The sequence below is a fragment of the Macrosteles quadrilineatus genome, unplaced genomic scaffold (assembly GCF_028750875.1).
Source record: "Macrosteles quadrilineatus isolate MER2022 unplaced genomic scaffold, UCM_ALF_1.0 Scaffold_9__3_contigs__length_116548681, whole genome shotgun sequence".
Taxonomy (NCBI): domain Eukaryota; kingdom Metazoa; phylum Arthropoda; class Insecta; order Hemiptera; family Cicadellidae; genus Macrosteles; species Macrosteles quadrilineatus.
This window is the reverse complement of record NW_026542602.1, coordinates 32,451,173-32,517,455: the sequence shown is the minus strand read 5'-3', so window position 1 is coordinate 32,517,455 and position 66,283 is coordinate 32,451,173. Positions and strand designations below refer to the sequence as shown.

Genomic DNA, 66,283 nt, shown 5'->3' with positions numbered 1-66,283 from the left:
AAGCAAAATTTAAATTTCTTTCTTTTGTACCGAATGGTGGGGAAAGCTTCTAGCCAAGGGTCTGTCTCAGTGACCAGTGTGTCTCCAACCTTCCTATGCGTGGGGTGAGTTGTTAAGTTGAGTCATGCAAATCAATCCGTAGTTTGCAGTGTTAGTTGGCAAAAATTTAATTTTCAACAAACCCTAAAGCCACAGCCGCATGGATATAATTGCCAGGGATATAATTTGTTTGGAATTAAATTAAGTTAGGAAAAACTCATTTCATCCTCACCAACTTATACATACCGCTCCCGAAATTTCACGTCTTAGTTCAACCAAAATTCAATTTGTCCGCATTTTGGAAAAAAACTCATCCTATTCTCTCTGATTCCTTAAGTGTTTTATGTCTGACGTCCAGTTGTAAGTAACTATATATTATTTATTGTATTAGTGTTATAATTACTCTTAGTGGGTCGTACAAGCCGTTACATTTTATGTTATGTTTTGGCCTCCTGTTCTTTGAGCACATGTTTTCAGATTCAGATACTGATAAGTACATTTTGTATCCATTTTGATCTAATTAATTGGTATTGATACATAGTCAGTGATATTATCATTATTCTAAAAAATAAATAAATGTTCAATTATTTGTGATAAAATTAACGTAATTTGATTAAAATGTTTGTATTATAATCGTCATTGCAAACACATTGTTCCCATAACACAGTATTATTCCAAACAAAAAGTTACAAGAGTATAATTGCCAATAGTTTTTTTTTTATTTTTGCCAATTACTTGGAAAATTTAATACACTTGGAAGGGCTGCAGGTTCGATTCTGGCTTGCGATTGTAGTTAGTGGGAGTGTATTCCAATATAGACGTATCCGCCATAACACTCTTTAGCTATAAATAATAAATAATCTTTCATACCATTGCCTTGAGTTACGTACAGTTATACTGTGTAACAAATTGGACAACGAGATCTACACTTCAATTTTATAGTCTTTCAGGGTGGCTATAGTGACCTGGAAATGTCAGGAAATATTAAATATCTGGAAAAGTCAGGAAATTTTGTCATAAGTCAGGGAAAATTGTAAAATGTTTAAAATAATTGTTTGTAAAGGTCGATCTGGTGAGAGTACGTATGCCGTGTCGCGGTAAACTAAAAAATATGTTTGTACAAGTAAATTTTGTGTTTTTGTACAAATTAAATTTTGTTGTAAACTGTGTATCATCTTATCAAACTCTGTTTAATTTTATTAAAGCAAGCTGCAAAGTTTGAATATAAGCTACAAGCCTGTATCTATAGATTTTATGTATTTTTTGCATGTCAACAAACATAAGATATTCTTCAGATAAAGATTAGTCCTTTTGAAGATTTAGTTAGAATTAAAATTGTAATTTTGAATTTTTCGATCAGGGAAAGTTTAAAAAAATCATGGAATCGTCAGGGAAAAGTCAGGGAATTTTTCAATGTGATTTCACTAGCCAAAAAAAAACTAGCATTTGTCTTTGGATTTTGTGAGTGTTGGATCGTCTCAAACATTAAAATTTCAAACCTTAATGTCACTGTCGCGGCTATATTGTAACCGCGCCAATCACTTCATTCCTCTACCGAGAGGTTCGTTATACAGGGTGTTTTTTTTTAAACTTGCATCTTTATTTATGTAAAAACTGTAATAGATAGAAATATGCAGTTTGCGGGAATCATCTATTGACGTAGGGGGCCCAATTATTTTGAATTCAACGTTACATTCACATTCCCCCCCTTTCCCCCCTGCCCCCAACTTAATTTTTTGAAATAGCAAGGTACTCATTGTGACATATCAAATGAAAGAGCATAAAAAAAGAAAATGTTTGATGAAAAAAAATTTAAAATCGGTTCATAAATTTGCGAGATATTTTCCCCCCCTCTTCCCCGGAACTTAATTTTTTTTAATAGCAAGGTACCCCTTGTGACATATCAAATGAAAGAGCATGAAAAAAGAAAATGTTTGGTGAAATTTATTTTTCATTTGATATGTCACAAGGGCGGGACATTATGTATAGTAGTGATAACATTAATGGCAAATATATTAGGGTAAAAAGGCCATACATTTCATAACACATCACCTTGTGTCATCGTTATAATATAATTATATTCTCCACTGAAGTTATTTTTAAATATATGGAATTGTGATTTATTTACTGATTATCATTAACCTTTCGTATTTCAATCCTAGCATAAATATAGTTCTTTCAAAGAGTCGTAATTATAACCAATAAGAATCCACTACAAAAGATACACCTTGGGTGCAACACTAAGTTTAGTGTGGTAGTGTGCAAGGTAGAGTCAGTGTAGTCTTAAGATTGTTTTCAGCCTTGGAAGAACTAAACACTACCAAGAACGTCCCCTAAGGACTTCTGGGGGTAATTTTATTCCACAGGGCCCACTAAATTTTTATTTAACATCAAGCTTCCACTGCCAACGCTCTGTTGTAATATTTTTGTTCACTTAGTTCTTCCAACCCAGGGGCAACCAATTTGTAAAGAACCAGTCAGTCGAGAGGTATTTGAGAGTATTTACGAGTAAAAATATATTTGAATATTTTTATATTAAATATGTTGTTAGAAATCTGTTTTTTTCTTTACACTTTTACTTAGTACTGAATCACTTGATCAATACAAATAAAATCTTAAATGAAATTATTACTTATTCCTTATTACATTACATTATGACTATTTTGGTAACTAAGTGCCTTCTTGTGTCAAGTTTTGCTAATGACGTAGAGTTCAGTATGGATTTTAGAATTTTAGTACTGTTTATAAATACTTGGATATACCATTTTTGATATTAGAAATTACATCAATGGACAAAACTATTGTCAAACGTATGTTTCCGATCTTTGGGAAGAATATTTTAATTTTTCTTGCAATAAAAAATCATGCTTGGGTTACTTTTTAACAGAAAAGTTGCATTAACTTCTAATGTTTACAGGAATGGGGGTTGCACTATTTTGTAGTGCTTGTCCTGTGACACTGACCGCTACATGACAAGATCGTTTTATTTGGCTAAATGAAGGCGTAAACAGTGAAACAAATTGTAAACAAAACATGACCTCTATAATCTACATTGCACCGTACAGAAATAAAACTAAAATTTGGGCTTAAGCTGTTCCATAAGTATGACAAATCTACTAAATATGTTTTGATCGTAGATCAAACATCAAGTCCCCTAGAAGATTTGTTATTCTTGTTGAAAAGCTGAAGCCAATTTTATTGCTATTCTATGCCAACTGTAGAGGTTGTATTTCTTTTACAATATGTTTCTTAATTGTTATTTCAGTTATTTAAAACCTAATTTAACCAAATAAAACTATCTTATCATAAAAATATCTGGTCTCCTAGTTATATAACCAAACAGTAAAGCACAAAAATCATAAAATTACCCTAATATAATAGAAACAAGATTTCGTTTACACTAGCGATCAGTGTCGACGTACATGAAATAGAAACGAAAAACAAGCTTCAAAATCAACAATGGGACGAGAAGTCTACTTATGTTGCATAGTCTACGGTTTTATCTATGAAAAAGTATTTTTACACCGGTATTACACAATATTAAAAAATAAATATTACCTATACAATAGTTATCATGCATAGCATAAATAAGCAACACGAGCAATATTAAACTTATGATAATATATTTCAGCTTACATAATTAAAGTAAAACAGCAGATACAAAAAATTATTCTATTATTCAACAAAAAACCATTTAATATATACATCTATAACATATGTCGTCCAGGAGTAAAAAAAACTTGAAATACTTTTGGTTTTGCTACGTTGGCTGCACTTAACGCGACTTCTTATTGCCGAGTAGCGGCTGCTAGTCCATACGATAATTTGAGGACCATTGCACGATAATTTTTTTGTCTACTCAGGATAGATCAGCTGTCCCATCCGCTATGACGTAATTCCCGCGCGTTATAAGCTATGCCACGTTTTTAAAATTATAAGCTATAGAACAAACGAGATTTTATAAGCTGCAGCACATTTGAGCTATGCCATTATAAGTTATGCCACATTTTAAGAAAACCGTTATAAGCTATGCCACATTTCTACGATTATAAGCTATGGAACAATTTAAATTTTCCATTATAAGCTATGCCACATTTTCAAGATTATAAGCTATGCAACAAATTCGCAATTATAAGCTATGACATTATAAGCTATGACATCGTACCGTTTTATCTATGGGGAGATGTATAATCATATAATAGTATCATATAATAGTGTTATATAGTCAATGGTATAATCGATGCTACAACACATTAGTTGCCGTCTGCTGTTACGTTGTTTGGTTTATACCCTTTGTTTTGTGTTTGTTTTCGTTTTGTTCATTTCATGTTGTCTTGTTTTGTTTTTGTTGTTTATGTGTTGATCTTGACTTGCTTCTTCGCTTCTTGTCTTCTTGCTTGATGTTGATGTTGATCAGTAGATCAGTTTGATCAGTAGTCATGTCAGTCAAATTTTTGCGGTAATCGGTAAATAATAAAAATATTTTTATTTTGAAGTTTTCAAAATTCATATTTGTGTTGTGTGATAAATTATAATACATACAGTACTGATAATGCGCCGATATTTGATTCATTTATCTTATTTTGGATCAAGATATAGGTATTAATAGTACGTGTTAATATTTTGTCCCCCTAGTTTTAGGCCTAACCTATATTTGTGCAATAAAAAAAAGAGGTCAGAAGGTGCTTTTAGCGAATTTTCCTATAGGGAAGTTAGCTATTTTTTTTACCGTAGGTGGCACGGGAAGACCTAGGCCCGACGATTTAATTACTTTTTCACTTTGATGTCCCCAGAGCTCAAAAACACCATTCGTTCAAATTGTTGGATTTTTTATGTATATATAAGCTAATGTGTGTGTGTGTGTCCGTGAACGCGATAAGAACTTGAGTAATTGGCTGCACTTTACTTGACGTCCTACACTCATTCGATTGTTTTTTTCGATTCGATATTTTCATTCGATATATCGTTTGGTTAGTTAGGTTAGGTTAACCTTACCTAACTAACCAAACGATATATCGAATGAAGCAATCGATTAATCGATATATCGATCGATATTTTCATTCGAATGAGTGTAGGACGTCAAGTAAAGTGCAGCCGAGTAATTTTTGTCCAATTTTGATAAAATTTGGTTTAAGGTTGTAAGGCGGGATAAACTTGAATGAGTTCGCTAACCAGCATGATATGGGGTGAAAATTGGGGTTTCTAATTTTTTACCCTCAAAACACTAAATTTCTAAATTTCTCTCTAGACCTTTTTAAAGAGCTTAAAAAAACAAATAAATTTAGTATATTAAAGTGTTTTGGTACGGCTATTGGTAACAGGGAAAATTCAAAAAAATTGTAAATTTAAAATTCCTAAGTTATTCTTATGGAGAATATAACTTAGGTATCGTAAAATGTTGTAAGTTAGTTTGCTTGTTTATGGATATATTTTGATCTAACCTGGCAAATTTATATATTTTTACTAACTTACGGTACGCTATAAATATTTTACTAAACACACTTAATTAGTTTCCTTGTAACAACAATCCTAGAGTACTCGTTAACTTAAACCTAATGTCATTTTAATAGGTTTAACTTAATTGAAAATCAATTCAGACAAATGGAAATTCGCTTAGTCGGCAGGTTTGCTGCGGCGGGGGTATTTTGTTTTAACTGCTGCACTATAGGCTACTTAAGTTTAAGCTCCACATTTACTCACATACAGCATGTTTGGTTAGGTTAGGTTATCTTGGAACAGTTTCATTATAATCAGTTGTTAGTTAATGTATAATGTATAATAGCACAGACAAAAAAGAATTAAATATAACTTAGACTTTCAGGTGTGCTGCAGGTCCATAGGTTCTGACGCACACCGCTGGGAGCGCCGTGTAGTTTCAAAGCGTGTACGCAGTAACTACAGGCGCTCCCAGCGGTGAGTGCCAGAACCAATGGGAACCGCAGCACAGCTGACGGTTTATATTTAATTCTTTTTGTCCATGATAATTGTAAACTAAAGTGTAACCCCTTTAACATACACTGACAAACAACTAGTCTAATCCTACAGAACTACTTTTTATCATTGTCATAATACTCATAGGGGCCGTCCACATTTTACATAGGCTAACACGTCTTTTTGTAAACCCCTCCTTTCCCCCCTGTGACGCTGCATTTACGCAAGCCTAAACCCACCCTCTCCCCTAATAATATTCAATTCAATTCAATTTTTTCTTGTCGTGTCAAGTAAAAAATATCACGATTGCAGTGAGTGATTGCTGATATTGTTGCAATCGCTGGAGATTATTTGGACTTTGGTATGAACGCAAGAGATGTTCTTGGATGTTGCTACGATTTTTTTACAATGTTTCGAGCTTCGGTTTAGACTGGCCAACTACTTACCATAATTATTGGGATTGAATACAAACCTTATAAGAAGCTAAATGCTTATGGGGAAAAGTTAGACTGGATTTTGCCAACGAAATAAGCTTTGCGTGGCCATCACTAGGTAAGCACTAGCTTCGTTCTCGCTTCCCCCCCCCCCTCTCTCTCTACACACCGCTCTGACTGTGGGGTGATATTGAATCCGCCGCGTGCAAACTTTCCTACCTAGCGGAAACTGGCAAAAATATCTCAGACTCAATTTACATGGGCATTTTGCCTCTTATAAGGTTTGCATTCACTATTCATTGTTATTGGTCCGTGCCGCGCATAAGCCCATCCTCTATTTTTACCGAATTACCAGTAGCGATATAGGCTAGTTTCTTGGTGAGTTACCTACTGATACTTTTTCAAGAACGGGGTGGTAGGCCTACTGAGAGTTATTGTTGGCAACGTCACATCACTATAACATTATAGGCCTAGTGGAATATTTTGGGGCAAACTATCACTCAAGAGATTCAAGAGATTTATTATACCATTCAGTAATAAAATACAATAGGAAACGTCAAAACTATACTAAAAAATAAATCAAACCAAATTGTAAAAATAAATACAATTTTCACCATTGCAAACCATGCTGATATTGGTTAATCTCACACAGCAAACAAAGCAGCAAACCATGCAGTTATGCAAAAAAAAAAAAAAAAATGTGGCACATACCTGAGAGCACTGAATTGTTAATGCTATAAGTTATTTACTTGCAAATAGTCCACATTAGACCTGTGTACTTATTGTATACTATAGACATCCCAGAAACAAAAGAACCCTGGGCCATTTCAAGCCGCGCAGGTTTGAAGGGTACGCCACACCTACCGGCACGAACCACGTAATCTTCTCGTTTCTGCGCAGGTTGTTTTGTTCTTGGGATGTCTTTAGATTACTTTAACTTATTTATAACTTAGTATAATGCTATAAGTTATTTACATGTAAATAGTCTGCATTAAACTTGTGTACTTATTGTAGGGGAGAGCGGGGCTATACCGTTCACTTAAGGGAGACTCGTAGTTACATCGCAAATTACGCAGTAAAATAAACATAATATAAACGTAATATAAACATTTTGGAACTATTGCATTTTTTACATGTTAAAATTGGTAATTAAAAAAAAGTTACCTTGTATGAAATAGCCCCGGGGGGTGGGGCTATTCCGTACAGTAGAAGGGGCTATACCGTACAGTTCAAAAATCATTTGTTTAGGTTAGTAATATAATCTGCTTAGTACTGGAACAAATTATTGTACAACCACTTTTTATTACTATATAAAGGTTGTAGTTAAGAAACAGTGTATTTATTACAATTCAAACATTTGAGAAGAAATTACATCTTCTTAGGTTGATTTTTGAAATGTAATTATTATGAAAAAAGTTATAAAATTTCATCCCAAAATTAAAAGAAAGAAGAAAAACTCTACAAATGTAGTTATCGGCAGACTCCTAAGCACTGCAAGCTGAATGGACCCACCCTGAACATGAGCAGCACCCTGTACCAGAGCTGTACGGTTTAGCCTAGCTCCAATCTGTACCTCGTGGGAATCTATATATTAATTTGAAACTGTTTTTCTTTGTCACAGCTATTTTGAGAGAACGGCTTGGCGTAGAAACTCGGTAGAGGTGTCTAAAGAAAGGTCCTGGTCTGTAGATGAGCCATCAAAAGAGAAACATGGAGAATTCCCTCAGGGCTCTGCCCCACTGGCCTTTAAATTCCCATCCCATGTTATTCTTATGGAGGAAAACGAGGTTTTTGTCATAGCTAATTTGAGAGAACGGCTGGGCGTAGAAACTTTGTAGGGGTGTCTAAAGAAAGGTATTGGTCTGTAGGTGAGCCCTCAAAAGAGAAACGATGCAAATTTCCTTGAGGCCTTTAAAGTTCACTCTGCAATTTTGTTTACATTTCGACCATATGGATAATTTTACACTACTTTTAATGAACCAGCTGTTAATATTAAAATTGTATTCAAAGGTCTTCTGAAACTGTCAAAATTAAATGTTTACATTATTATTTATGATTTTAAATGCCACTGCATGGCAAGTTTTTTATAGTTTCAACAAAATGATGAATTTATGATACGTTTGAAATGTTTTGTTCAAAAATCTATGCTTTATTGCTCTTAGAAAATTTTAAATTATGAAATAAGTGTGACTTATCAATTTCAAAGGAACATATAACTATTCCTTATCGGGTTAGCTTAAACATATTGTAAGGTTGGCGCTTGCCTTTTTTTTCCTACTTTCAATCACCATTTATTTTTAAATTCAAGAAAGAACACCTGAGATTCATTTATTGGTATAACAGTTTTTGATAATCGGGTTGAAAATTGTGTCATAGATGAGTACGTTGAGGATGAGAGCTGTGTTCAAGTTTTGGAATAGACTAACTACGGAGTCTATGGTTTTGGTAAAGTAGGTGAACTAATGTCAATTCAGGTACTTAAAAAAAATGTGTACACAGTTTTTATTTTGATGTACACATGTAGCTAGGTTGAACAACGCATCTAAACCTCACTACATACAAAACATTCGGAAACACAACAGTGTCATCACATCTCATCGCATTTGCATAATTTGTTACCAATGCTGGACTAGGTTATGGATTTGGTTCCGCAAATGTTCAAGATTTGTGATAAAATGTCCTACAATAATTATGGTTCATTCCAATCCACGAAATACATGCACAGCTTTATGTGATCTATATGGCCAAGGCAAAACTACCCCATAAGTTAATGAATTATTAAGTAAGAACAGGATTATTAAATACATGGGTCGATGTGCCAAGAGAAGGATTTAAAATTGCTGAGATCGAAGTAAGAATGTTAGGGTCAACCGGGGCTAATATGAACAAAAAAAGTAAACTTTTGACATTAACTCAAAAATGGTAAATGACAGAAGAAAAGAAAAAATAGTAGTGTATACAGCTCTTTTAGCTGAATCTATTTATTTACTAACAAAAACCATAAATGTAACCATTATTTAAAAAAAAATTAAAAACCACTGTTCACATTAGCCCCGCTAAAAGGGGCTAATGTGAACAGCCCATGGGGCTAATGTGAACACTCTTAATAACTCTGTTATTTACAACACTAGGCATATGTGGGGGCTGTTGTGAACAAGCCTAGGGTCTAGTCTACCAGTTGCAATAAGTCTCAATATTTTATCTCAAATAGTTTTTGAGATATGAAGGTATCTTTGGAGAGCCGCGGGTCGCCCTACGGTAACCCTTTTTTTTTAAACCATTTATAAATATTATACAAGGCTAATAATAAGATATAAACAAGAAAAAAATTATCTGTCAACATACCTGAGTACCTATTTATTAAAAATTTCTTCCACATACAAATTGTTTAAAGCACTTAAAAAAACAATAATTTAAGACAATGGAAATTGTTCGTTTAGGCAAATGACAGTTTATTGCACTTTTAGGCCTATTAGGTAAATATAAAAATGTGGGCTAGGCCTATTCAACACCTTAACTGTTGTCTTTGTAAAATTAAAACTGTTTTATCACTGTAAGGCCTTCAAAGAAGTTTATTGAGGAACTTACGCCTCAAAAACTTCGACAATTTTGTCGAAGACATACTTATGTCTATCACTGGTTCCACATACATTAGGGGCTGGAAGTTTCCCCAAAATGTCAGTGGTAGAAACAATAAATATATCATCTTCTTTTTTCAGGAATGATTTTTTTTCCTCATCGCAGGATTTAAATCCCATCACTTCGATCTCCCCGTCAGCCTGAGCTTGTATATATAGTACAATATATACTGTATATATTGTTGTTCATAATAGCCCCCATTCACTGTTCACATTAGCCCCCCAACTTTGAAAGCTTATAACTTTGGCTGTTATTAATATATTTTAACTTTGGGAAAAGAAAAATAATCCCCAATTCTTATTTAACAAAATTCAGGCTTAAGATTATTCCTACAACCAATGTAAAAATTGTTATAACAAAAGTTTTCACTTTGCGCGGAAAAGTTTTTTGGGCGGAAAAAAAGTGTTTTAACAAAGTATTTTTTTAAAGTACCTAAAAGTCAAATTTGAAGTTTTCTCATTATGGACACAAAAAATACAATAAATTTCCTTTCTAATTATATTTTTTTCATGATTAAAAATCCCAGATAAATGACTTTTAAAGTCATTGTTCATATTAGCCCCAATATTTTGGTGTGTTCATATTAGCCCCGGTTGACCCTACTGCTTTCTGGAGAATCAGATATTTTTATAAAAAAAAGATGAAGATTTTCTTATAAATCCGGATACAATCTAAATGATTTTCCTAAAGCAGATGGAATTAGTGGTTAGTAATAAATATTGACTGGGACGGGTGGCGTCGTCCTGTAATCCAGCTACTTGGAGGTCACGGATTGTGGATATTTATAGGCATGCACTGTGGATGGGATACTCCCTGGTGTGGATTAACGTCCGCACTAGTGAGTACTACAACTATCCGCAGTACTATCCTGATAATTAGACCAATTCGTATATACCAAGGAAAAAATGTGGTTCGGATTCCACTATAAACTGTAGGTCCCTTAGTTGCCATTAGCTGTTTGGGCTATTAATTAACAGCTGTGTCTAAGGAATGTCGGCCTTAGTCACTAACAAGACTACAAGATCGCGCCACTCATCTTACACTCATCTCCATTCATACTTGGCTTAAAATACCTACATTGTATGGTCGCCATTTCATAAGAAAGTATAAAAGTATAAAGTATAAAGTGTAACATGATAGACTGATTATATGAACTCATTCTCCCATATAGTGAAAGTGGCTTTGGTATGAAACAAACTCATGAAGAAACAATTATAAGACTCCTAAAAAACCTTTTGGGCAGCCTAAAGCCGATAAAAAGAAAGGTAGGAAATATTGTGTTAAACGAATTCATCAATCACGTTTTTAGGGAACACAATCGTCATACTTATTATTGCTTATCCTCCCTTCATATAACTAAGATTTTAATGACTTCACTCTATCCAACGCAGTTAACTTAGCTGAATTTACATAAAACCTAAAGATTAACCGTAGATTTTGACGGGGTTCCACTAGTTTATAAACTTAAACTCAAATTGTATCACTTAACCAATCATTGCTAATAACCAAAAGAGAGCTTAAGAGATGTAGTTTATTATGATCCCACAGTTAATAGACTACGCTAAAAGCTACTTCACTATCTTTTTATTTAGTACTGGACAATAATTAGAAGCAAGTGAGTTGAAACATGTTTTTCTACTGAAACATTCAAACTAGCACACATAGCAAAACGATGCAGATATGTAAACTTGCGCATTCTGCTGCTAGATAGCAGCACTTGTCGGGATCACCTAGCTTGAATTCTAGGCCAAAAAAATGGGTGTACGGTTTAGCCTCGCTGTATGGTTTAGCCCCGCTCTCCCCTATACTAAATTACTTAAACTTAAACCGGTAATAAAAATTATCTTTTGGACTTTCAACACTATTTTGGGTCTCTTTCATGACCTAATGATTTTATACTGTTATTTCCAACAATATACTTAGTCCATGATTATTAGAAAATACAATTTAATAATACTAGTTTGTAAAATATAGCTCTTGTGATAGGTAGTTGTTACTGTACCAACACTAACACTCCAAATAACAGTATAGGCCTATTGATTTCCTATAGATTATTTGGTTTCAGGGGATTTCAGAAACAAAATTTAGATGGAACAAGTGAGTATAAAGATCCTCATACTATCTGTGGGCTACTGGAAATTGCCTTGAAATGTTGCAATCCTCTAAACTATCCAAAAGTGGTTGGATCTAGCAGGTACATATTTAATTACTTATTTTTCATAGTAATCATGCCATGGTTGTTTGTTCTGATTTATTGTAATGTACCTCCTGTCATCCCGTTAATTGCAAAAATGCTTGAACTAAATTAAATTATCATTGTCAACTGGTTTATGCCATAAAAAAAAACAAAAAACGGTTTTGCATTAATTTTGAATTTTTATTTAGTCTTTAGTACTTTTTATAGATAACATATTTCACATCTAGCTATTTCAGCAATTCTGAAGTCATATTCTACTGGAGTGTGACTGTTGTCATTCACGTAAATCCGAGAAGTACGACCATGAAGGTAACAAATATGTTTGCCAACTGAAACAATAAAAACAAGAATTATTACGATCATACATACTCAATCGAAAGCAGCGCACAATAGTAATAAAAAAATCAATAAAATATTATTCTAACTGGGCCAGCGTTACATATGGTGTCCGCAAGGTTCCATACTTGGGCCTTTATTATTTATTATACAGGGTGAATAAAAAGTCAAGACCCCCCCATCTAATAAAGACCCCCCTTTTGGGGGTCGTGCAATCTTAGCAGGAAGTTTCATTTTATGATTTTGAAATTTTTGAGTGTCCCCCCAAAAGGGGGGATTTGGGGGGTAACTCGTATATTTTAAATGTAAACCCCCTTCAAGTGACACCTCATTTTAAAGTGTTTAACAAAAACTTAAAGAATGGTGAAAACTAGAGGTCGCCATCTCTTTTCTATCCAAAATGGTAGCCCGTCAAATGTTGTGGAAAATCAATGGTAAAATTGGTTCGTAATAGTAATATTGCCTACCATTTTGGATAGAGAAGAGATAGCGAACTCTGGTTTTCACCATTCTTTAAGTTTTTGTAAACACTTCAAAACAAAGTGCCACTAAATGGGGGTTTACATTTAAAATTTTTGAGTGTCCCCCCAAAAAGGGGGAATGGGGGGGGGACAAATAAAAACTGTTCAATGTAAACCCCCCATCAAGTGACACCTCATTTTGAAGTGTTAACAAAAACTTAAAGAATGGTGAAACCCAGAGTTCGCTATCTCATCTCTATCCAAAATGGTAGCCAATATTACCATTACGAACCAATATTAACCATTGATTTTCGACAACATTTGACGGGCTACCATTTTGGATAGAGAAGAGATAGCGACCTCTAGTTTTCATAATTCTTTAAGTTGTTGTAAACACTTTAAAATGAGGTGTCATGAAGGGGGTTTACATTTAAAATATTTGAGTTACCCCCTAAATCCCCCCTTTTTGGGGGACACTCAAAAATTTCAAAATCATAAAATGAAACTTCCTGCTAAGATTGCACGACCCCCAAAAGGATATCTCTGTGTATTTACTTGGAAAAATATTAGATGGGGGGGGGGGTCTTGACTTTTTATTCACCCTGTATTTATTAATGACTTGCCTAATTGCCTTTCCACAAATTCCTGTGCTTTCACTTTGTATGCCGATGACACAACTGCTCTTTTAAAAAGAAAAACACTAAGTGAACTTAAATTAACTTTTGACAGCACAATTAAAAAAATCAATGAGTGGTTTGAGAGCCATGGTCTGAAATTAAATGAATTGTAAAACCAATGTTCTTCAATTTAAACTCAGAAACAGAGTTGCAGACACCACAATCAGTAATACAAAAATTGTTAAGTTTTTAGGTCTAAATTTAGACTCAAAATTAAGTTGGTCCGACCACATTCATCATCTAAATAAAAAATTAAGGCCAACAAGGTATTCACTGAGTGTTCTATCCAAGGTCACGCCTCTAGAAGTCTGCTTGACAGTATATCATGCATATGTTCATTCTTTGTTGGCTTATGGCGTCACTCTGTGGGGTAACTCTGCAGAGGCCAAGAAAGTGTTCACTTGCCTAAAGTCCATTCTCAGAACTATTTTTCACCAGAAGTCTAAAAAAAGCTGTAAACCTTTTTTCAAAAAGCATTCCATTTTAACATTACCATCTCTTTATATATTTGAAATAGCAAAGTATGTTCATGCAAATCCTTTCTTTTATGAAAAATATAAAATAAGTCATAACTATCAAACGAGAAATAATAACAAAACTTTTTAATATCCCAAACATTCGCACACAAAATTTGAAACTGGGCCTCTTTACATGGGATTACAAATCTACAATCATTTACCTAATTCATACAGAACTTAATCAAAATCAAATTTTACTTATAAGCAGGAGACTTTGAGCCAGAAAGCGTATTACAAAATTCAGACGTTTTTTAAAGATAAATTTTAATAGTTTTTACTCTTGTTAGAGTATTATTAGATTAAGGAACCTAGAGTCGGGACCACATAAGTTTGCAGTTGAGGGAGGAGCCTATTTACCATATGGTTTTGAATGAACCAATGAGGACGGAGCGGTGTTGCCAAATCTTATATATATGTTGCCAAATACCAGCTGATTTGAAAATATTGCTTTGTATATATTGATTAGTGTTGTCATTGGGCGATGTGGCAACGTCGCACTAGCCTCGTCTTGTGATTGGCTGCCACCAACTGCAAACTTACATGGTCCCGACAATAGACATAAATTAGGTATAAATTGTCCATGTACCAGCTTGGGAATTACTTTTGTAATTATTGTATCAGGCGTCATGTACAATAAAGCTTTGTCTATTGTCTATTGTCTGTCTATAGTATGACAATGTCACCTGGTTTGTCTGGCTGTGCCAGAGCATTGTAAAAACCGTTACCGTATGTTACAATAAAGATTACTTTGAATTTCACTTTGATAGGAAAGTTCAAGAGGAATGAACAAAATTCGATTTATCAAGGATTTCGAATTATTGAGGTCCCACTATTTACTTTTTGTTTTCTACTCAGTGTTTTGTAAAATGAACTTTGACAGATATACATGATTTCATAATATTTACTACATTGAAATTAATTTGATTTTAACTTACACACGTTACACAATTCAATTGAAAGGGGCCAACTCTTTGTCAGTTTGTTAAAACCGTTGACCTAACTTGGAAAAATTCATATCAGGCTTACTGCACAAATTTTGGTTTTACCAGTAAAGTTTATTGTTTTTGTCTCAATATTGCACATTATGAGACGTTTCGTTATTGGAAAATCTATATCTAAATCTAAAATTGATCTCAATTAGGCACCCAATGTAAAATCTTCCATTAAGTGCTGCACCCAGTGTTCATGTGTATTTAAGAATGGTTTCCAATTAACTCACAGAGAGCAGTAGTGGCAGGTGTAGCTTGAAGCAGTCTTGTACTGAGACGTGTAGCTTTCGTATTCTCACTTGCTCCATCATCACGACCAGCTGTTGACATAGGCTAATCACAGAGAAGTAAGGTACATAGGGTACATTGTGTATTCTCCCTCTAAGGAAAGATCCTTTGAGAGACTGATTTGTAAAACAGCCCATGTTTGTGTAAGAAATCTGCTCTTGATTTACTGATTCAATGCTCACAAATCTCAATGCAAAACTGACTTTGGATGCCTTTTGAGAATAAAAACTCTAGTTTAAGTATTTATTGAGTGAAAACGATTAAATGATAAGAAAATGAGACACAGCAACAGGAAACTTAAAAACAGAAACTTGAAATTGTTTTATTTGTTGTAAATGTGTCAGTTTGAGTTCAATTCCATAACCATAATCTTTATCCCACAACAACACCGTGCCTTGGCCTTCGTGGCCTTTGGCCCCGTGCAACATTTAAATTTGTTAATTTAAACTGTGGCGTTGACTGTGACATGTTAAGATCAAATAGGTTGTACAACTTGACGATACTAAAGAACTCATTCGAATTCAGTAGTGGAGTAATCTTCTTTTTTTAATTCTTTGAAAAACAATTGCGGACCACTATATAATAAACACACTAATTTTACATTACCAGTTGATGAACTTTAGGTGATGTATTCTTATAAATGAGTCCTTGGATTTCCAATAGTAATTTATCTGCCTGAAATTGAAAAAAAGTTATTTATTATATTTTGAATGTTTAGTTGACTGTGTTTTTTGAAACATAATCTTTTCTGCTTTTTCATAGCAGTTTGGTTTTTATTTGAACGTGTCCACTACAATAATTCTTACTATGCTTCAGTCGTTTCAGAAATCTTCCCCTCAGAGTAAATGGGGTGAAGTCCTCCTAATTTCATAAATTGTTAGTTTTTTTTTGTGATGGACAAATTTGTCGCCTGTTTTTTCTTGGAAAATATGTGCCAGACTTTAGGCACCTGCAGTCTGCACTCTACTGCTTTCTCAGCACACTGCTAATACATAGAGCCCTCATAACCCTGCACTCTTCTGTAACCCTCTAACCCTGCACCTACCCTAATGCCTGCATACCCTTTTGCTACTACTTACATTCGTCAGGGTGTAAACGGAGATTGGTATTTGAGTGAGTTTTTGAATATCGCTTTATCAAAAATATATTTTACAGTTGCAGTAGTGGTTTTTCTGCTTTGTTGGATATTTATGTAATAATGGCTTCTAAACAAAAAAGTCAATGTTTTTAATGGAATACAAACTTAAAGCCTTGAATAGGTTTGATTATAAAGAAACTTTAAATTTATAGACTTTTGATAATGTAACCATGTTTTCGGTTATTGTAATTTTCGGCCAGATCGAGTCTCTACTGTATCTCCCAATTTATAGTCTCCTACATTGGACAATTCTTTTGACACATTTTGTACCTTAGAATTATATTTTGGGTAGTTTTACATTTATTTTGGGTAGTTTTACATGTGTCGTATATAAAAAACTGCCTGAGACTTACCTCAGTGTCTATAAGATGACTGCAGTAACACATGAGAGACATGGACCATGTTCCAAGTAAGAGGGGCATGTAGAGTGACACGTGCTTAATCATCTTCCTAAAGTAGATATTGACATACATGATGACTGACATGCCGACTGTGATGTAGTTGAACAAATGAGGACTGAAAGCCTGTGTAACGAGATCTACTTGTTGGTAGGCCATCCATTGGGTGTGTACCAAACGTAAAATACCTTCCTTAGTCACATCACCTACAGCTTTATCTTTCATCTGAAGCCTTATGTCTCTGAAAACCATTGCGGTGGAAAAGCACAACGCATTGAAGGTGATCTCTAAACTGAAGTTGAGAATGTACATTACTTGGATGGACAAATTAGGGATGTTCAGTTCATGTACTGTGAAAACCAAAGGGGTACTTAGTAGGTAAACGAGAAAAGAAGAAAATACTAGCGATAGAGGAATAACTATGCTTTGTTGATATTTTGTGATTTTTAAAAGTGCGTACATGGAGTTTAGGCAGTTCATTATTTTGTTCCTCGAGTACAACACGGCGATGAAATATACCCAGGTGATATTCCACAGGGTGACCAAATAGTGGCCTTTGATTAGAAAGAAGAAGATAGTTACTGTGAAAACTACGGTTGCCAATACCACTCGCACTTGGGACAGCTGAAAGGGAGGACCTGAAAAATATATAATTAATCAATTTTGTAAAGAGACGCAAACTTTTAAAGGCACAGAGGTCTTTTTACCTCTATGAAATAGGCCACGATTATTTTCATTCAGTACCACTAGCTTTCATGTTTTGTTACAAAAGAAAAGTTCTCTAAGTTTGCTATTTTGTTAACACATAATTAAAATACTCACTATAGAAACAAAAAGGGAACATACTAACCAACATGTACCATCAAAACACTATTTAGTAGTAGCCTTTGCTCTTTGATGGATGCCTCTTACCAGGGATTGTCCAATCTTCATTGTACTGTATTTGTGAAATTGAGATTAATATTTTAGTGTTGTGGATTTATATTTTGTGAAGTAAAAATCCGCTTCCTCAGATTTTTTTGGAAAAATAACTCAAGTGCATTGAAGGTAATTTTATTGATAGTTTGATGCAAAGGGTGTATGACAAAAATGTAAGTAACTAATCATTGGTTTGTAAATTCTGGTGAATAAGTAAGTACCTGTGTTAACCTTGTGGAATGTGTAAGGCATAAGTAAAACCAGATAAGCAAAATAATAAGGGAGTCCAATTATGGCAGTTTTACTAATTCTGCACTTCATTTTACGACTTAAAACTTGCCCTCTCCCTCTTCCAATTCCAACTACACAGAATAACTTGATTGCCTCAAAGTAAGGGAAATTAATGGGGTTCACATATTTAGCAGATCAAGTAGAAATATTTAGTTAACATTTGTGAATGATTGACACGACAATGAGGGATGTTATTTCTGCCTTGTTAATGTATTGGCTCGGCACCTGTATGCCTTTAATCCACTAAAAAGTTTATTTAGTGTGAAGTGCAGTACTGACATGTCTTATTAAGTGTTTATTTTTATTGTTTATGATGAAGTTTGGAACAAAACTACACAGTTTTCATCAAATTTTATGACAAGTATAAAAATAACAGGCGGATAAAATATATAGTCCTTGTTGGTATATTTAATGGGACCTTTAAATTAAAGAAGAAAAATCTGTATTCAAATTGTGTAATGTTGTGGCTACAAGCAAGTTATTTTAAATTAAAAACAATCGTTAGACTTTTACATTTTACAACTAGTTAGATCGTAGTTCACTTTATTCTCCTACATTTCCCATATTCCTCAAATTTCTCTAGCTTTAACTAGTAAACTTGAAAAAAAAACTTATATATAAAAAAAATTTGGTTTTTCTTTTCTGAGTTCGTTTGGATCTTCTACCTGACCGATTTTCATGATTGAAGTCTCAAACTGAAGGTGTGCATGCATAGACTTGCCATGAAGCGTCAGCATATATTTATCTATAATCCCACTCGGCTTATACGTAAACAAAATTTGCTTTCCATGTATTTCTTATCCTGGGAGTTAAATTTGGTTTCTCTTTTCTTGTTTGTTTGGCTCTTCTACCTGACCGATTTTCATGATTGAGGTCTCAAATATAATACCACTCGGCTTATACGTAAACAAATTTTGCTCCCCATGTATTTCTTATGGGAGTTAAATTTGGTTTTTTTTCCGAGTTCGTTTGGCTCTTCTATCCATCCGATTTTCATGATTGAGGTCTCAAATTGAAGGTATGCACACACAGATTTTACCGCAAGCATCGAAATATATTTATTTACCTACTGTATTACTCGACCAAAAAACATAATTTGATTCATTTTCAAATTCTTACTTTAATTTAAGATGAATTTCACCAGTTATATATTCCTCTAATATATTCCTATATTTTTGGTCTAAGAACCTTCAGTAAAATACCGGCTTTCATTTAAGCTATTAGTTATTCAAATCGGACGAGTTTCAAGCAAACCCAAGGTGAGCAATCAACAAAAAAAATTTTTCATAAGATTTTTCTATGAATAAAATCAATAGCTCCAAGTATTGTTGAAGTTTTTTATATGTTTTATACTCAAAATAATCAGTAAGTTATAGGCTCTAATTTGAGCTGTATTGATTGTTTGAATCAGTTAAACTCAAGATTATTACTCAATAAAAAATCATAAACTTGATTATTTCTCGGATATTATATTTATTTTAACACTGCGGAGCAGCATGGATCCTCTAGTATTATTTTAACTAGTTTTTTAAAACGTTTTTATTAGCTCGCTTTCTTGTCCGGAAAAATTTTGAAATCAATTTTATACTAACTTCCCGACGAGCTAGAGACTTGAAACTTGAAACATAGCTCATAAATGGATGACAATGCAATATTATATCTTTTAATTTTCATATTTCCCTTGGACTACGCCCCATGGGCTTGTTTTTATTAGCTCGCTTTCCTACAAATTTTGATATCAGTTTTAAACAAAGTTCCCGATGAGCTAGAGACTTGAAACTTGAAACAGGGCTCACAAATGGATGACAATGCAATATTATATCATTTAATTTTCATATTTCCCTTGGGCTACACCCCTTTCGCTTCCAAATTTTCCATGTTTACATTTTAAAAGAATGTAAACATATTAATTAATTTAAGTCAGCTGTAAATACTTAAATTTGAAAGTTAGAAGAGCAGAGGTTAAGAGGTACAGGTTATGCTCCCAAGATGGAATGGGCACATGGGAGGGACTAAGGCTAAAGGTGTAGTGACGTCATATCTCTAGTGGCTAATGTCTACTCTTGAGGCAACACGATTACCATAACGAAACGAAGTGATTTCAGCGGCGTTCGTGGCATAGAAGGTAGCGTTTCGGATTGAAGTTCAGGAGGTCCCGGGTTCGAATCCTGCTGGCTGCACTAACTTTTTGTCAACAATTTTTCATATCAGCAAGTTTGGTTGGTTAGGTTAGGTTATGACAGTTTAATTTTATAATAATAAATTTTAAAATTAATTTTATAATTAATTAAAAATTATAAGTAATCATTAATTAGATTTTTATGTTATACAGTTTTTATATTATCAGCAAGTCTGGTTGGTTAGGTTTATGTTATGAAAGTTTAATTTTAAAATATAAAAATTTATTTTATAATTAAAAAGTTAATTTTATAAGTAAAAATAAAATAAAAAATTAAATTTTTTCAACTTAGCGGTTCTAGCGGCGAATGCTGACACTACAAGATATGTTAGCCTAAGTCCCTCCCGTGTGTCCCACCGCTCCCAAGATATTGTAAAAATATAAAACAATCATTTCAAAGTAAAGATAAAACATCTGATTACAGATAATAAGGTTTTGGATTTAGGTTGTGTATTAAGAGGCTATATAAAATAGATTTAACATATTTACACATTAAAGACTAAAAACTAGAAAATAATTTATAAATAAAAATACTTTTTAAAAATGCCACGTTTTTAAACGCACTAAAAAGTATAAAATAATTTATAAAATGTTGAGAAAATAAATACTTGTAAGATTTAAAACGAAAAACGTGGGGCACATGCAATAGATCATAATACAGTAGTTCAATAGGTGAAGTTAATTGTAAATCAGCATGCGCCCCACGTTTTTCGTTTTAAATCTTACAAGTATTTATTCTCTCAACATTTTATAAATTATTTTATACTTTTTAGTGCGTTTAAAAACGTGGCATTTTTAAAAAGTATTTTTATTTATAAATTATTTTTAAATGTTATTCACAGGTTATTCATATTGGCTGCTGTATGGTTAACTTAGACAATATTTAACTATAATTTTAAAATAATAACCAATGATTTCAGGACAGACAAAGGCGTTCACGCTCTATGTAACACAGTACATGTGGATTTGGAAGGAGACTTCAAAAATATAAATTCATTTTCAATTGCTAAAACAGCAAATGTATTTTTTGCATACAACGACCATGATATAAGGTAGATTTTTAGGAATAAGGTGGCATTAAGTAAAAACATTAAATTTTCTGATCAAACTCATTTGTAAAAATAAATCTAAATTACTTAATAATCGTTTTAATGTGGTAAAACATGATAAGATTTTCAAAAAGAATGTTAAAATTTAACCTCTCGAAATGAGTGCTTTGAGTTTTTATTGAATGCAACTCAAATACTGTAGTTTGATTTCATTTCTAGGAGTAATTTATATATGCTATTATAATTTTTTCCTTACTTAGGCCAATATTATTATATTTTCTTTTTATCTTATAACTTACAAAGTTCTAAAGAAAAGTTATAAAAAGCCAACTCTAAACCAAAACCATAGTGTTTGTAATACAATATGTACCTAAAGATTGATTCAATAACTACACACTAGCTTGAAACCAAGATTATAACCATAAGATTTTAGTTTTATTTATTGGAAAATCTGGTTTGAAGTCTTGCTTGTACTGGTCTGTAATTGAATGGATTTTTACACAATTATTTGCTTGTACACCACAAATTAATCCATAGAATGTGCTCATCAGTTAACAATGGGTCCTATGATTTCCAGGATATTGAAAGTTCAACAAGTAGCAGATGATTTTCATTGTCGCCACAAAGCTTGTGGTAGAAAATATCTTTATCGTTTAGCATTTCCGAAACCTGGGGCTCCCTTCTATGAGAAAACTGTCATACCTTACCCCGTCTCAGAGTTCAAGCGTTGTCTGTTTTTACAGTAAGTATTGCTAAGTCTGTTTCTATTACAAACTAACAGAGAAAAATGTATGGCTAACATCAAGAAAAATATACATCTGATGTCCACAACTGTATAAGATTTAAAGATATTATCCAAACACTGTAAGAAATATATATATTATATATACCTACTGCCATTCAAAACAGCATTGAGTACCAAAGGGTGAACATTTTCCATTTCTTGCCTGTCGGCATCAAAAAGTCTGTTAGTTGTTAAATTTAGATATCTTGAAACCATTAAACCCAGGCCTGTTCGTAAAGTATAAAATTTAGTTTGAATTTAATTGTAAAAGTAAGGCATCTTGTTATTTTTATTTAGACAATCATAAAATGTCAGTTTGTTTTTACGGCAATAAAGTACAGTAGAGTCCCGCAAACTCGGCGTAATGTGGACTGGAAGGGTGCCGAGTTTGTGAAATGCCGGGTTATTGGGAACTAGGGTTAAAAATAAGAACAATACAATTTTTATTCCTTTTCGCTGCCTTATTTATTTACATTTATTTTACAAGTAGGTATTAAGTCATCAGATATAGTACAACAAATCCTTGGTACGAGTTGCAAATGCTTTGACTTGAGCCCATGTTTAACTCGGACTCAAAAAATCACAAATTTTCTGAGCCAGGTGATGGCCGAGTTATCCAGACTGCCGGGTTATCGAGTGCCGAGTTTGCGGGACTCTACTGTATTTGATTTCATTTGATCTTTTTGTGAAAAAAAAAAAACAACTAATTGTGATAGCTCAACGATAATAAATGCCATCTAGGGCCAGAATCAACCACGCTTTAAACTGAACCAACCTTTCGTATCAGTGGTGCAGCCAGGGAGAGGGCCCTATATTTATATTTATGGATGTATTGATTCAAGATATCAAGTCTCAATATAGTACTTAGACATTGGTATCGGTATCGAGAATCGGTCGTCAAAAGTAGATTCTAATACCGATATCAGAAACTTTTGCAAAGATGCGTGATCCGAAAATTACCGCTTTTGCCGCGATCACGCAAGCCGACAATGATGTTTCAATGGGCGCAGGAGATGATGATGATGTCAACACAGCCACGGGAGATGATCAGAATTTTGCCGCGATTGCGAATAACGACAATAATGTCTTCACCACCGTGGGAGGGGTTCATGATTTTGACGTGATCGTGGAAGACTATGATGATGTTCCCGTTACCGTGGGGAATATTCAGGATTTTGGCATTACCGCAGGAAACAAAGACAATGTCTTCTTGGGCAAGAGAAATTGTAAAAATGTTCCCCCGATCACGGAGACGATTATTATGTCTACAAGACCGCGTTATGTCGACAGGACCGTGGGAGATGATAAGATTTTTGCCACAATCGCAGAAGACTACTATAATTTCCACATGACCGTGGGAGACCAGAGATGTTCATAGTTTTACTGCGATTGTGAGAGACGATAGGGTTTTTGTGACCGCGGGAGACGATGATGGTGTTTTTGAGTTTGGCTTGATCGAAAATCTCAGAATGGCATACCTCTAATTTTAATACTATTTTCTTTTTGATTTTTTTTGTTATATCTTTATTTGCTTTTGATATGTTAGTTATTTTAAGTGTTTGGAAGGAAATACACCTAAATTGGCTAATTAGAATTTGTAATTGTTGTACCTATTATATTTTCTTTACTTGAAAAACAATCCATTCCCTCAAAAATACTTAATGGAAGGACCTAAAGACAGGGGTTGGTGTAGTATAACCAATCCATTAAAAAATGTGGTAAAATTATTAAGAAACAGTATAACGGTTTCGGTTATATTTATATAGCCTAATATAATAGTCGATGCTAATATATAACTTTTTTACTTGACCTACTTTAGGAATGCAGATAAAATTAGTACCTAAATGTATATTTGCATTAAAACAAAATTTATTAATCAGTTTTAGTAATAATATTTTGGTAACTTGTTCATAAACATTTCTGGACAGTTAAACGTATCTCCAAATGGCATTACACGGAAACTATTCTCTAATTTAGAGCCTTCAGAGGTGTTATAAATTATGCATTATAGCACCTAAAAATACAAAAATTTTCAGGGGGCTCTGAACGCCCCCTATCATGGGTGGTATATCATATCCTCCCGGTTTTGGCCCCCCCAAAACGAAATCCTGGCTATAATGAAGGTTAAAGCTTTTTATTGTAACAAATATTGATGTAGTAAACATTTGAATCGTATTTAAATACAAAAAGAATGTGTAGTAGTGAAAGACTGATATGATTAGTTCCTTGGAACTAATCAAACTCACATCAAAATTTACTCACAGATCAAATTTTTGTTTTGCCAAAATTAACAAAATAACCGTTGAAAAAGGAGCAATCCATTGTTGAATTGAAAGTTATAGTTCACAATGAGTGTTTTGTTTAGAGAGGACACATTTAATGTAGAAGCAGTAAAGTCAGCCTGTGGTCTTTTCCTTGGTGAGAAGGACTTCAGATCATTTTCCTCAAAAAGCAGAGATGATCGTGAGATCAACACGATTCGTTCGCTGGACACTCTGGAGTTGACACCGGGACGGCCCATGGTGCATCAGGACAGTCTCACTGAGCAATACGACTTTTGGGACATCACTTGTAGTTCAAGATCATTTCTTTATCATCAGGTATAGATATATTGACTATCTACTTGCATTTGATATTATAGTTTATAGCTCATGACTGAAAATAATTCTTCATCGATGTCATCTTTGCTCTAAACAGGGTTTGCCCGATTTTTTATGTATGTGATTGTCACACAAAATTTAGCTCAACTGCCAATGCATTTTTTTTTAATCCCTGGAGGACCCAAGGTGGTTAATGTTAGAGATACATGTATTTTCCATATATTTTTATTTTGAGTTCCTGGTAAGATTCAGCTCAACTGCCAAAGTGTTTGTTTTTGGTTAGTCACTGAAGGAGCCAGGGCATATGTTAGGGATGCAGGTATTATCCATACAATTTTAGATTCAGTACCTGGCTCCCACTTCTCCAACACTAACTCTTTATTAATAATAATATGTCAGTGGATCTTTATCGTAATATCAGATAACTGTTAGGTCCGACGGATGGTGTCCTCCCTCTTGGCGTATGGCCAGGGTCGAATAAAGATAGCAGACCTGCAGCGGATGTTTGATGAGCCTAGTGAAGAGAGCTGGAGTGTAACTGGAGCACTGGTGTCTTCAGAGGGTCTCTTCCTGACCGAAATCTGGTACAAAGCTGAGGACTTAGCCTTCTCCGAGCAGACACATCGTCAGGAAGCACTGCTACATCAACTACAAGAGGAAACCCATCAGATTCTTGAGAAACTCAAGCTTCCTGATACAACTATTTTAGAGAAAATCAAACTCAGGGAAAGGCTTTTAGAAATTAAAAAGACTATTTTTTAGTTAGTAAACTATCTTAGTCAGAAATGAGATTTTAAGGTTAGTGTTCTTCAAGGCCGAACACTTGGTGTTCTTTGAGAAGATACAGCACCAGGAGGTGCTGCTACATCAACTTAAAAAACCATCAGATTATCGAGAAACTCATTATTTCACTACTGTTTTATAGAAGATCCAACTCAGGGAAATGTTTTTATAGCCTAAATTAGAAAAACAATTGTTTAGCAAATAAGTGAAGTGTCACAATGAGTTTTCTTGAATCCTTACAAAAAAAGAAAGACACATTGAGATCTACCGAGACAACTGTTAGGACTTCAGCCGGGGACGTCTACTTGGAGAAAAAGAACAAAAAGGGGGATTCTGTCTTGGAAAAAGTTGATAGAGGACCCGGTTATGTTGTTGATATGAAGCCAGATTTGCAGGTGGCGGAAGTTCTACCGGGATTGCTCATGGGGTCACAGGATGTGGCGCAAGACGAAGAACTGGTCAAGTATCACGGCATCACTCATATCCTCAGCGTAGGAGTTACAGTCAAGGACATTCCTGGTGTTCGACACACCTACATAGAAGCACTGGATCTACCAGAGTTTGACATGAATATAGTTTTTGACGAGTGCACTCGGATTATTAATGATGAAATAAAATCAAAAGGAGTAATATACGTACACTGCAATGCTGGGGTTTCCCGCTCAGCATCCGTTATCATTGCTTATTTGATGAAAACAGAGAGAATTCATTATCTGACAGCTTACGAGCGTTTGAAAATGATTCGTCCTTGCATCAAACCTAATGAAGGATTTATAACACAGTTGCTGCTTTTTGATGGTTGATCTTTTGTTAGTAAAATATTTTTTGTTACATATCTTGTGTTATATACCTTACAGTCAATAATATTCTAACGGCATATTACTGTTTTTTCCCAGTTATACGCTAAAGTATTTAATCATTGAGTCATCTCTTCTTAACTATACCATTTATAAGCAGTAACATTCGTCTTTAAAATCAATAAAATATTTTTAATACTACGATTAGCCAAAAATAACCTTGAGGCGGAAAATATATTTGATAAATTTAGACTCTTTTTCCTTCAAGAGTTCAATATTATCTCTCTAACAAAATGTCAAGCAAAACCCTTTAAGAGTTAATTTTACCTTTATACATCTTTCATTATTTTATTTTTAACTTACTGATCTCTGATCCTTTAGTGTTTTGTCCAATACATATTTTTAAATTGGCCGTAAGAGAATGGGAACTCAATAAGACTACTTATAATAATATAGCATTTATTTCTTGTAATAACATGTGTAAAGAACTCTACTATTTATACATTATTTACAAAAAAAATATACATTACGAGGAACAGGTACAAAAGCTTGACAAAACTAATTGGCTGTTGTACATATTACCATGTGGCATACTTAACACAGAACTAACAAACATTGGGTAGGTAAAGTGAGTGGTATTGGAGGGCACAGCAGACATGGTGGAAAACATTGAACAATGCAAGTAGAAACCTCTCATCTTATGTTAAAATTTGGAATCAATGTTTTTCATCTTGGCAGTAGATAGACTTTTAACCCAATTATAAAATTTTAAGCTTGTTTTTCAAGTCTAGTTCATCTTGGTGACCCTAGACACTAATGTCGATGACATTTTTTAAAAATTATTTTAGGATTTATTTTATTTTATAGAACTAAGGGACGAGTTATTGTTTATGATTAAATCGTTTTATTTGGTTAAATTAGATTTTAAGTAACTGAAATAACAAGAAACGAATTGTAAACAAAAACAAAATCATAGCGGCTTCGGACGGAACTAACAATAAAATTGCTTTCAGCTCACTAAAAGAATGATAAATCTTATAAAATCTGTTAAATTAAAAACTCAAACAATACTGGCCCATTAAATTCCTTGACGAAAATAACATTGTATTAAAGAGACAAGCCTGGAAAACTCTTCAAAATTTTAACTCAATTGGTCAATTTTTTTCATAATTGAGTAAGGTACAAACCAATTAAATTATTTAAAAAATGTTTGACATAAATGCTGTGCCCAAGGAAACATAGAACCACAATTAGGTGAGTATCATAAGATGTATAGGCTGCTGTTAAGTACATATTTTACTGAGATAACATATTACGTATAAATATTTAATATAAAAATACAGTCGTATAACAAACATAGACTAGTTAACATATCATTGAATAAAAACTTTAACCTCAGTCCTTAAGAAAAATCACAATATTAATTGAATAGAATCATAGACTAAACAACACAAGTAGACTTCTCATCCCATTGTAAATTTTGAAGCTCGTTTTTCATGTCTAGTTCATGTACAGTGACACTGGTCACTAGTGTAGTGGGAATTTCTTTTCTATTGTTTACGATTAATTCCATGATTTGTGCTTTACTGTTTGGTAACTAACTTGGGGACAAGTTATTATTGTTTATGATTACACCGTTATATTTGGTTAAACGAGGTTTTCAATTACTGAAAAAACAAGAAACGAATTGTAAACAAAACACTACCTCTACAGTGGAATGGACAGAACTAACAATAATACTGTATTGGCTTCATCTGTTCCATAGGGATGAGAAATCTACTTGGGAGTATGTTTTATCTATGATAGAATGTGAACTGAAGATAACTACATAAACATACAGTTAGTGTATGTTACTTATGGACATTTGATGATTCAAAGAACACATTTTGTGATTTCGTTAGTTTTGGTGTATTTATTTGATTTTTGTTTGGTTACAGTTGTTTTTTGTAACATATCCCAACATTGAGTCCCGAGTTCTGATGAAGAACTTGTAAATTCTACATGAAAAAAATGCAGAGTTACCTCAAAATAATTATGTTTAAATATTGTAAATTAAAAAAAAACAGTAGAATTTCAACGATGCAGATCGCCCACTTGATTAGCCCGAATAAGCTAAAGTCCACAGTACAAACAATTTTCACTTTTTCACCAGCAATCCACTCTTATTAATTAGTAGGCTACCATAACTTAATAAACATAATTATTAAAAAACCCTTGCTGTTATGTTTCAATATCTCTCTATATTGTCTTATTGCAAATTAAATGTTAAAGAATCAAGACCTCAATGTAACTTAATAGCGTATAACTAAAAATAAAACAAAACAAAATAACCTATTTGTCATAATGGTTTCGATTTGTACAAAAGTTGCATTTAATAACTAAAAGTAGGTAATAAATAATTTGATACAATTGGTATTATCATGGCAAAGGTGTTGTTCGTTTAGATATCTTACTAACACGAAAACCATCTCTGAATTTAACTTGACATAAAACTCGCCCAAGCTCAGAACTAAAAAATGTTTAGGAAATTCGCTGAATATTAACAAACATGTTATTTAAAAAGTTAATGAACATAGGCATTAAAGTACTGTATAGGAATTACAAATTGAAACATACCAAAAGGATTTTGGTAAATTGAAAAACTTAAAGAGGGCAATAGTTCCCTTTTAATCTAATTTTTAGCAATTGGAAAACGTCATGTGTGCAATATATGTTACTTTATATTTTCATTTTCACCAAATAGAGCTGCTTTTATATTAAGGTTGTAAATTAAAAACAACTGTGCACCCTGAAATTAATAATACAAAAATACATATATTAAAAATATTAAATTCAGGGTGCAAAGTTGGTTTCAATTTACAACCTTAAAGTAACTTTATTTTATTTAGGTTATAGGGTATACATAGAAATGTGTAAACATCCATACAGTTATATAACAAAATAAAGTTCCGGGTATTTGTGAAAAGAAACTTTTTATCGTAAATATAAATATTTAAAGTTTATTACCAGTTTTCAGATTACTTTTGATGGAGTTAGTGTTAGTTGACATTATCTGAATATTGTAGGTAAAAGCTTCGATTAATAAAATATTACTATGAAAACTAATAAAACCCTGCAACAAGAAATACTTTATAAAATACCTTTTAGAAAGATAATTTAAATTAGAATCTTACCAAACAATTAATAAATTCTGGAAACAATTTTTGTGTGATTACTTCGTATACAATATAAAAAAAGTTAACACTAGAATTACAAAAAAATATTTATCATAGATCACTCACTTCTTCATAGATTACTCATGACTAAAAAGTGTTGTTAGTGAGATGTTTGATTTTTTTACGTTTGATAAGAGGAATATTACTTAATGAAAACATTAAACTCTATTAATAATTTACAATTATTCAAACTATTTTTTAACATAGTATATTTTTGAAAGATAAAGCCCAATATCATATCAAACATAGTAATAATGTATCAAAAAGTGTTTCCAATAAGAGTAAAAAACTTCACAGACTGACTAAAATTAAATTATTTGGTAACTTCTAGCCTATACAACAAAATTATATTAATATTGTTAGATTATTGAGTACCTATGTTAACTGGTCAACTTATTAAGTATTAGCTTAATAATATTGTACATTTTAAGTCGTTGACTTTGGTCTACTTGGAGCGTTTTTTTTATTAAAATTAAAAACTATGAACAGAGAAAAAAATTTTCTTATCTCTTTATTAAAAAGGTTGCAACATTGAGAGTTTGTTATCAACTTAATACATACACAACATTTTCAAACATTAGTTGAAAATAAAATAATGTTCTAGTAAAATGTCAAATGTCTAAAACAATATCAGATGTGCATAGCGGCGCGTGCACTCCTGATCATCAACGGAAACCCAATGAACAACTGTTTTTGAACACCAGAAATATTTTCTTTGATTTATTTGCCAACATGCAAACCTTTAAAAACCCTAGGACTCCAAAATAATGAGTGTATGGTGTGCACACCAGTGAATGACAGTTTAAGCTTGAGCTGTTCCTTGTATCCTACATGGGAAAGTAGGCTATTAACTCAAGTGTAAGTGTGGAGAATAGTTTAATTATCTCCCTGTACTTCCTTTCTAATGGTAATACTGATGTTGAAACAGTGTGTTGAAAAGTACAATTTATCACAAAAAAAATCAATGCAAGAGTGAATGACAACATTATTATTATTTAACATTTAAATTTTATTAACCTCCCTCCTCTTTACCTAATAACCTATTCAATATTCTCGTGACGAAGCTGGTCACCCTGTAAATAATTTAAATAACCATTTCAGGATCGTTTAAATATGGATTCTAGTGAATGACCACTTTTCATCTGGTTAATTACTGTAACTAGCAGTAAAATTCTGGTTATATTGTATCCACATGGTTTCTGATGATGTTGTGTTTCCTAACAGTACTTAATCTATCAGAAAACATCGACTTCAATATTCATCAAGAAAATTGATCCAAAACTAGTTAATGTACCCACAGTTGTGATCCAGTAAATAACTGGCCGTTTAAATAATTGTTGGTTGAGACGTTGATCTTGAAATTAGAACAGACCTTAACATGTTTACTGTGAATTACATTAATATATTGCAGTCTCCGTCAATAATCAAAGAAGCATGTCAAATACAACAGCCAACCTTGTTTGTACAGTACTCTAATAGTGGGAAGCTTGAAGATGAACTGGTTAGTGGTTACCCTAAATTTTGTTTGTATTACAAAAGTATGATTGACACTTACTTTTTGAACCAGTGACAAGGTAGATTCTAATCAGGCTCCAAAGTTACTTTTGAGTCTGTATTTTTAGTTTCTTTGGTTGCCTAACCTATTTTGGAAAAAACTCAAAATTTTAGTAATCAAGAGTGTTTTGGGGTTTGTTTTGTGTCCAAATGTCACGACTGTCTTATTTACAAAGAAGTATTAAAATAAATTGGTGTATAGATGATTGTGAATTGTCTTCCAACCTTTCTGAGGAAGAAGATAGTAATTTAAGACAAACAAATAATGAAAAATGAAGTTGTAGTTATTTTTGTAAGTCACTAAAAGAGCCAAGAAAATTGGAATTTCTGTGTGTAAACAGGTAGTGCAGTTTAAATATGTCAATGGGTTAAAGTCAATCAATTAGTTTTGGAAGTTAATGATTTCCAAGTAAAAATGACACTAGAAAACTATCCATTTTAGGCTCTAACTAAGGTAGATCAGACTGTATTACAAAAGTGCTGTATCTTGGGCCATATAACTGTAAGAATCTGCAATTTTTTTAACATAACGTCACCCAGGTTTTTCCTAAACATAGACTTTGGATGGATTCACAAACGTGTACCTATGGGCATACTTAATGTACAAACCTTTAACTTAATAATACTATAAATATATTAAATTTAATAGTACAATTTGTTCAATACCTTACAACTTCTATAAACACATTTTACAGTTAAATACTTAACTAAAACCTGTTAACCATTCATTTAACAATTAATTTTTTAAATGTAGAAAGCACTCTTTTGTGCCAACAATGGTTCAATTAGTAAAAAATATTATGTCATGTCTTTGGTTGGAAAAAAATGTGAATATCAATAGCTTGATAATTATGTGATATTTGTGAAAATGTAAGCACAACTGTCCCGTAAATATCAGAGATAATCCTTTGGGTGAAAAACATTACCTTTGGTACAAATACATACATTTACAAATATTCTTGACTTTTGTTTATTTAAATAAAATATTTTTTTCAAGGTTTTGACTGTGAAAGACCTATTAATCTATTAGATGAATAACACAACTAATAAGAAAGTTACTCAAATCTTTGTTTTGTAAGTCTTGGTTTTGAAGAATTTTGAAATCAGTTTTTCAAAAATCACGATTCCGTGAAAACTGAATACTTAACCAAAACTATACTTTCATGCAGTAACTTAAATCCAGTTGAGCAAAACACAAAGACATACACTAGTTAAATAAATAAAATCGAACATAGCCTTACCGATGTAAAATAGACATAAGATAAAAAAATAATACTTATAAGAAACAAGATGAGAACATGTCTACGCTGATTCAATGGGAGAGCAGTGCCGTTGTGTTCTCTACCACAATGCGGCGGACGCCGGGCCACAACCACGCCAGGGCGGCGCGCACACGGGACTGTACCCAGGCGCAAACGTCAACCTGGTATACCAGGCTACAGCCGTACTTGATGTAGTCAGTACACAGAAGTTAAGGTACCTTATCTGTGTTACGTGGGGGGGGGGGGGTTTAGGAGTTTGGGAAGTGATTGGACTTTAACTTAACATAGACACTTTTTTTACTGAGGCTGGATTATTTACCGCTCAGTAAATGCTTCTACTAGGGAAAAAATATTGGTCGGTTTATTGTGAATTTTAAAACATGGTTGGTTAAAATGAAAATTAGGAATTCAAAAATTTCCATTCCTATCCATATTATAAAATAGAATTGTGTTTGTACAGGAGTACTTTTGTTGGCAACCAATTGCGAAGCTCCCACAAAAAAAGCAAAAACTTTTAAACTTAACACTTAAAACATACTAAAACAATGCAGTAAATTCAAATTCAGACTCTTGATAATATGACAATATTTATATGAGCAGTAGTTTGCCATCTGATAAGTGTTTATAAAGATATTTTTGTTTTGAACTAGATTTTTTTCTATTTTGCAAAAAGGAATGTAGTGTAGAAAATAACTTAAAATAATAAGTCTTAACTGAAAATAATTAGGTTAATAGTCCTGGGGAAAATAAATACATAGTAACTGAACACAAAACATAACTTTAAAGTTAAAGACAAATCCTTGGTAGCCAATATGTTTTCCTTTAAGATATAACCTGAAGTAAAACTAGGTACAGTATCCCTATTAAAAGGCTCTAGGCCATGATATATTTGATTTTGTTTTATATTGGAGTGCAGGCTTACCTGTACATAGGATGAGTCTCCTCATATGTTTCCCATAAATGTGTTTTATTTTTAGAAGACTCATCCCACTGCACAGGTAAGCCTGCTCACTCCTGTCCAAAACAAACCATTATTTATAAGGTTGTGGTAAGAAAGAATACCATACTGTCTGTAAAACTTCAAAATAACTTTATATTATACTATTCAAGTATGCAAGTAAAGTAGACGCTATAACGAGTATAAAAGGATATTAAAAGCCCCAAGGTGGATGACCTCCATTGATGTAAAGGACGTATGTGAATCCATCTTTGCTCTTACCTTTTATGGAGTAATAGTAAGGTAGAAAGGAATGTAACCTGAAAAAATGGTATCATTTAGTTGTTTTGTTTTAGTGTAGGTTTTAACATCAAATAATAATCTACTACGACTCAAGTCTTTTTGACATAGAATACATTTACGGCTACAATCATGAGACATGTTTATTTATGGATGATATAACTAGGATTGCTTTTATAGCAATGAAAGCCAGTTGAGCGGAGCAATCATGTTTCATGGTTTTTAATAAAGCAATAAGTAAAAAAATTTTACAGAAATACCGGCAATACAAAATACAACAATTCCCACACTCTGCACTGTTAGCCTTTACTACTTCCTTCACCACTTCCTACGTCTTGGACCTGTTTCCCTCCCTTCCCATAACATTTTAGTATTGCAGATAAATTAATGTAAATGCCACAAAAGGTTCCCATATTCCGCATTGCCAGCCTTTACTACTTCCTTCACAGCTTCCTACGTCGTGGACTTGTTTCCCCCCTTCCCATAGAATTTTAGTATTTAAAATACAATTATCTAACTGCCACGCCACTAACGTTTCCTACACTCAGAACTTCTCGCCTTTAATACTTTCTTCACCAGTTCCTATGTTGTGGACCTGTTAAAGTTTGCCATTTATTTATTTATTTTGAAACAAATTAAACACACATTTTTACAGATCATTATACACCATGCTGCAAAAGCCTGACATGGCTTGTCTGCAACTCATTAAACTAAAGGGAAATCAAGTCCAAACTCTTATCATTTCCATCAGTGAGTGTTTGTGTCCTCCTTATTGTTCAGTTCTTTTATCTAATAATTTTCTTTAGCCTTTACTTAGAACAGCTGATGACATACTCAGCTGCACTCTTCATACATCAATATTTCCTCATTTTACTCATTGTTTTCTGTGCCTTTGAACTCTTACCTAACTGAACTCTTATTTACACATTGGAACTCTTAACCCACTCATTTACACTTTGTGAATTTTTTACATTTATCTCATCATCTTTGTACAATGGCATCTCCAAATAGTGATTTTAAAATTGAAAATTATACACGACTCACATCTTTTATTAAAACTCGTCTCAAAGAAATAAGAAACATCGTTGATCAACATGTTGAACAAGAAGAAACATTAACAGTTGTGCAACACGAAGCCAGAAACGAAGAAAAATGCAAAAAGATGCTATAGCCGGCCTACAACAAACTTTTGTGTTAGGTAATGTGTTTTGTTCTAAACTAACTGTTGAAGTGAGGACACTTCAAGGCCGGGAGTATGTTCAGTTCTTTTATCTAATAATTTTCTTTAGCCTTTACTTAGAACAGCTGATGTTTTAAAAATTGACTCCTACTGTACAAATAAACAAGATTGATTTCTGTTCTTCTTGAAAACATGACTTATTTTATTTCTCTCTTAATATTTCATTTTTATTCACAAACACTCCACACTTATCTCTCCAGTCCGTTATCACAATCATCATGAAGTCCCAACAAATCTGCAGCCAAACTACTATGCTACTTTTATGACTAGGCCTATTTATGAGATGGATCCATGAATGTGATTCACCGACGAATTGTTTAAGATAAAATGTTATTTGTTATAACCTTATTTAGCTGTGTAAATTAAATCTGTAAAATAGGTACTGTACCTAAGAAAGTATGTTTTATCTATGACTGTACCTATTTGATGTATTCAATCTGTGGTCATTACCAAATTGGGACTTAAATATAAACCTAAGACTTTCTCTGTGGTCCAAAACACACATGTGGGCTGGGCATAGTAGTCAGTTGTCATCAATCATTTTCCCCTTTCTACTGTGTTTAGGTTGTTGCTTGATTTTAACTTATGTTATGATTCTTTGTTTTGTTTACATTTAATTACGTTGTTATTTTGTAACCATCATGGCAACCCATAAGACCATATGTTAAAATTTATAACTTCTTGATCAGCATTGTACGTGTTATTAAATTTACGGAAAGTAAATAAAGATACGTCTTATAACACTTAAAACATATATTTACGCTTATACTGTTACTCACAAGACGGTAAATATACAAAAGATGGTAAGTGGTGATCGATTTTGATTGGACACTCCAATCATCAACAGACCTAATAGGCGAATGACAAGAATCTTGAATGGTGTCCCTACTTATTCCCTATTGGCTACCGGAAACACCGGCCAATACATTTTTATAAGTACAACTGGAATCAAAATTTACTTGTTCATTAATCAACTTATTTCTATTTTTACATTTTTCCTTATAAATATACAATTCTTCCCAAGCATCCATCACATATCCCTTCTTACAATTCTTCAAAATACATAGATTATCCTCTATTTTCTCTATGGAGTGTCCATTTTGTAACAGGTGTTGTGCGACATTTGATCTTTCCGGTTTGTTGTTTCTCCATGCAGATATGTGGTTTTTGAAGCGGTTGACGAAGTTCACAGTCTGTCCAATGTAGAAGCTATCACAATCGTTACAATTGATTTTATAGATGCCCGATGTGTCGAATCTGTTACAATACAATCTCCTATTTTTGGATGCAGTATTTTACTCATGGTGTTCTGAGTCCTGTAGGCTATTGAAACTCCGTATTTCTTGAATCTGTTACAGAGCGGTTGACAAAGTTCACAGTCTGTCAAATGTAGAAGCTATCACAATCGTTACAATTGATTTTATAGATGCCCGATGCGTCGAATCTGTTACAATCTTCTATTTTTGGATGCACTATTTTACTCATGGTGGTCTGAGTCCTGTAGGCTATCGAAACTCCGTATTTCTTGAATCTGTTAAATCCGCTTGCTTACCTCAACGATCGCACGGCCAAATAGCAAATATTTACCCCCCTAGGAAAAATAACTCGTTACAACATTTTCAGTCAAAGCTGTGACTGGTTTTTTCTTGGGAGTACCACATTAAATTGTTTCTGACATGACAAAGTACCTCGTGGATGTAGCCTATATACTTGGTACTGTCATTAATTTAAAACTTTTTAAAATACCTTTACATGAGGTTCTGCCTATTTTTAGTACTTAAACATACCACTGAGACAATACACACCTGAAGTGTCTGTGCTCGTAGAAGTGTATAGCAGTGGAGTTGGCAGTGAGCACATGCAGGAATATGGCCTTACAGTCACAGTTCTCCGGTGCCGTGAGATGAGACACCAGGTTCTCTAGCAGTAGAGACGCAATGCCATTCCTGCGATGCTTCTCACTCACTCCCAGACTGAGGATGTAGCCTACACAGCACGACCGGCCGAACGATGACGCGAGGATGTCCTTGTCCTGAGAAATCACAGAGTTTATTCTATCACTTTATGATTGATTATAACAAGAACACTATCTACCAGAATTCCTTTCATTATTTAATGTTAGGAAGGCCTACTTTATGAATTTTACAATGTATGATGGTTGTCAAGTATCAATATCTAGATAAACTTTCATTAAGACCCTGGGATCACAGAAAATTAATTTTGCATGATATTTAAGAAGTTTAAGTATACAAAACTCCTGTACAGCCTTCACAGTGCATGAGAATGGTAACTAGTCTCATGGTAGTTAATTATCAATGGACCGTGTGGCATCAATGGGTTGTAATTATCTCTCGTCATGGTAAGCCTGCCAGGCTCTTTGCAGACAATCAGACAAATAATCGTTTTCTTTCTTAATCCTCAATTATCGAATGTTAGTGAAATTCTATTTATTGCTTGATGTGTCGTTTTACTCTTTTCCTCGTGACCACTCTGTAATTAGACCTTGTCAAAATGAATGAATCTGGCTGGGAGTGGATTGGGGAGGGGGCTTTAGTATCTGTGCTAAGAACGAACTTAGTAGAAAAAAAAATGCCAAAGATATTGAGTAGGAAATTGGAGTTAAAACCCACAAAAGGGGTTTTAAAAATATCTTAGAGCAACAAAACGTACAACTGTGTCCTAATTAATGAGACACTTCTTTCCACCATCGTTTTTGCCTCGATGTAAAGTGCCGTCCTCAGGGTGACTTCCACAAAGTTGACATATAATGTTAGAAATATAAAACAATAAGTTACTAACCTCACTGTTAAGTTTGAAGTAAGATTTGATCTCAGCAACAATAAGACCGATGATAATTCCCTCGTAGACTGCAGCGAGAGAGTAGAACCGAGGGTTAGAGGTGATGTCCTCATACCAAGTGTATGGGTAGTCTATAGGGAACCAGTCTTGACAGAGTTTACGAACCTGTGTGCATGGAATAGTGAATGATTCAATGATTGAAATCTTGTATCATTATACTTATTGCTACGACAAAAAATGTTAGGCTAATTCTTTAAATAACGTCTTGATCGTTCATGTGGTTATGTTAAAAATTAAAGCTTGTAACAGTTTTTCTATTAACACAGCCAATGGGTGGAATTATTACACCCCTAATTATTATTTATGAAATTAAACCCTGAAAAATTGTATTTGCTGTTAAATCTTAGCATGCATGGATTTGAAAACTGGAACAATTTAACACACAAAAAATCACTGTGTAGGTATAATAATTTTAATTTTATAGGCCTAGCTTATCTATACAGTCCAACCTCAGTATAACGAATCTGAAGGGACCGAACTGAATATTCGTTATATCAAGGGTTTTGTTAAAACGAGGTTCGTTATATAGAGGTTATGTTTGAAGGAATTTCGCTAAGTCGAGGTTCAGAACCAGCGTCGGTCAATATAGGTCGGGATTAGACGTCATTAAAACACAATTAAAGTAGCATAGGCTACAATACTTTACAGTACAGTGTTTACATTGTACAGTAGAACCTAAATTATCCGGCATAATAAAGGGGAGGGATCTTGAATATTGCGCGCGCAATCATGACAATGGCATTGACCTTGGTACAGGTTAAAAAACTGTAAGTTTAAAATCACAGCTTGTTCTAACCCTCCTAAAACCTAGCCAAACACTGTTTGCGTAGTCATAAACCATGTAAAGAACAAAACAAAACAGTAGTAGAAAGTTTTGTAAGCTACTGCTCGTGATAGGCCGGTAGGCTACAGTACAGTACTGATTTATCACAACAGAGGAATGTCAATAATAAACATTAACTATAGCATTGGTGTTGCTAGTTGAAACAAATCGTATTGAAAACAATACAGTAAATTATAAGATAAGACATTATAAAAGTGTATAATCATAGCCAACTTAAAGATAATAATAACACTCGAAAAAGGAATGTTAAAATAACGATGTTGCTATTCTTTCTCTTTGGTTTTGTTTTTATATTCTTTCTTAGGTTTCTCTTCATCCAAAAACTGTACAATTCACCATAGTTACTTATCGCCCAATCACAGCTTACTAAACGTTACGTCGTCATCAGTCCTCAGTGAATGAAATCAGTTCTCAGTTGCAACATAGCGCGCGCAGCGAAAGCAGACAGATATGTGTAAAACCACGTAATTTAAAACGGAGCAGACAAATGTTAACGCAAGCGATGACGTCACCTTTCCATTTCATTTGATAAAGAAACAGATTTTTCAAAAACAATAAAGGGATGGGGGATTTGTCATATCGAGGGAAAGACGTAGACAATTCGTTATGCAGAGGTTAAATTCGCAATGTAGAGGTTCTGACAATGATAAATTCGCTATATTGAGGTGTGTTATTTTAGCCGAAATCACGAAAATTTCGTTAAATCAAGGTTGTTGTTATGGTTTGTTCGTTATGTAGAGGTAAAATATACATTGTGTCTTATGGAGAGTTCTAGGGGATTTAAAAAAATTTGTTATATCAAGGAATTCGTTGTATCGAGGTTCGTTATATCAAGGTTAGACTGTATATACTTAAATAAAATTAGAGTTTTGTCTGTACATTGCTCAGAATCATAAATTTTTAGATTATTTTTACGTTTTATACATTAAAGAATCCGAAACAAGTCTCATCTAAATTTCTGTCTGTCTGTCTGTCTGTAACACTCGAGATGGCATTTTACGCAATCTTCTCCAGGAAAACGAGAGTACCTATCAAGATTTAAGTCATTTTAATGTATTCACTGGATTGGTGAGAGTGTCTTTAGCCATTAAAATATTGCCTCACTACTTTGTAAATAAAATTATGGACGTTCAAAAATGCAGTTTTGTGCGATTTTTGTCAAGTTTTCGTCCAATTTTTATCACATAATCATCTATGAAATAACAATCAGCTGTTCGGATCAAGGTTATTTTTCTAGCTGTCACATATGTTTACAAATGTTGTTTACAAATACCTCAACCATTGGATCACGTTTTGAAGGCAAATCCCAACCAAGTGAGATTTAAAACGTTTTTCTTACATAAGGATTTAATTAATTTATGGATGATGCTAAACTCGCTTTTCCAATGTGTCACTTTCTGTTCCTACTCACTGTAGTAACTTTCAACTACCAGGCCTACCTTAGGGCTATGCCTCATAGATCTATGCCTATAAAGCTTTATTTAGTTTAATCATTGGATTTAACATATGGACCAACACGTTCCGGATGACATTTAATTGCGAAGCATTTGTTTAGGCTTGAAACTGTCAGATACTGTATTTGTGAAGGTTTATAAATAATAGTTTTGCCAGCATATCTGAAAATATGCAAACCAACTGCTGTTCTTAATATAAGAAGGTTTCAACTGACTACTATAAGATCCCCGTGCGTAGTACGGGCACACAGCTAGTTTATAACATATGGGTAAACTTATTAAATTTGCATATTGAAGTAAACCTCCCATCTACATGTTGGTAAACTTATTGAATTTACATATTGAAGTAAACCTCCCATCTATATGTACAAAAAAGACCAAATTTTTCTCCTAAATGAGCCACGCATAAAGTGTGATACATTATAACACAGTTACACTCTTTTATTTTCTCCCTAATTTTGCTATTCTGATAATAATTAATATATTCAATTATTGAAGTGACATAAATGATAGTAGGCCTATAGCTTACAATAGAAATTCCTATCTGTTAGATTTGGTAAAAACTAAAATGTTGGTGTATTTAACAGAATTCTGTAATAATTACATAAACACACCATGCCGTTGACATAATTCAACTACATACATTTTATTGTAAGGTTGACATGGCAATGGAATGTCTAGTTATATCCATATTCAAAGGTAAAACCTAACATAAGCAAACTTTAAAAGTAGTTAGCCTAACTTTTAGTAGAAGCCTTACAGTATTAAAACATTTCCTGCATTGAGTTACTAATTCTATTTTTATTTCACGTGTCTTAACGTCATTCTTGTTTTAAATGATTTTAGAGAAGGGTCCAAACTCTGATCTTTGACGAGGCAATCTAACGTGTACTGATCTTGATGAAATAACCCTACCTCGGGTAGATCAGCTGGGCATAAGAACCTGAGCTGAAGGTTGGCGAGACTGCACAGCGGCACAGACTTGGTCATGCAGGTTTTCTGGTGTGGAATCGTTTCTGCTGCATACCTGCCAACAAAACAAATCAATTAGGGCCTATGAGATTTGACATGATAACTACCCAGAAAGATTGTTGCACAGTGCACACATGCCTAGGTTACCAAGGTACACTATGCTGCTTCTCTGTATCGTTCAAATTTTAGGATCGCCTATATGGCCAAGAAATTGCAGATGATATTTTGATTTTTTTACTTGAGTCTCTATGACATGATGAACTTCAATAACATTTAAGTTTGTGAACTTTAAAACTTTACAAAAACATGTAAAAAAATCAACTAATTTAACAAATGGAGATTATTATCTTATTTTTCCTATACGGTACATTTTTATGAAAATTTTCAATTCTAAAAACCAAAATTAAGTTTTTATTTTTGAAGTTGTCAAAGGTAAAAAAAATACAGCCATCAATCGATTCCGGATGAAATTAAGAATTCTAAAACCTTAAAAAATATACTCACAGTACAACTGATCTTTGTTTAAATCAACAAGGGTGTGAGTTTTCAAATTTTGTATAGTTTAGCTAAACATCTAGAGATATATTGTGTCTGAGTATTAATGTTATTTTCTTAAGTTTACATCATTGATTTAGGCCTACATTATTTTTTTGTAAAACAACAAACAACAAATGATCTAAAAAAATTCTAGTTATTTTGATATTCAAAATTTATAAGAATTAAAACCTGAAAATAATTAGCTGTTATGTACACTTAAAAAGACTTATGAGGATGAGGGTTATTGAATTTGAGAAGAACTGATAAACGTTATCTAGGTTAGAGGTGAAGGTTAACGGAATGAAATGGTTAGTGTGTCCAACAAACAGCTTGACAGAGGTACCAGCACTTTACGATGGCTTCTTAACTTGTAACAACTGCAAAAATAATATTTTGTGAGTAATGAATTTTTTGACATTATCTGTTAATTGTTGGTTTCCAGGTGGCAGGGTAAACAGTTGAAAGAAAACAGTTTGCGTTATGTCTAAAAATAAAATGATTGTGTTTGTAATGGTTATCTAGAGTATATGTCAATTTATCTCTTCTGTAAATGATGCTGACTGTTGACGTTGACAGTAAATAAATAAAAGCTTCTGATTACGAGGAATTTGGTTAAAAACAAATTAAGATGATTCTGGTTAGTTTGCTTACCAGTGGCTCTCATACAAGTTCAGTTTAACGAATTTTGTAAATTTAATGTGGACAACCGACCTCTATTTGCGAGGGCAGATTAGTTTAATTCAAGCGGTCATTGTTCCAGGGTAATTTAAGAGAGGATCTATTGGCTGTGCAATCAAATATAAAATCTAATAAAACTTGGCTACTTTTACTGTATTTATTTATTTGACGGACAAACCATTGTAGGATCTCCATTGATGTAGGAACCATTGACGGACAAAATGCAACTTTTTGGCTTCAATAATAAATAAATAACAATGATAATTGGCCTAAAAATAGAAATAACAATAATACTGTACTACAGTAGGTATGAGATGAGTAACAAAACATCAAACCATGTATTTAACATCAATTCAATCATCTCTGCAAACACATTAGGCAAATCATAAAATATAATTAATTAAAACTTAATAAAAATAACAAATTATATAGGCATATAAGAATTATCAGAACTTTGGTGAACAAATCACGCAACTGCAAAAATTTTTAGTTATGGGGTTTCTGCAATTCAATTTAACAAACTACAAGTAAAATACATGTTCAAAATTGTGACATTCATAGGCTTTAGGCTTGCATGGAGTGGACAGATTTTCAATCATCCAGTGGGAGCGAGCTGACCCAGTTGCACATGTTTGAAACATGTGGCACTGCAGTTGAAGAAGTCAGTTTCTGTTATTTTTAGGATGGAAACAACATTTGCTCCAAAATTACCAGAGGGAAAAAGGTTTAAAACGGCCAAAATAACAAGAAACTAAAGAAAAAATATTTTCTAAAAAAACAAAATTGCTGATTTTCAGCAGATTTTAATGTTTTTAACTTAAAAAAAATCCAGGGTGAAATATGTGTTCATCCCAAACGTGTCAAGGGAAAATGAAGTGATCCAAATGTGCCAAATTATGAGATAAAAATTTTGTTTCGTGATTTATATAGTCTCGATAGCACACTGCAAGTTAACTGCGGAACTGTACTCCAACTTGCAATAGAAAAGCTCCACAGACATAACTTTAGGAGTGTGTCAGACAGATAGGGGACTGCAAGATAAAGGGCTGCACTTTAGTTTACGTCCTATATATACTCACATACTGCAGTTTTGTTAAGGCATAGATAAAACATTAACTCTCTTAGTAGAATTGTCATCCTTGTGGAACAGCTGAAGCCAATTTTATTGTTATTTCTGTAGCCTACGTCTGACTGTAGAGGTAGTGTTTTGTTAACAATTTGTTTCTTGTTATTTCAGTGATTTAAAACCTCGTTTAGCCAAATAAATGATCTAAATCATAAACAATAACTCTGGCAGGCACGGCCCTAGAGGGACTTTGCCGCCCTGGGCGAGATCGGCGACCGCCGCCCCCCGGGGGGTCTGGGGGGCATGGAATATCCCCCATTGAGTAAGGGGGTCCGTGCACTCCCCCGGAAAATTTGAGAAAAATTACTTCTCTAAACACTATTTTTAAGCGTTTAGGAAGTGAAATCTGGTGTTAATACTTAATAAAAGTTATGCAATTTTGTACTTATGAAATTAAACTTTTTGCTTTAATTGCATGTGGACTAGTTTTTATTACATTTATTTTTTAAGTACTTAGGCTAGGCTTTTCGTTATATGATAACATTTAACGTTATGTTTCTCTATCCTTTAACACTGAATATTTTGACTAATATGTTAACGGGACTTGGCCTATTTAAAAAATTGTATTTCAAAGGCGGGTAATAAAATCACTTAACTTCGTTGTTCCATTGCCACACCAGCTAACGCCATCAATTTTTCCTTTTCGGGGCGAAAAACCCGATCAGTTTACTTTGTTTCGACATAAAATAACACTCATGGGACACCACGGAATACGAAAATCATAAAAACACACTGGCACTATAATTAACACCAGGCTTATGTTTAGTGTTGGGTGACGTGGTAGAGAAGGAGGGTGTCGATGGGTGGTTGAACGCGGAACGTCCTGTGATTCACGTCTGTTTGGCGCGCAAATATCCCATCCCACCACTGCTACCGGCATGTAGTTTATCTGTTTCCAGTTATTCATCGATACCTAATGAGAGTATACGAACAAACAAACAAGCTTAGTACAATAGGATCGTTAAAACTCACGTTAAAACGATTAATTTCAGGTAGGTGTAAAAGGTGAAGTGGTGATTGTAGGGGGAAGGGCTGTTGACCTTCCGTGACTTGTGTCTGTACTCTGTTTCGCGCGCAAAAACCATACTACTTTCACTGGCATTGCAGTTTATTTACGATTTATTGATATTGAAAGTATACTTTCGAAAAACACGCTTAATACAATAGAAGTAAAATTAAAAAGGTTCACTATTTCATTGCATACGTTAAAACATTATTTTTAAAATGTTATTACAATTTTTTTACCCATTATAGGTTGAACGGGGGACATATCCCCCTGATCCCCCCTGTATCTACGCCACTATCCCGCCTAATTGTTTACTCCTGGCATCCACCCCTTCCTTGAGCGATTGCCGAATTATGGTGTCTCCCTGAACTCTGACTTAATTATGTACTAAGGGTTCTAAGTGTAAATTGCACATTTTCAAATTATTTTCATTTCATACGCTTGGTTTACATTTACAGTTGCAGATATCAATTGTTTTTTGGATTTTGTTTAAAATCTGACCTAATAGTCGGCAGGACTTTCGGTCATCTTGGATTTCTCCCAAAACGGCAATGTTATTAATTGTTGAAGCAAATTACGACATTGTTTATTAAGATAAAAAGTTGCAAAATATCTAATTTTTGCAACTCCTCTCTCTCGGAGGGAAGGGAAGCCCATGCTACCAAAATAATCAATAATAAAGTAAACACAAAGTCGTGGGAGGGGGCAGAGAGAGAGAGACGAATACGTCGAGGTCAATCCCAACCGCTGCAATGTTGCTTTGACGCTGTAACTCGTCCTGGGTAACGTTGTAACGTGGTGGTGACGGTTTTTTGATACACAAGCCGAGTGGTTTGTTTTTATATTTGGGCTTGAATTATAATTTTAAATCAATGTTTGAATTGCCGTTTATCTTCTTAGGCTTGCTCTTTGCGTAAAATGTAATATAGATAATTGTACTCTTCACATTCACTTAATGAATTTAATATTTTATTCGTATTAAAACTTTACTGTTCCCTAAAATTTGTTTGTTGCCCTGGCTCTGCCGCCCCAGTTCCACCGCCCCGGCCCCGCCGCCCTGGGCGACCGCCCGGTCCGCCCACCCCTGGGGCCGGCCCTAAACTCTGGTCTCCTAGTAATATAACGAAACAGTAAAGCACAAATCTCGAAAATAACCCTAAAATAACAGAAACAAATTGTATATACACTAGCGATTAGTGTTGACATACATAAACTAGACACGAAAAACAAGCCTCAAAATTTACGATGGGATGAGAAGTCTACTTATGTTGCATAGTCTATGGTTAAGGTTAGGTTTTGTTTAGAATAGTTTCATTTTATAATCAGCTGGTAAATGTATATTACAGTAAGTTTAGTAAATGTAGGACTAAACTAAAGTGCAACCACTTGTTAACCCAGATGTAGCGATTAAACTAGACGGTCATAACACATGTTTGGATTAGTTTGACATCTTAGTTGTTTAAAGAGGTTTCGGTTGAGACTATTTCCCTATGTTATGAACATTTTTACCCCTAAGATGTTCAGTCCAGATTTAAGAGGAAAAAGTCTGAGCTAATACTTGATACTTTTAGTTATCCCATTGGTAGCACAGGTGTGCCATGGTCGTCATAGTTTTGGCATATTCTTGATTCAAAGGATCTTCTACTGAGTAGTAAGGCCTAGTTGTTAGATATTCTTTAAGTACCTATAGATTTAAACTTTTCAGCATCTCCAATTTCCCTTATGCCTGCTGGAATTCTATGAAATTTCTTATGCATGTAGGTCTTGGTCCATCTCTCACTAAACTGGATGACTGACCAAGGGATTCACATAAAAGTTAATTAGGCCTTTTTAAATAATTACCTAATTCACAGAGGATATGCGTCCGATAACCGGACGTGGATTAGGCGTCTGGCAATGACGTCACCGGGTTGTGGGGGCCCGAAACGCCATTACCACAACGATACGATGTACAGCCATCGGTGTTCATGGTGTAGTTGATAGACTGCTCGGCTGATATTAAAGTGGTCCTTGGATTGTATCTCATCGGTAGCTTTAACTTTTTCTCAAAGATTTTGCTTTGAATGCCATTTATTCTTAAATATACACCTTTTGTTAGAATTTTTGGTATTTATGAATTTAACTTAGCCTATTTTATGAACAGAATTTAACCTTCATTGACAGTAACTGCCGGACGCCTAATCCACGTATTTTCTGCGTACCTAATTAGCCTACAAAAAAAAATTGGTCAGGGCTAATCTTAACCAGGGTTGGGCCAAAGTATTTTATGAATTACCCATCCTACTAACTTAAATTAATCTAAGTTAGGCCTATGTGATAGCTGTTGAGCTAAGTTAATTTCAAATAAAAATAATCAGGTGCACAGTAAAAAGTAAACTATTCTAATGAAATACAATAGTAAAAAACTAGAAGGATTGTTAGGTACAGTAACATATTTATTGGTTAGTATGGCATTTAAAATATTAGGCTAGGCCTATATCAAGGTTATATGTAAAAACAAATGATTAATTCAAACTTACCAACTAAATGCATCCATTGACTAGTTTGGTAAATGAGGAAACATCACACGAAAATGTTATATATTCACTCCTACAAAACCCTAAAACAAAATTTCAGGTTTATAAAGCCAAAATATTAGCTTTAATGATAATTTTTTCTACAATGTTATGACTTATGATCTTTATGATGACAGCTCCTTAAGCTCACCCACTCTCACGCTAGTGATGTGCGATACGTATCGTATCCTATCGGAATATCGCGATACGCGAGGGACGATACGATGTTTCGATACGATATTTAAAAAACGATACGTATCGTATCGCCTAAAACGATATTTGTATTTATATCGGCAGATAGAGCGATACGATCAGTGTTGCCACCGCGTTGTTGCGATTTTACCCTAAAGGCGGGCTAAAATTACCCTAAATTACCCTAAATCTACTTTGAGTTACCCTAAAAATTACCCTAAATGTTAATATTTGCGTTTAATGCTATAAAACATTGTTAAAATCATATAAATCTTACATAAGGTGGTTAATTATACTAAATGAAGTTCCAATATCAATCAATTTTACGTCAAATTATTCTCGATTCTAAAACACCACCCGAAAGAAGAACAAAATGCTGATATTGATCAGCTCTATCGACTATCGTATAACGAAAAATATCGAATCAAGAATTATCGTATTTTTTTACTGTATCGACCCATTACTACTGTTTTTGGTCAATCATATCTTTAAAATACAGTACGGTACCACCAAAGCTTAAATCTATACATAGTACAAATTTCTTGACACAATTTGTAAAATAATCCAGTTTAAATCAATTCAATCACATAATTAAATATCAAACCCAGTAACGAATAATATTTCATATTTTATTAGGCCTATAACGTGTTATAGAATCGAATACATTCTAAAACAGATAATTCCCATTAAGATCGATTAGGATAACTTATTATGAAAAATTCATTATAGCAATCGATTTAAACCGGTCGAATCGAATATGGTGGTTTGGCCATAGTATGTAAAGAACGTTTTCCTACAGTTACCTAACAATGTACATGTTCTCTCACTGATTTGAGAAAGCAAAGTGGCCAATTCGCTCATCAGTGAGACAATGTTAACATTGTCTCACTCTAATTACTTTGTCTCACTCCAGATTTGCAACGTGAAGGCACGAAATAGTGAGCGCGTAACATGCAGACAAGGTCGCATGCGCGCGAAATACGTTGGCAGCACTGGCTGTAAATCAGCTGGTCAGCTGTTGTACTGTTGTATTTGTCACTTCGCATTAAATGTTATGTTAAAAGTTCACTTCTGTGTAAAAATAGGTTATGTTTCTTCACCAATTTATTTGTTTTATGGTAACTGTAGGAAAAGTATAATGTGCAACTCGAGTTCAAAGTACAATTGCCTCACTCGAGAAACCATTCCTCACTCGCCTACGGCTCGTGAGTAAGGATTTCTCTCGAGTGAGTCAATTGCTCACTTTTCTCACTAGTTGCACAAATAACTATTTTTGCCAAATTTTTAAGTTTTTTCATTTTTTTAGTAAAATTTCCATTGTTATGCTAACTTTTAGTTTTACCCTAAAATTACCCTAAATCTACCATTACCCTAAACTTTACCCTAAGACCAGTAAATTACCCTAAAAAAGGGTAATTACCCTAAAAGTGGCAACACTGGATACGATTCATGTCAAAACAATATTTTTAAGCTTTTTTTGCGCAGGCCGAGCAAACTGCAAAATCTGTACTCTGTCTGTGGATGTGTAGTTTGAAATAGGAGTTTGTGACGTCTATATTTTTGGTTTTTACTTGATAATGTACCAGTCCCATCCCAGTCCAGTCTCCTCCAGTCCATTTTCACTAGCGTCTATATTTTTGGGTTTTACTTGATAATGTACCAGTCCCATCCCAGTCCAGTCTCCAGTCCATTTCCACTAGCGTTCTATCTAGCCTAGCAGTGCAGTGCAGAGTGTGGGAACTGTCAACTGTATGTGGCAATTACATTTTATGTATCTGCAATCCTAAAATGCTATGGGAATGAAAGGGAAACAGGTCCAAGACGTAGGGAGTTGTGAAGGAAGTAGTAAAGGCGATCAGTGTGGAGTAGTGTGGGAATGAATTAATGAATCTGCAATACTAAGACTGTTTCAGAGTAAACTAATGATTTTCCCCGAGCAAAGCTCGGTCCCCAGGTGCCTAAATAAATTTGCCGTTTCTAGGTTAGGTAGGGGAGGGGGGGAAACGATACGATACCGGTACGTATCGTTTTTTCGATATTTTTACGATACGATTCGCGTATCGCGATACAGACGCCCGATTCAATACGGCGATACGATATTTTTTTCCGATACGTGTCGTATCGCTGTATCGCGATACGCGTCCGTATCGCCCATCACTATCTCACGCCTACGACGATGTCATCTTCATCTTCTCTTCTCTTCATTCCTACCAATCCTACTTCACTTAACCTCCCTCGTCTCAAAGTATACCAACATAAAAATAAAACTGTTTAGATTGAAAAATCATGAATAACAATCCTAAATCTATAGCATTGAGTATATACGAATATACTCAATGTCTATAGTAGGTATATAGGATAGAACGATTTGCAACAAAATTGCAACTTTTACAAAATTATTGTGTTAGATTCTTGTTCAATCTTAGACGTGATGATCATGTCACACCCTATTACATTAATGAATCAATTTTGAAGGCTGTTAATGTCTTCTGTCCAGTCCGTACTCTTGTACGGTGCTGAGGTGTGGGCAGACGCTCTAAATAAGGAGGTATATAGGATGCGGCTCGCCCGAGTGCAGCGCCAGTCAGCAAGAGTTGCATCCGCCTACCGAACAGTGTCCGAACCCGCCGTCCTGGTGGTTGCTGGAGTCATCCCCGTCAAACTTTTGGCGGCGGAGAGAAAAGCAATTTATCAGCGCCATGGGGAGGACCAGGCACGTGCTGTGGCAGGAGAGCTGGGAACAGGAGACTCGGGGACGCTGGACCAGGCGACTGATAAAGCAAGTCCAACCTTGGGTTAATCGGCGGTGCGGAGAGGTGGCCTTCTACCTCACCCAATTTCTGACGGGTCACGGCTTTTTCCGGTCGTACCTGTTCAGGATGGGCAAAGCCCGATTGCATATACTGCCCATGCATTCCCGATGACGTGGAACATACCTTTTTCCACTGCCAGCGTTGGGAAAGGCCCCGCCTTGAGGCTCAACAGTTAGTAGGACTGCTTTCGGTGGACACGGTCATACCGATGATGACGGAGGGTGAGGACAATTGGACCTGTGTGTCACATTACATCCAGGGTATTCTCCGCGCCAAGAAGCTCGACCTTGACCGGGATGCGGTGTAGATCATGAAGTATCCAAATGCCAAAAACGGTGAGAGCCCTGAGGGCTTAGGTCACATGTTGGCCTGACTTGAAGTAATGTGACAAACAGTTCCAGGTCTGTGTCCAACAGAGTAGAGGGGGTTTTTTAGTGAGTAGTCTGTGATAGATTCAGGAGTCTCACACTACAGGCTGGCTACCTGTGTGCGTAAAAGCATTTTCCCTCCTCTCCCTTAAAAAAATGAATCAGTTTTGAAATTAGAGGACATAAGAAAAATACAAATACTTTCCATTAGTCATTCTGTCATCAATCTTGGAATTCCAAATTATCTTGAAAAGAATTTTAAATTTTTGAATGGAAGAGGCTCAAGGGATAGACTACCCGCTCTGCTCTGGCTTGTCCACGCTTCGCATTCCTCATCACAGAACAACTGGGCCCTATTTTTGAAATGGTTGACTGTTGAGTTGAGTGTCGAGTCATTCTATTTCCAATCGTTTCGTATTTTTGAAACGGTTGACGGTGGACTTATACAACCAAAACTACTCAACACCTATCGAGGGTATTTACTCAGGGGAGGTATAGAAGAGGCTACGATGACAGCTGTGGGCTTCTTATTAGCTGAGGGAACGCCATTACCGTAACTAAACGCGCAGTAGTCATCGGCCTCGGTGGTCTAATGGTTAGCGTGCCGGGCTGGTATACTGAAGGTCCCGGGTTCAAATCCCGCTCGTGGCATTAACTTTTTGTCCAAGATTTTTTTATTATCAGCAAGTTTGGTTGGTTTGGTTCGGTTATGACAGTTTAATTTTATTATTAAGTCATTATAAAATTTTAGTAGAGCAATTTCTAGTTTTATTTAATAATGGTTATTTTTATTTTATTTATTTTTATTTTCGGTTATTTTTTCTATTAATAAACTTTTGTTATATTATTTCATTATCAGCAAGTTTGGTTAGTTCGGTTAGGTTATGCTAGTTTAATTTTATAATTAAAAAAATAATAAAATTGAATTTGAGGCATTTATAATTTTATTTTATGAACAGAACTATTTTTGCGATTAGTAAACCTTCTTTGCCAAAGTACTCTCTACTACAGCGCTGTTCACGGAGGAATTTTGAACGAATGCCTCATTCGTACCTCCCCTAAGTCAGACCCCCTATCGAGCTGTTGAGTGGAGGTTGACTGCACTTTCTTCTTCCTCTCTTTCGGCAAAAAATTACTCTTTTTGAGACGACGCCATATTGTTTTGTTATTGCTTTAATTTACTAATTGCGATTTAGAGGTTATGTATTTGTTGTCAATGTATTAGCACCCAATTATGCGATTGTTTTCTGTAGAATAATCGCATTTTAATTTTATTTACTGTGTCAATACTAGACTATTTAATCAAGGGTTTTATTCTTGTTGGAATGTTTGAAATAGACTAGGCATACTAATTGAACTTATTATAAGATAATTAATTGTTATTAGACCTATGATTTATTAAGGATTGTGGTAGAGAGAAACAATATCATAGTTTGTTTGAATACCATTCGCCTAATAAAGGGATCAAATTAATTTAAGTTACGATATGCTTTCAGTGCAATGGCAAATAGCCGCTTTAACCTAAATAAAAAACAATTAAAAATATTATAAAACAACCAGATGAAGGAAACTAAAATAAGGTGATGTGTTCCGAAATAGAGACGAAGAAAGCAAATAATAATGTATTTAGGATGAGTGTAGGACCTAAAGTAAAGTGCAGCCTATGCCTAAACTTTTAATTAGCTACACCCTAAAACAAACATCCATAGTAAATTTTATTTTTTATACTTAAGTTTATTACTTTATTTAGTTTACTTTAGTTAATTACTTAAGTTAAGGTACTTTGCAATCACTAAGATTAAGCAAGACATAACCTCAATCTCAATCTCTCAAGAACGGAGTTGACAGTTTACCTCAGTGTCTCGAAATATGGCAGATTGAGATTAGCTGCCAGATTTTAGAGAGTAAGAAGAGGTTAAATCGCGAGCGTTTCGGGGCAGGAATTGGACTAGCCTACTGCGCATGCGCAAACCGTAAAATTGAGCTGATCTCAAATGAACGACTCTCACACAATTGAAGCAAAAGAGTTGTTTACTGTTCTCGTTCTGTCGTTCTGTCATCATCTCTCTGCCCCTGCCGTGCCCCAGCGATTGTAGATTTCAAAGTCTTTAAGCTGTGTTTTTTTTTTTTTAAATAATTTGAGGTTTTATCGAAGTATCGTATATGTTTTGAAGTCGGATTTAAGATTTAAGTGTATAAAAGAGTGTTTATTGTTATGCGTTCTACCGTGCCATCCCCGTGCACCCTTGTAAGTTAAAGTTAGTTTTTATACTGTAGGCCTAGTCTTTAAAAGTGTTTGTTGTGTTTTGTTCCAAGTGTTGTCCAAATAAAACAAGGATACAGTTTCTTAACTGGGCTACACTAATAACGATTGAAACTATCGATTCGATTAGTAAACTGCGATTTTTTCACCATCAACAAGTTAGGTTAGGTTATGACAGATTAATTTTATAATAGACATTATATTTTAAGATATCGATTATTAATCAAGATTTCAATTCGATAGTTCCAATCGATATTAGCGTAGCCCAGTTAAGAAACTGTTGTACCCCTGTAGGGTCACACAGTTAGGACTACAGTACCGACATTTCCCATAAACATTGCAAAAGGACAAATCTTATAATTATATAACTGTCTAGGCTGTGTGGTAAAAGGCACTTAAAAATAAGTTACCAAGCGGTGTAACTTTTGTATTAGAAACCCTTGGGTGAGTTGTATAAAGGCCTACTAATCTTTAGGTTGACACATTTAAACCTATAGCCTGTAAACCATTATCTGTTTGGAAAAAAGTCTATGCCGTAGACTAAATATGGTCCTTAAGCCAATTAAATGTGTAGGCTAGGCTAACTAACTAACATTTAAATAACTTAGGCCTTGGCTAGGCTTTGCATTACCCTGGCGTAGGACGACCGTGAAGACAGCTATCGCCAGCTGTCGACCCTACATTTTTTCCCCTCCCACAACGACTTCCCCTCTTCTCCCTCTCGACCAATCAGATACCGCCTAGCTTAGAGTAGTACAGTCGATGTTCAAAAAAGAGACCTCGCATATGCAACTACCTACTACGGATAATTTACAGATTTCCAAACCAAAACTAATTCGCTATACTTATTTATTAAGTAGTGAATATACTTAAATAATATATGTATTACGACAAAGTATACTAGTGGAAAATTATATAGTTATTTACTTTTATCGCAATATACATATATTACCGAAATAATGTATAAACTCGTTTCTATCTAAAGCTACTGTTTGAAATATAAAAGTAACTATAAAAACTCAGTATAAATAAATTTTTTATTTCAAAATCTCAATATACACTATATTATTATATATTATAATTAAATTAATTATATACATTAATTATATACATATATATAGAGGTAGGTCTATATGTAAGCTTTAATTGTAAATATGTAAATTATAACCTAAAAGTGTACATATGTTATAACAAAATAAAAAGTGGTGGAAAATAGGTCAAAGTTCCCCTAATCTCTTCCATACCGCTTATGCTGAAAAATCCAGTCAGCCTTCGACGGGTTATACAATTATGTTCCTTAACAATTCCCAAACTTTTTATTGCTGAAATTAGTTAAATTACATGTAACCTTAAGGTGGACATATGTGATAAGACAATAAAAGTGGTGGAAAATAGGTTAAAGTTCTCCTAACCATTTCCATACCGCGTACTCTGAAAAATCCAGTCAACTTTCGACGGGTTATGAAATTATGTTCCTTATCAATACCCAAACTTTTTATTGCTGAAATTAGTTTAGGTACATGTAACCTAAAAGTGTACATATGTTATAACAAAATAAAAGTGGTGGAAAATAGGTTAAAGTTCCCCTAACCATTTACTTACCATTCAATCTGTAGAACTCACTCAACTTTCGACGGGTAATAAAATAATCTTCCTTATCAATTCCCAAACTTTTTATTGCTGAAATTAGTTGAGGTACATGTAACCTAAAAGTGTACATATGTTATAACAAAATAAAAGTGGTGGAAAATAGGTTAAAGTTACCCTAATCATTTATATACCGCTCACTCTGGAAAAACGAGAAAACTTTCGACGGATAATAAAATTATGTTACATATCAATTCCCAAACTTTTTATTGCTGAAATTAGTTGAGTTACATGTAATCTAAAAGTGTACATATGTTATAACAAATTAAAATTGGTGGAAAATAGGTTAAAGTTCCCCTAACCATTTACTTACCATTCAATCTGTAGAACTCACTCAACTTTCGACGGGTAATAAAATAATGTTCCTTATCAATTCCCAAACTTTTTATTGCTGAAATTAGTTGAGGTACATGTAACCTAAAAGTGTACATATGTTATAACAAAATAAAAGTGGTGGAAAATAGGTTAAAGTTCCCCTAACCATTTACTTACCATTCAATCTGTAGAACTCACTCAACTTTCGACGGGTAATAAAATAATCTTCCTTATCAATTCCCAAACTTTTTATTGCTGAAATTAGTTGAGGTACATGTAACCTAAAAGTGTACATATGTTATAACAAAATAAAAGTGGTGGAAAATAGGTTAAAGTTACCCTAATCATTTATATACCGCTCACTCTGGAAAAACGAGAAAACTTTCGACAGATAATAAAATTATGTTACATATCAATTCCCAAACTTTTTATTGCTGAAATTAGTTGAGTTACATGTAATCTAAAAGTGTACATATGTTATAACAAATTAAAATTGGTGGAAAATAGGTTAAAGTTGCCCTAACCATTTCCATACCACGTACGCTGAAAAATCTAGTCAACTTTCAACGGATAATAAAATTATGTTACATATCAATTCCCAAACTTTTTATTGCTGAAATTAGTTGAGGTACATGTAACCTAAAAGTGTACATATGTTATAACAAAATAAAAGTGGTGGAAAATAGGTTAAAGTTACCCTAACTATTTTCATACTGCGTACGCTGAAAAATCCAGTCAACCTTCGACGGATAATAAAATTATGTTCCTTATCAATTCCCAAACGTTTTATTGTTGAAATTAGTCAAAGTACATGTAACCTTAATGTGGACATATGTGATAAGACAATAAAAGTGGTGGAAAATAGGTTAAAGTTCTCCTAACCATTTCCATACCGCGTACGCTGAAAAATCCAGTCAACTTTCGACGGGTAATAAAATTATGTTTCTTATCAATTCCCAAACTTTTTATTGCTGAAATTAGTTGAGTTACATGTAATCTAAACGTGTACATATGTTATAACAAAATAAAAGTGGTGGAAAATAGGTTAAAGTTCCCCTAACCATTTACTTACCATTCAATCTGTAGAACTCACTCAACTTTCGACGGGTAATAAAATAATGTTCCTTATCAATTCCCAAACTTTTTATTGCTGAAATTAGTTGAGGTACATGTAACCTAAAAGTGGACATATGTTAAAAGAAAATAAAAGTGGTGGAAAATCGGTTAAAGTTCACCTAATCATTTCCATACCGCGTACGCTGAAAAATCCAGTCAACTTTCGACGGATAATAAAATTATGTTCCTTATCAATTCCCAAACTTTTTATTGCTGAAATTAGTAGAGGTACATGTAATCTAAAAGTGTACATATGTTGTAACAAAATAAAAGTGGTGGAAAATAGGTTAAAGTTCCCCTAACCATTTACTTACCATTCAATCTGTAGAACTCACTCAACTTTCGACGGGTAATAAAATAATGTTCCTTATCAATTCCCAAACTTTTTATTGCTGAAATTAGTTGAGGTACATGTAACCTAAAAGTGTACATATGTTATAACAAAATAAAAGTGGTGGAAAATAGGTTAAAGTTACCCTAATCATTTATATACCGCTCACTCTGGAAAATCGAGAAAACATTCGACGGATAATAAAATTATGTTACATATCAATTCCCAAACTTTTTATTGCTGAAATTAGTTGAGTTACATGTAATCTAAAACGACGACGACGACGACGACGACGACGACGACGACGACGACGACGACGACGACGACGACGACGACGACGACGACGACGACGACGACGACGACGACGACGACGACGACGACGACGACGACGACGACGACGACGACGACGACGACGACGACGACGACGACGACGACGACGACGACGACGACGACGACGACGACGACGACGACGACGACGACGACGACGACGACGACGACGACGACGACGACGACGACGACGACGACGACGACGACGACGACGACGACGACGACGACGACGACGACGACGACGACGACGACGACGACGACGACGACGACGACGACGACGACGACGACGACGACGACGACGACGACGACGACGACGACGACGACGACGACGACGACGACGACGACGACGACGACGACGACGACGACGACGACGACGACGACGACGACGACGACGACGACGACGACGACGACGACGACGACGACGACGACGACGACGACGACGACGACGACGACGACGACGACGACGACGACGACGACGACGACGACGACGACGACGACGACGACGACGACGACGACGACGACGACGACGACGACGACGACGACGACGACGACGACGACGACGACGACGACGACGACGACGACGACGACGACGACGACGACGACGACGACGACGACGACGACGACGACGACGACGACGACGACGACGACGACGACGACGACGACGACGACGACGACGACGACGACGACGACGACGACGACGACGACGACGACGACGACGACGACGACGACGACGACGACGACGACGACGACGACGACGACGACGACGACGACGACGACGACGACGACGACGACGACGACGACGACGACGACGACGACGACGACGACGACGACGACGACGACGACGACGACGACGACGACGACGACGACGACGACGACGACGACGACGACGACGACGACGACGACGACGACGACGACGACGACGACGACGACGACGACGACGACGACGACGACGACGACGACGACGACGACGACGACGACGACGACGACGACGACGACGACGACGACGACGACGACGACGACGACGACGACGACGACGACGACGACGACGACGACGACGACGACGACGACGACGACGACGACGACGACGACGACGACGACGACGACGACGACGACGACGACGACGACGACGACGACGACGACGACGACGACGACGACGACGACGACGACGACGACGACGACGACGACGACGACGACGACGACGACGACGACGACGACGACGACGACGACGACGACGACGACGACGACGACGACGACGACGACGACGACGACGACGACGACGACGACGACGACGACGACGACGACGACGACGACGACGACGACGACGACGACGACGACGACGACGACGACGACGACGACGACGACGACGACGACGACGACGACGACGACGACGACGACGACGACGACGACGACGACGACGACGACGACGACGACGACGACGACGACGACGACGACGACGACGACGACGACGACGACGACGACGACGACGACGACGACGACGACGACGACGACGACGACGACGACGACGACGACGACGACGACGACGACGACGACGACGACGACGACGACGACGACGACGACGACGACGACGACGACGACGACGACGACGACGACGACGACGACGACGACGACGACGACGACGACGACGACGACGACGACGGTTTGATTCTATGTTACTTTGTTTGTATTACCTGTCAAAATCCCATCCATCCTCATACTAGACGAGGCTACCAAGTCAGTTGCAAGGGAATGACTTGATCGTAAAACATGTTAAAATGTAACTTGTAAAAATGTAACATGTGGAAATATAAGAAGTTAAAATGTAACATGTTAAAATGTAACGTGTTAAAATGTAACATTTTAAAATGTAACATGCTTAAATGTAACTTGTTAAAATGTAACATATTAAAATGTAACATGTAAAAATGTAACATGTAAAATTGTAACCTTTTAAAATGTAACTTGCTTAAAGGTAACTTGTTAAAATGTAACACATTAAAAACGTTATGAGTACTGGTATGAGTAAAAGTTTTTATGTCAGCTTGGTGGTTGAGTGATTATAGTACTGCTTTACTCGCCTTGTAATTAGAAGGTAGCTGGTTTGATTCTATGTTACTCTTTGTTTGTATTACCTGTCACTAGTTTGGTATTACTAATTTAATTAATCTTTGTCACAGGTGTACGAGGCTGCTGGGCTGGCCAATGCTGACAGTTTTATCCGACAGTTCCCTGATGGCTACAGTACCATTCTGGGGGAGAGAGGAGTTACCGTGTCTGGGGGCCAGAAACAGAGGATAGCTATCGCCCGCGCTCTACTGAAAATCCCATCCATCCTCATACTAGACGAGGCTACCAGGTCAGTTGCAAGGGAATGACTTGATCGTAAAACATGTTAAAATGTAACATGTAAAAATGTAACATGTGGAAATATAAGAAGTTAAAATGTAACATGTTAAAATCAGGGTGTCCACATTCTAGAAAGTCAGGGATAGTCATGGAAAGTCATGGAAAAAAATTCTGGTCATTGAAAGTCATGGAAATAGGCAAAAGGTCATGGAAAGTCATGGAAATCCCCAATGATGGATGGTTTTCAGGGGTCCTTTCAATGATCTAGTCGGCCGTAACCCCGACTGTTGTAGCATTTTTCAGAATTTTTCATAAATGTACGACAATTCAATTTATACAGTTGTCTTAGTTTATAGGTTTTGAGTTTGTATTTAGTTCATTGTTGTACCTGTTGTACGCCATTGCTATCTGTCAATACATATTTCAGTATTTTCTGTTTAGGCAGTATTATTCAAGTGTTTTCGGTATATTATAATTTTCGAGTAAAGTTCGTGAGTCATGGAAATCAATGGTTAATGGTCATGGATAGTCATGGAAAGTCAGGGAAATTAATGACAAAATTTCTGTGGACACCCTGAAAATGTAACGTGTTAAAATGTAACATTTTAAAATGTAACATGCTTAAATGTAACGTGTTAAAATGTAACATATTAAAATGTAACATGTAAAAATGTAACATGTAAAATTGTAACCTTTTAAAATGTAACATGCTTAAAGGTAACTTGTTAAAATGTAACATATTAAAAACGTTATGAGTACTGGTATGAGTAAAAGTTTTTTATGTCAGCTTGGTGGTTGAGTGATTATAGTACTGCTGTATTCAGAAGGTAGCTAGTTTGATTCTATGTTACTTTGTTTGTACTACCCGTCACTAGTTTGGTATTACTAATTTAATTAATCTTTGTCACAGGTGTACGAGGCTGCTGGGCTGGCCAATGCTGACAGTTTTATCCGACAGTTCCCTGATGGCTACAGTACCATTCTGGGGGAGAGAGGAGTTACCGTGTCTGGGGGCCAGAAACAGAGGATAGCTATCGCCCGCGCTCTACTGAAAATCCCATCCATCCTCATACTAGACGAGGCTACCAGGTCAGTTGCAAGGGAAAGACTTGATCATAAAAAATGTTAAAATGTAACATGTAAATATGTAAAATGTAAAAATGTAGACGACGACGACGACGACGACGACGACGACGACGACGACGACGACGACGGTTTGATTCTATGTTACTTTGTTTGTATTACCTGTCAAAATCCCATCCATCCTCATACTAGACGAGGCTACCAAGTCAGTTGCAAGGGAATGACTTGATCGTAAAACATGTTAAAATGTAACATGTAAAAATGTAACATGTGGAAATATAAGAAGTTAAAATGTAACATGTTAAAATGTAACGTGTTAAAATGTAACATGCTTAAATGTAACTTGTTAAAATGTAACATATTAAAATGTAACATGTAAAAATGTAACATGTAAAATTGTAACCTTTTAAAATGTAACTTGCTTAAAGGTAACTTGTTAAAATGTAACACATTAAAAACGTTATGAGTACTGGTATGAGTAAAAGTTTTTATGTCAGCTTGGTCGTTGAGTGATTATAGTACTGCTTTACTCGCCTTGTAATTAGAAGGTAGCTGGTTTGATTCTATGTTACTTTGTTTGTATTACCTGTCACTAGTTTGGTATTACTAATTTAATTAATCTTTGTCACAGGTGTACGAGGCTGCTGGGCTGGCCAATGCTGACAGTTTTATCCGACAGTTCCCTGATGGCTACAGTACCATTCTGGGGGAGAGAGGAGTTACCGTGTCTGGGGGCCAGAAACAGAGGATAGCTATCGCCCGCGCTCTACTGAAAATCCCATCCATCCTCATACTAGACGAGGCTACCAGGTCAGTTGCAAGGGAATGACTTGATCGTAAAACATGTTAAAATGTAACATGTAAAAATGTAACATGTGGAAATATAAGAAGTTAAAATGTAACATGTTAAAATGTAACGTGTTAAAATGTAACATTTTAAAATGTAACATGCTTAAATGTAACGTGTTAAAATGTAACATATTAAAATGTAACATGTAAAAATGTAACATGTAAAATTGTAACCTTTTAAAATGTAACATGCTTAAAGGTAACTTGTTAAAATGTAACATATTAAAAACGTTATGAGTACTGGTATGAGTAAAAGTTTTTTATGTCAGCTTGGTGGTTGAGTGATTATAGTACTGCTGTATTCAGAAGGTAGCTAGTTTGATTCTATGTTACTTTGTTTGTACTACCCGTCACTAGTTTGGTATTACTAATTTAATTAATCTTTGTCACAGGTGTACGAGGCTGCTGGGCTGGCCAATGCTGACAGTTTTATCCGACAGTTCCCTGATGGCTACAGTACCATTCTGGGGGAGAGAGGAGTTACCGTGTCTGGGGGCCAGAAACAGAGGATAGCTATCGCCCGCGCTCTACTGAAAATCCCATCCATCCTCATACTAGACGAGGCTACCAGGTCAGTTGCAAGGGAAAGACTTGATTATAAAAAATGTTAAAATGTAACATGTAAATATGTAAAATGTAAAAATGTAGACGACGACGACGACGACGACGACGACGCCGACGACGACGGTTTGATTCTATGTTACTTTGTTTGTATTACCTGTCAAAATCCCATCCATCCTCATACTAGACGAGGCTACCAAGTCAGTTGCAAGGGAATGACTTGATCGTAAAACATGTTAAAATGTAACATGTAAAAATGTAACATGTGGAAATATAAGAAGTTAAAATGTAACATGTTAAAATGTAACGTGTTAAAATGTAACATGCTTAAATGTAACTTGTTAAAATGTAACATATTAAAATGTAACATGTAAAAATGTAACATGTAAAATTGTAACCTTTTAAAATGTAACTTGCTTAAAGGTAACTTGTTAAAATGTAACACATTAAAAACGTTATGAGTACTGGTATGAGTAAAAGTTTTTATGTCAGCTTGGTGGTTGAGTGATTATAGTACTGCTTTACTCGCCTTGTAATTAGAAGGTAGCTGGTTTGATTCTATGTTACTTTGTTTGTATTACCTGTCACTAGTTTGGTATTACTAATTTAATTAATCTTTGTCACAGGTGTACGAGGCTGCTGGGCTGGCCAATGCTGACAGTTTTATCCGACAGTTCCCTGATGGCTACAGTACCATTCTGGGGGAGAGAGGAGTTACCGTGTCAAATCAAATCAAATCAAATCAAAACATCTTTATTTTCCTTACATGTACATGGGTACAAAAATAGTGTCAAGTATAAAGTACTAAACTAGCTTAAAGATATAAATACATTTTAAGTATGAATAGGTATTTATTCAATGAGTTCCTCCATTGTATAAGGCGCCTTTTCTATTAAATGTTTTTTTAATTTAGATTTAAATAATTTATAATTTGATTCCTCCTTTATAGAGGCAGGCAATTTCCTTAGAATTAGTGATCCAGCAAAAGTTGGTTTTTTTTTGAGAATTCCAGCTTATAGGTTGAAGTTACAATATCCTTTTTATGTCTTGTATTGTAACTATGTGGCACAACTGGCTCATATTTTAGGCTGTCTCTTTTAGCTATACATGCTATTTCAAAAGTATACGCTGCAAAAACTGTTAAAATATTTAGATTTTTAAAGTGAGATTTAACTGATTCATCTTTTTTAAGGTGTAACATAGTTCTAATGGCTTTTTCTTGCATGATTAGAATTTTATTTAAATTTTTAATCGTAGTTGCCCCATATAGTCCAATGCCATAGTTTATGTGAGAATGAATATGGGCAAAATATATTTTTTTAAGTGCATCTAAATTGCACAAATAAGACATTCTTTTCAATGCGTACACTCCAGAATTAAGCTTTTTTAATAATTTTTCAACGTGTTTATTCCAACTTAGATGTTCATCTACATAGAGACCTAAAAGTTTGGCTTCAGAAAGTTGTTCTATTGATTCTGAATCTATGATCAAATTGGGTTCAAGTTTCTGTTTACTTTGTTTAGTCGAAAAGGACATAAAGTTTGTTTTTGTTGTATTAAGATTCAAATTATTATTTTTTAGAAATTGTTGTATATTATACAATTCTACAAAGGCCGAAATTTCCAACTCCTCTTTACTTTTCCCCGCCACTGTTAAATTTGAATCATCTGCATATAAACAAATCTTACTCTTTTGAGGATTAACAATACTTTTAGGCAATTCTTTTATATAACATAAAAACAAAATTGGTCCCAAAATTGAACCCTGTGGCACCCCCCACTTAATTCTACGTTTATGAGAGTTAAATGTAGTTAAATAATTGTTTTTGTTTGATTTTATTTCAACAAATTGCATCCGACCATCCAAATAAGATTGAAACCATTTTAAGGGGACTCCCATTATTCCAAGACTTTCCAGTTTCTCTAGCAAAATTGAATGACAAACACTATCAAATGCTTTAGAGAGATCCATGTATATCCCTAGAACATTTTCACCGTTTTCAATTGATTCTACGATAGACTCAATGAAGTCAGTAGCTGCTGTTATTACTGATCTTCCATTTCTGAAACCATGTTGAGAATTATCAAATAACTTATTTGATTCAAGATAATCTACCAATCTAATGTACATTGCTTTCTCGTATACCTTTGATACAGCAGGGAGCAATGAAACAGGTCTATAGTTAGATATTTCAGTAACTTCGTTTTTTTTATGTAAAGGAATTACCTTTGCAATTTTTAGTTGATGCGGAAATAAGCCAGACACAAAAGAGGAATTCACCCAATGTACAAGTGGCTTTACTAAAAGGTTCCCTACATATTTTAATAATTTAGTTGGTATATCATCATAACCACTAGACATTTTATTCTTAAGTGAACCAACAATTCTTTCCATTTCCTTATCATCTACAGGAGTGCACTTAAATATCCTACTTTCAAAAAGCCCTTTTGTTTTATTTACATCGCTAACTTGATTAGTTGTTCCTCTATTTTTATCTAAAGGTTGCCTAACACTAAAGCTATCTACAACATCTATAAAGTAATTATTAAACATGTTTGCAACATAAGTAGGATTTTCAATTAGTTCATCATTCAGTCGAAGACTAATATTCTCTGAGTAAGTGTTTTTTTTGTTTGAAACTTCATTATTAATTATTCTCCATGTGGTTTTGTTAATGTTACTTGAATTATGAATTTGGAAATCAAAAAACTTCTTTTTACTCTCAGTAATTTTTTTATTTAATATTTTTTTTCTTTTATTTAGTTTAGAGAAAGTACATTTATTTTGTACTTTTCTAGCTATTCTACTCATTTTTATAATTTCCTGTTTTTCTTGTTTAATTTCTGGATTTATCCAGGATTTCTTTGTGTTGTAAATTTTGACAAGTTTATTTTCAAAACATAAATTGAAATAGTAAATTAACGTTTTGTGAAAAATATTGTACTTTTCTGTTACCGGTGCTAAATAAACATCATTCCAGTTTTCCTTTTCCAGCATTTGATAAAATTGGAGCTTATTTTCTTCTGAGAATTGTCGGGATTTTTTAAAAATGTAATTGTTTTTTATACATTTATCTAAAATATTTATTTCTAAGATTTGTCCATCGTGATCTGAAAGCTTAGTTATGACTCCTGTGGTCTTTAATTCATGGGTTGGAATGTTTGTTAGAATGTTATCAATAGCCGTTACTGAGTTAGCTGTGACCCTTGTTGGAAAATTTACTAAAAATTTCAAACCGTGAGATTTTAACAAATTATCAAAATCCTTGCTTTGTTTGCTGTTTACTAAAACATTTATATTAAAATCTCCTACTATTACCACCTTTTTGTTTTTTGATAACACATAGTCACATAGAATACCTAATCGACTTAAAAATTCATTAACACTACTTGCAGGTGATCTATATATACCAACCAAAAGAATTTCATCCCCTATAAAAAAATATTTTGAACAACAGAACTCAAACACTTTTTCTTCCCTTAACACTTCAATATTAGCATAGTTCACCTGCTTCCACTTTAAACCAAGCTTAGATAATATCAAAACACCTCCACTTTTAAATTTTTCCCGAGTGTAATCTGAATTTATCATAAAACCGTTTAAATTAAATCTGCTCAGCTCATCAGATTTCATGTTATGCTCTGATAAGACTAAAATGTCAGGTTTAATCTCATCTAGAACTATCTCTAACCCCTCTACTCTTGATACCAAATTCTGAATGTTTTGGTGAAAAATTGTAATTTTTTTATTTTTTACCATGACCGAATTATGCTTATTGTTCCCACCTAAAAGAACATCTCTACGCCTTAAGTTCCCCGAGAAGCCCCCCCCAAACCTAAGTTTAAAGCCAAAGCAGGTGTTCTCTGCTCCTTAAGACTACTTGTACACTGGCTTTCTATAAAATTTACAATTTGATTATTTTGCTTATCCCCCCCCTCACTCACAACCCCGTTACTCTGCTTTTCACCCCCCTCACTCACAACCCCGTTACTCTGATTTTCACCCCCCTCACTCACAACCCCGTTACTCTGCTTTTCACCCCCCTCACTCACACCGATTTCTTTTCCACTTCCATGAACACCAATGCTAAGGAGCTCTGTGTTGTCAGGCAGAAGTAGAGGCCGAGACATAGGAGTCACCGCATTCACTGAACTTGTTTGACTGGCAGGCAGGATCTGCGATGTGGTTTGCAAGTGTTGGTGGGTAATCAGATGGCGCAGACATTTATTAAAATGATGATGTGGTATACCGTTCCAAAGTAATCTTTTCGCCTTCTGCTTGTAGCTTATTATTTCAATTATTGCTCCTGTTTTTTCCTGGAATTTTATTAGGTTATTTATAAAGTGGCTGGGAGCAATATAGTCTCGTACACAGCCCATAGCTGAACACACAAGTCTTTTAAAACCTTTCAGCTTAAAATCCTGGGATAACTCGGTAAAGGCTATGTCATAGTCCAGTGTTGTAGGCTTTGTATAATATTCTGGTTTTGTTATGAGGCTATAAATACTTGCACCCCTAGTACTCTTTTGGTAGGCTAGATGGCTGTTTATGCAGTTTTTGCGGTTTGGTCTCCCAAACTGTTCTCGAAAAACCACCGCCACCCCAGCTGTCATGTTTCGTGGGCTTTCAAGATCCGCTGATATTGAGTGTGCAAACGCAACATCTTCCCTGCCTTGATACTTTTGAAATGCGTCCTTCATATTCATGTCCACTACCTTAATTGTCTCTTCTTCCACACAACTATCCGCCACTTCCATTTCAGTTGTATCCTCAACAAAGTCACAGGTCGAATTCTTATGTTTTGACCATCGAGACAAAGCATTAAAGATGAGACTGGCTAGTTTGCTTTTACCCAGGTCGTTTAAATGGAGACCATGCTGTGTGTAATGACTTCTTCTTAAACTATTTAAATTAATCAGATGTACATTGCTTATTCTGCGACTTAATTCAGTTATGTAATTATTAACCACTTGCAGCTCTTCTTTGACAACCTTATACAATAATTCATCATGTCTTTGTGGTATGGTGCAAAGAAAAACAGGCCTTTTTTTACTGAGTAAAGCAATTTTTCTCTCCAAGTTCAGATAAA

The 66,283-nt window shown here is 34.8% G+C and overlaps 4 protein-coding genes across 5 annotated transcripts; 2 read left to right on the top strand and 2 right to left on the bottom strand.

Moving 5' to 3' along the window:
• The first annotated feature begins 7,923 nt into the window (after positions 1 to 7,923).
• LOC129003314 (tRNA pseudouridine synthase-like 1) lies at positions 7,924 to 25,640 on the top strand. The gene is made up of 7 exons (XM_054431606.1): positions 7,924 to 7,948; positions 8,260 to 8,272; positions 12,109 to 12,237; positions 21,354 to 21,485; positions 22,060 to 22,224; positions 24,632 to 24,866; positions 25,299 to 25,640. The coding sequence occupies exons 1-7, from the start codon at positions 7,924 to 7,926 to the stop codon at positions 25,626 to 25,628; spliced, it is 1,029 nt and encodes a 342-aa protein (XP_054287581.1). The 3' UTR covers positions 25,629 to 25,640.
• On the bottom strand, positions 12,436 to 17,639 carry LOC129002250 (uncharacterized). Its single transcript, XM_054429918.1, has 4 exons — positions 17,001 to 17,639; positions 16,116 to 16,184; positions 15,452 to 15,541; positions 12,436 to 12,569 (listed from the first exon to the last, which is right to left on the bottom strand). The coding sequence occupies exons 1-4, from the start codon at positions 17,523 to 17,525 to the stop codon at positions 12,519 to 12,521; spliced, it is 735 nt and encodes a 244-aa protein (XP_054285893.1). The 5' UTR covers positions 17,526 to 17,639; the 3' UTR covers positions 12,436 to 12,518.
• Positions 25,641 to 25,859: 219 nt separating the features above from the next.
• On the top strand, positions 25,860 to 26,482 carry LOC129002251 (dual specificity protein phosphatase 19). The gene has a single exon (XM_054429919.1). The coding sequence runs from the start codon at positions 25,868 to 25,870 to the stop codon at positions 26,450 to 26,452; it is 585 nt and encodes a 194-aa protein (XP_054285894.1). The 5' UTR covers positions 25,860 to 25,867; the 3' UTR covers positions 26,453 to 26,482.
• Positions 26,483 to 29,429: 2,947 nt separating this feature from the next.
• LOC129002249 (N-alpha-acetyltransferase 60) lies at positions 29,430 to 47,135 on the bottom strand. 2 transcript variants are annotated; one of them, XM_054429916.1, is made up of 6 exons: positions 46,950 to 47,135; positions 41,027 to 41,138; positions 37,754 to 37,918; positions 36,760 to 36,986; positions 33,630 to 33,734; positions 29,430 to 32,675 (listed from the first exon to the last, which is right to left on the bottom strand). In XM_054429916.1, exons 1-6 carry the CDS (start codon positions 46,964 to 46,966, stop codon positions 32,528 to 32,530), a joined length of 774 nt encoding a protein of 257 aa, XP_054285891.1. In that variant the 5' UTR covers positions 46,967 to 47,135; the 3' UTR covers positions 29,430 to 32,527. The 2 variants fall into 2 exon arrangements, with proteins under 2 accessions (XP_054285891.1, XP_054285892.1); XM_054429917.1 differs by lacking the exon at positions 46,950 to 47,135 and adding an exon at positions 41,588 to 41,693.
• Between the last annotated feature and the right edge of the window lie 19,148 nt (positions 47,136 to 66,283).

What these genes read in the sequence shown, in the direction of transcription:
- LOC129002251 (XM_054429919.1), top strand. Translation starts at nt 25,868, where the DNA reads ATGAGTTTTCTTGAATCCTTACAAAAAAAGAAAGACACATTGAGATCT.
- LOC129003314 (XM_054431606.1), top strand. Translation starts at nt 7,924, where the DNA reads ATGAGCAGCACCCTGTACCAGAGCT. An exon ending in AAGCGTTGTCTGTTTTTACA is followed by an intron (nt 22,225 to 24,631) that starts GTAAGTATTGCT and finishes TGTTTTGTTTAG; the next exon opens with AGAGGACACATTTAATGTAG. An exon ending in GATCATTTCTTTATCATCAG is followed by an intron (nt 24,867 to 25,298) that starts GTATAGATATAT and finishes GATAACTGTTAG; the next exon opens with GTCCGACGGATGGTGTCCTC.
- LOC129002249 (XM_054429916.1), bottom strand. An exon ending in ACTTCAAACTTAACAGTGAG is followed by an intron (nt 36,987 to 37,753) that starts GTTAGTAACTTA and finishes GTGATTTCTCAG; the next exon opens with GACAAGGACATCCTCGCGTC. An exon ending in TACGAGCACAGACACTTCAG is followed by an intron (nt 33,735 to 36,759) that starts GTGTGTATTGTC and finishes CCATTTTTTCAG; the next exon opens with GTTACATTCCTTTCTACCTT.
- LOC129002250 (XM_054429918.1), bottom strand. Translation starts at nt 17,525, where the DNA reads ATGAACTGCCTAAACTCCATGTACGCACTTTTAAAAATCACAAAATAT. An exon ending in GTCATCTTATAGACACTGAG is followed by an intron (nt 16,185 to 17,000) that starts GTAAGTCTCAGG and finishes TTTCAATTTCAG; the next exon opens with GCAGATAAATTACTATTGGA. An exon ending in ACCTGCCACTACTGCTCTCT is followed by an intron (nt 12,570 to 15,451) that starts GTGAGTTAATTG and finishes TTATTGTTTCAG; the next exon opens with TTGGCAAACATATTTGTTAC.